This window comes from Hevea brasiliensis, chromosome 10 (genome assembly GCF_030052815.1).
Source record: "Hevea brasiliensis isolate MT/VB/25A 57/8 chromosome 10, ASM3005281v1, whole genome shotgun sequence".
NCBI lineage: Eukaryota > Viridiplantae > Streptophyta > Magnoliopsida > Malpighiales > Euphorbiaceae > Hevea > Hevea brasiliensis.
In genome coordinates, this window is record NC_079502.1 from 5,368,897 (window position 1) to 5,440,099 (window position 71,203).

Here is a 71,203-nt window from a genome sequence, read left to right on the forward strand (position 1 = left end):
CAATTAAAATTAATATTTTACTCACAGACTTGACAACAGTCACTGTGGCGGCTAGACGGAGGGAGAAGGCTGTCCCGGCTCACCTAACAATTTTATTACAATCACTTAATAAATATGACTCAATACAAACTAAGAAAAAGACCAAATACGTCATAAGTCGTGCCGAAAATTCGGCAGACTCTCTCCTATACCTAGGACCTATCCAACCTGCAAAAAGGCTTAAAACACACTTCTATATTTACAACCCATATATCCACAACTCAATCACGTCACACAGCCCCTCCTGGGCCCATCCAAACAGTTATCAATCACAATATGTAAATTTACAGTTTAGTCCTTATAATTGACTCTTTTTGCAAAAACCACCCAAATAAGCTCTAAAAATTCTAAAACTTTGCCCCGCGGTCCTTAGAAATATTACTAGGCTATTGCAAAAAGAATCATAATTTTCTGAGCTACCACCAATATTTTATGGATTTTTAATCCCATTTAAGTACTAGAAAATTATGAAAAAGTAAGGTTCGGGTTTACCTATGCCAATTCCGACTCCGAGGACGCGCTCGGGACATTTGACAATGGTGGGGTAGCCAAAATCTTGATCCAATTCGGAGACTTTTTCAGTAGCCGGTCTGTCTGGCTGGAAATTCATAGATCTGGACAACTGTCAAATTTTCGCAAATTGAAGATACCTACACGAAGCCCACAACACGAGGGTTAGTATAAAATTTTTACGGAATTTTCTAAACTCATTTAATGCTCGGAAAAACACTACAAAGTTTCATGGAATCAACCAAAAAACGGCATCAGAAAATTTTGAAATTCATATTGCCGCGAAGCTTTCGTCGAGTGAAGCGCTCTGGTACTCTTGATTTTCTCGTGGGGTTCACGGTTTGCAATAAATCTAGCCCAAAAATTAAAATGGGCTAAAACTTCCCGGACAAAAATTGGACAAACCGCTTGATGGATTTTGGTGTTCTTGGTGTCTATGGAAAGCTCTCGAGGTGTAGATGGGTTTAAACACAAGACCCGGCCCAATCGGTAGCCGGATCGGCCGGATTTTAGTCGGGAAGACGAAGTGGCGCGCTGCGCATCACGTCGCTTCCCGCGACGTTTCTCGTCGTTCCAAGCGGCGGCCGGCGGTGGGAGGAGGCTGGGATGCGGCGCCGATGAGGTGGGAAGGCTGAGGAGGCGGCTGGCCAGCGAGGGGAGTTGAGAGGAGAGAGAAAATGGGAGAGAAAGAGAGAGGCGACGCGACGCAGGAAGAAAAAGAAGAAGGAGAAGAAGCCGGCCCGATTCGGCCAGTCCGATCCGGTCCAGCTCGATTCGGCCGGTTCAATTCAGGATACAAAATTTTAAATTTTTATTCTGCCTTGAGACCGAAAACGATGCCCAAAAATTCTGAAAAAAATTTTAGAAAACTCAGAAAAATTCTTAGACTCCAAATATATTTTTAGTTTTGTCACCTGGTCTTTAAATTAATTTTTAAAAATCATCAAAGTTTTTATTTTCGAAAAATCGAACCCGATTTCTAAAATCAGAAAAATTTCAAATAATTTCCTAAAATTCAAATAAAATAAAATATCAATATTTACCTAAAAATAATAAATTTAAAAATTAGGGGTGTTACAAAATAACCTTTTAATTTTCAAATTTTTGTATATTATATACTTTAGTTAGTTTAAATTAAAATATATAATACTAAAACTCAAACTGAAAAATTATATTAAAAAAAATTAAGTGTGTGAAATTAGAAAAACTAAGAGTCATTTAAATTATTGGACTTTTTTTCTTATATTATATTATATTATAGTATTTAAATTATATTTAAATCATTTACACCCTCGAGTGTAAATTAATTGAATCCAAGTCAGAGCGAAGTCAGAAAATTAATTTTAAGGGGCTAATATTACATATATAATTGATTTAATATATGATTTAATTATACTTATTTCATATGTATTTTTTATTTTTTGTATATTTTAAAGAGTCAATATTGTATATTTAAAAATACTATAATAAAAGATAATTAAGTTAGAATTTTTTTTAAGGCTACTAATACTTTAAAATAATGAAAAGTAAATAATTCTAATATTTGACATTACTTATTTCTTAATAAAATAAAATAATTATTTTTTTGAAAGGTTGATAGCTAAAATAAAATAATTTTAATTAAAATAAAATATTTTTTCTCTAAAATAGGAAAAATTTAAAAAGTTTAGGGGGCCAAGGCTTCCTCTAGTCCTCCTCCCTTCGCCCCGTCGAAGTTTTCTTATAGTGGAGGATATTATGAAGATATTTTTACACGTAGTTTCATATATTTAAAATAAATAATTTTATAAACTTTTTTATAAAACTAAACTCTAATAAATAAAATAAAATTCCAATTTACCAACCCCGTTGACAAAATTGAATTCAAATTGATTGATCAAATTGTTACTCCCATTGCATGTGATGACTCACTTGCAAAAGATTTGACTTTTTTTTTAGCTTTGCCTTATAAATTTATTTATTTATTTATTTTACTTGTCTATAAATCTACTTGGATCTAGCTGAAAATTTCACATGGTCTCAATTTAAATTATATTTTTAATTCTTAAAAATATTCCAGTATTTTTATCCATTCTAATTAATATGTTAAATAGAGAGGGAGAGATGATTGTTGTCTTTTGCCATACAAACAAATATGAGGGTTTATTTTATTAATGAGCTTTAATTTAATAATATTAGAGTGATTTTCAAATTTGTGAGTACCAAATTTGAGTTTTAATTAAATTTATTTATAAAAAAATAAATGGGTTTATCTTATTGGTGAAGTGACAATTAATCGCTATCACTTATGAAATGGACAGGAATAGGATATGCTCATGGGATAAGGCATGGTGAAGAATAGGGGAGAGTAATTTTCGGTTTAAATCGAAAAATCGAATCGAATTAATTTAATTTAGTTTAATTGATTTGATTTTAAAATTCAATCGATTTAGTTTAGTTTATAATTTTGATAATTTTGGTTAATTGATTCGATTCAGTTATTTTCATAAAAAATAAAAAAAATAGAACCAAACCAAAATTATTAATATATATAGGAAATCAAAGAAAATCGAATCAAACCGAATCGAACAGAACCGAAATCAAAGAAAAATGAACCGAACCTTAAGATTTTTGAGCTTTGATTTCTAATTTTTTTTTTGTTTTTATGTTTTATTATTTAGATTTAGTGTTAAAAATATAAAATTTTATAAATTTTGATTTGATTGGTTGAAAATCGAATTGAACCGATATTTATCTGTTCGATTTGATTTGATTTTCTCTTATTAATCAGTTTGGTTTTATTTTTAAAATTTTTTATTTTTAATTTTTAGTTTTATCGATTTGATTTAGTTCAAAACCGAACCAACAGTTTGTACGCCCCTAGTGAAAAATCACTAGCACAACACAATTAATTTAGTGATTATTTGGTATTGAATTTAAGGTTAAATTTATTTTTTTTTAAAGCACTATTTTTAAATTTTATTGATAAAAATAATTTAAAAAAAATTATTATTTTAATATTTTTATAATTAAAATTTATTAAATTTAATTTTAAATTATTTTTTAAATACTTTTTCGTTAGTGTGTTTAAAAAAGTGTTTTTGTCAATGGCTTTAATATATTTACAAAGATAAAGATAGCTCAAATTGTCCAATTGGAATTTGGAGGAACGTTTCACACGTGGAATTGAGAGTAATGGGATATGTTTCTTTCTCGGGAGACACTCTGATCTTTTCCGTAAATTCATTTATCCTCTCTGCAATGAACATTTCTTGGACTTTCCTTTCAGCCTAATGCAAGATAATCTATATATATATATATATATATATATATATATATTTTTTTTTTTTTATAGCATGAGTAAAATTAGATTTAATCTAGTAACATAGGAGATATATGTGATTTACTTAAAAAAAAATTATTTTTTAATATCTTATATTCTTTTTTTTTAAAGTGCATATATTGTATTTTTATTTGTGACAAAGTATCAATTAGAAAACTATGATTTATATATTGTATTTATATATTTGGTGGAAATTTTAAAAAAATTCTCATGTTTTATTTTCTGTTTAATTATGTTGCCTATTTCCACATCTCCATATGCTAAGGCCACAATTACAATAAAGAAAGACTAAAACACCCTTAAATATTAATTATTTATAAACAAAGTAAAAAAATTACAGTAATTTAATTTAAAATTACTTCCATATTTATGTTACATATTTTCTATCATACTTATTAGTCAATTTTAAAAAATATAAAATTTTGAATAGATTTTAATTAAATTAAAAAAAAAAACTTTGCAGCTATAAAAAAAAAAAAGAATCTTGGATCTCTATTACTGATAAATTAATAATTTTGAAATAAATGAAACCTTTTTAAATAAGTTGATGATCAATATAGCTAGGTGAAGAGAGAAATAAATTAGTAAAAATTAAATGAGGAAAAAGATAAACTTTAAAATTTGAACTTTCATTCTTTAAAAAAAAAATTCATAAAAATATAAAAGAGTAAATTTGGTAATAAAATACAATATTAATCAATTAAAAATAGCCTTTAAAATATAAAAAATACAGAGATCTCAGAATAATAAAAAAGAAAATTAATTATTTCTTATTATGTAATTCATTAATTATTATTAATTTGTTATATTCTCTTTAAATTAAAAAATATATTAATTACTTTATAAATAAAAAAATATATTTATAATTCCCTGATTTAATTTAATTTAATTAAAATAACAATGCTTTTAAAATAATATTTATTTATTAACTTTTATATGTCATTATTTTATTATGTATATCTATCGTTTTGAGAAGATACTTTTACTGCATACAATTATTTGTATAATTTTTTAAAATTTATTTTAACATATTTTTTTAATTAAATAAAAAGTAATTAAATTAAAAAATATTGTATTATAATTTAAATAATTTAATTATTTCGTCAATCATTAATCACCACGCAAAAGCCCACACAAAGCACATTCAAGTTAGGTAAGGCAGTCCTAGTAGCCAAGTTAGAAGGGGCAGCTAAACTAGCACAAATCACACGTTGAGGGAACACGTGTCCCTCTCCATTTGGCAAACTTATATAAATTTCAACAAATCAAAATCAAAATCAAAAGGTATCCCATCCCCAAAAAATTTTAATTATTTTACCCATTAAAATCAAATACACGAAGCCGAAATCTTGGATTTCATTTGAACAGACTATGAACTCCACCTCACTTCTAATGCTTTGTTTGACATTGCTATTAAAAATGATATATACTCCTTAAAAATGTTATTACTAATATATTTTTAATAAATAAATTTTTATATTTATTTTTATTAATAGATCTTAAGTTTTCATAATTTTTTTATAAAATTTTTATTTATTTTTATTATTAAAGATTTTTTTAAAAGAATATCATATGTGATGCATATCTCTCAAATTTAAATTTAGATGTTATTTGATAGGACTGATAAAAAATTTATAAAGTTCAAAAGTAGAGCGTGCAGCTCCTTTATTAGCTAATCATATGAACAACTGGCATTATCATATATTTTAAATTTTTTATATTATATATTTTTTATGTGGGTGATTAATTTTATTTATGTGAAATATAATATATTAATTTATACTTTTATTTTTATATTTTATTTATAATTAATGAAATATTTTTATTTTTATAAAAAAATAAAAATATATTTTTTTACATATATTAATTAAAAATATTTAAAAGTAATTAATTAAATAATTTTTTAATATTACTATTAAAATAATTTTTTTAAAAAGTACTCCTTTTTTTTTTTTTAATTTCAGCGTTAATCACAAAGGAAACGTAAGTTAAAAAAATGTTTCATTTTCATTAATTTTATCAATGTTTATTGACTTTGAGGGTATATCTAATATAAATAACTTATATAAAATTAGTTTAATAATTATTAAATTAAATATTTATATGAAAATATGTATGAAATTAATTAAAATATGTATAAAAAATATATAAATTTATATACAAATATTAAATCAAATAATTATTAAATTTATTCTCATATAATCATTCCTTACATTTATTTTATGGAAAAATGAATCTCATAGATTAAGCATAGCTTGAAGCATCATCCACATTTAAAATTATACATTCATTGAAATAAAAGATAAAAACCATTTTTTTATTAAAATATTATTAAATATTTTATTATAGTAATATAGAGATATTGACCTATATGAATTTATAATAATATTTTCCAAGACAAATTTCGTCATAAATAACTTCTACTTTGCCAATTTTAATTACGTAGTCTTAAATTCACAGCTAAAAAAAAAGACTAAAATGACAGGAGAAAACTTGTTGGGAAAATTAAATTCACTCTGTCAAATGGAAATCAAATGGAGAGAGTACTATTTTATATATTTTAATTTTAATTAATTAAATTATTTTAAACACAATTTAATCAAACATTTAAATTATTTAAAAGTTATTTTTAAATAATTTTATCAAAAAATTAACTATTTATTTTTAATTTAACTTATAAATTAAAAAATATAGTTTAAATAAAAAATAAATAATCAAATCAAACACTTTTTAATTTATATTAATTTAATTTTAAAATTAAAATTTAAGTTGATTAGATTAATTCAACCAATTTGATATCATGTTGAGTTATTTAGATTATTAAGTTAACTTTTAATTTGATATTTTAAAATTATTTTTATTAATAAAATTTTACCTAAATATTATTCTTTGTCCGAGTGTAAAAATACGACGTAAAATCTTTCTTTTAGAATAAGTGGGCTAAACATGGGCATCTGCTTTTTATAAATTATTATTTTGTCATGGTAAAAGGTGGTGAAGTCGTCCAATTTTTATCTTTTATTTTTCTTCAGAAAAAAAAAAAAATTTTACATATATATATATATATATATATATATATATATATATATAATTAGTGGTGTCTATGAGATCATTGAAATTATAATAGTCCAGTAGATTACATTAATTTAAAGCATAAGTTTGACCGTTAATTACATTGAAAGCTAGCCTTTTTTTTTTTTTTGGCTATTGCTTTATAGTAAGCTTCAATTATATGAACCGACAACTCTCTTATCAATTATCAACCTTTTTTTCCTTAGAATAAATAAGTTTGTAAACTAACTAAATATTAAGGCCCTATTTGTTTTATAAAAAAATTTTTTTAGAAAATATTTTTTATATATTTTTTAATATTTGAGACACTCAAATGAAAAATATTTTTATAAAAATTATTTTTTAAAAAAATATTTTTCATATATAAATTATTTTTCATAAAATAAATGAGATTAAGTTTGAAAATTTAATTATTTAATTAAATTGTCTAAATAAAAAATAAAACTAATGATATTAAAAATATTTTAAAAAATAAAATTTCAAATTTAAATTTTAATAAAATTTAAATAAAAATAATAATTTAAAAAAATATTAATGAGGATACATACAACATGCCAACATATATATATATATATATAAAAAATTATGATGATGAAAGAAGGCCAACTAAATTATTTAGGTGGTTACAGCTTGCCTACTCAATATTCAAGTTCCTTGACATAAAAGTGGAGTGGAGGCCAATAAATAGTATTAAATACATTAAAAATATGGTCCAAATATCAAATTAAATGAGCATGGAGATATTTATTTTTGTTTATGGTTAGGTGATATTATGCACCTTTTGTATTTATTGTTTAAAAAAATTATTTTTTTTTTCAATTTTTTTCAATTGATACCTATTAATAAGAGAGGTATCTTCCATATTTACTTAATAGATAACTTTTGTTTTTTTTTTTTTTTCTATTTTAGTTAAAAAAGGTTATCTTCTTAGTTTAATAAATGTGACATTGGATAATCTCAACATGATTGATTAATATAATTGATAAGAGTAATTTTTTTTCTTAATTGTGATTTAATTTTATAATATTCTATAATAAAATTAATTAAAGATTTTGAATACACTGAATTATGTGTTGTCATAGATTAATACAAAAATAATTTTGATTGAAATTATTTAAAAAAATTTAATCAACTTAAACATTAAGATGAAAATTAATCACTCACTAGCAATTATATTAACTCAATGATATATCTACTTTTATAATTTTATTTGCATAGATATTTTAAAATTATGATAATTTTAATAAAGTTTTTATTTTTATATAATGTATAATTTATGTGAGATCTCGAAAAAGCAACTCATTGACAAATTGACTTGATTCCATTTTTTCTTCACAAATTTACATATCATTATTAAAATTATAATTTTTTAACATATCCTTATTTTTATATAATTTATATTTATATACATTTTATAATCAATATAAAATTCAAAAAATTCAATCTACTGTGTGTCTCGATTTTTTAATACAAGAGAAGTAACTTGCTTGACGGCTTTTTATATGTAATATTTTCACGCTAGGAGTGTGGGACATCTACCCTTCAATTATGCATGAACTTTTTTTTTTTTAGTTAAAAGGTTTTGCAGCTTGGTCAGTTAATAAAGGAAGGTGCAATTATGCGCACTGGAACACTGGATTTGTTTATTACAAGTATATGAAAGTAGTTTTCAGTTTTACTTGTTAATATAATGTAATATAATATAATAATGAAACTTTGCATTTCTTTCTCCACCGACTCATCTAGTTCAATCAACAACCGATTCACACCAAAATCACAGCATGTTCAGCATTGGATGCCCAAAAGCTCCGATTTTGCTTGCATAATTGTAGTGCACGTTGCCACTTTGTTTCCTTCTCCCATTTGGAGAACTGGCTGGAGTACAAAACACCAAAAACTAAAGCCTCTTGCCAACTACAGAACTAAAAACTCTCTCTGTCTCTCTCCCTCTCGCACACACTGTCTCTCTCCCACTTTCTAAAATTCTCTTTCTTTCAAGAAACGCACGCAAAATATTTATATTATAGCCTTTTGGGTTCTTTGATTCCAAGTTCGAATACCCATCATTTTATATGCTTTGTCTTTTTAGTGTTTCGTGTTTGTTCTTCTTCTGTCTGCATTCGTGGTCGTTCAACTGCTGTGTGAATAAGAAAAAAGAAAAGGAACAATCTTTATCTCTATCTTTATCCTTCACTATTATATAAAAATTCAATTTCTTTTTTCTTTTTGGTGTACTGTTTATCTTTGTGTGATATTTAAACAAGTATTTACTGGTGAGGGCGGTATTTTGGCAAATGGGTCATTTTTAAATCTCTCCAATTCGCTGAAAAAATGGATTTTTCTATCTTTTGAGGGCATCCATCATGGATCTGGAAACTGGGCTTTATCAAAAACAGGTAAAGGTGAGATGGGTATATTCACAAAACTATACATTGATTGTTAGTTGTTTAAGAGTAAATCCATTTCAGTTTTATTGCCAAATTAGCTGTCTCGTAAATATTTAATTCTTCTGTGTTTAAAGAAGCCCATTTCAGTTTTATGATTAAATTCATAATGCCTGAATTGTAAATTTTTAGTGAACTGTTTCAAACTTGCATCAAATTGTCTGTTAATCCCATTTAAGTTTCTTGACCAAATTTATGTTTTTGTGCAGAAAGAATCATGGAAAACAGTAATAACTTTGGCTTATCAAAGTCTAGGTGTTGTCTATGGAGATTTAAGCACTTCCCCATTGTATGTCTACAAGAGCACGTTTGCTGAAGATATTCGACACTCAGAGACTAATGAAGAGATTTTTGGGGTTCTGTCTTTTGTGTTTTGGACTCTCACTTTGGTCCCTTTGTTGAAGTATGTGTTTATAGTGCTAAGAGCTGATGATAATGGGGAAGGAGGGACTTTCGCTTTGTACTCGTTACTGTGTCGACACGCCCGAGTCAACTCACTGCCCAATTGTCAGGTTGCAGATGAGGAACTACATGAGTACAAGAAGGATAGTATTGGGTTGGCACCAAATTCAAATTTTGGGGCGAGCTTGAAATCGACTTTGGAGAAATACAGGGTGTTGCAGAGGTTTTTGCTTGTGTTGGCTTTGATTGGGACCTGTATGGTGATCGGTGATGGTGTCCTAACCCCTGCTATTTCTGGTAAGTAAGAGTTTTTTTCTTTTTTTTTTTTTTTTTTTTTTTTGGTTTGGGTCTCAGTTCCTATATTTTGTTTGTTCTTCTCGCTATTGGCTTGATTTTTGATCAATGGGGTGATTTTTTTTTTCTGTTGCAGTATTTTCTGCAGTTTCTGGGCTTGAGCTTTCGATGTCGAAAGAGCATCACAAATGTAACGTTTTCTTCCCCACTTCTTCTTCTTCTTCTTCCATTTTTTATTTATCAATATCTGTAGGTTGTCCATGTCTTCAACACAGTAGTTTGTTCGTGGTTGACTATTTGGGAGACCAGTGTTCGGCATTAGTTCTATAGTTTGTGTTTCTTTTCGCAAATAATTTCTAACCTGAGTACTTTTGGTTGGAATTGCTGGATTGTAATGCCAACTAAAGGCAGTTTCGGAGTCATATTTTCCTTTTGCTTCAAATTCAACTTTCATCACTCATGATTGATGCTTTATAAGCCCCATGATTTTACTTTGTCAAGTTGTGCAAAGCCTTCAGTTCACATGCTAAACTGTTATTTTTAGACATCTAGTTACGAATTCTTGGATATGCCCAAACTAGTAAAATTAAATTCATTCTCTTTTCAATCGTATATTGCCAATGGTCCTTTGTGTTTAATTCCCACTGCTTTTGAATACCAGAGGCCTTGTGATACCTAACAGGTTTCAACTCCTATGAGCCCAAGTTGGTTGATTTATATAATGGCTGGTAGGTCATCTCTACAAGTGGCTTGGTTTGGTGGTGGGTGGGGTACAGCTTGTTGAACTAGTCCAGGCTGATATGAAGGTTCAGAGCGTATGGGACCTGAGTTCCACTAATTAAATATGTGCAGACATATTGCAAATTTTTTCTTTTCTTTTTAATCAGTTAATGTGAGAACTTTTTGTAGAATAGGAACAACAGATATTTAATAATTTTTAATTTTTGTTCTGAGGTTCAACAGTTGTGAAACAGCTGCATCGTATTATTTTATTCCTACTTCCAATATTTGCTGTTGCTGCTTCTGCTAGCCTCCTCGTTTATCTTATTCCCACCTGAGCAGATCAAATTCTAGAATGTTTTTCCTACTATACCATAAATGACATGCCTTTTACATTGACATTTGCTTTTGAAAATTCATTAACTTTGCAGATGTAGAAGTTCCAGTTGCATGCATCATACTGATAGGTTTGTTTGCCCTTCAACATTATGGCACCCACAGGGTTGGATTCTTGTTTGCACCAGTGGTTCTAACTTGGCTTTTGTGCATCAGTACCATTGGGATATATAATATTGTACACTGGAATCCTCATGTGTACCAAGCGTTATCACCATATTATATGTACAAGTTTTTGAGGAAAACTCAAAGAGGAGGTTGGATGTCCTTGGGTGGGATTTTGTTGTGCATAACAGGTAAGTATTTGATTAACTTTGTCTGTACACTGTTTACAAGCAACATTGTCATGCCTGAGTTTTTAATGGACCTTTTCATCATTCAGGCTCAGAAGCTATGTTCGCTGATCTGGGACACTTTTCTCAATTGTCAATCAAGGTATATATCCTTACAAAGATTCACTCTATGATGCAATTTGAACTCTGTAATACATTTTGCAGTACACTTCTAGTATTTTGACACTGTAAGGACTAAGGACCAATTAGAAGCAACCCACTAGGTTTATGGGTCATGATATTTAAGAGCTTATTCTTATTTTATAAAAGCTTCCTGCTCAACGAAGTGTCTGATATGCTCATATGCACCTATTATTACCTGGCAATGGAAAATGAGAATACTAAAATTTTCAATACAATTTGAAGGGCTTTTTCCCCTCTCCTCCCCCATCCCTTCCCCCTGCATTTCTATTGTGGAATCATGCCCCTCATAAATACTTTTACTTTTGTAGAAAATTTTTTATCACAACATACTAGATTTTGTGTGATATAACTCATCTTCTGTTGACGTATATTTACTACAAATGCTGCTGCCAACCTGTTTCACCATAGCACTCTTCATTTCTCTCATTATTGAGTACTAAATTTCTTGAGATGTGCAAGTTAATATTGTGTTGGGCTTGGACTTGGACATCCCTTTTTCTTCAGAAAAGACTTTTAAATCGCTTCTTGAAAATTTTTTGGTTGGCAGTGTCAACTGCTTTTTACTGAATTGAATTAAAAGACTCGTGTTCTGTTAAGAAAAAGTTTGTTCCACAGTGCATCTTAAATTCTCCGAGAAATATTTTACTTAGGATACATTTAAAGTTTTAGAGGGAAAGCATTGATGCAATAGTAAGATTACTTCTTTGTGACCAGAAGGTCATGAGAGTGGTGGAAATAGCCTCTTTGTAAAAAGCTAGAGGAAGGCTATGTATGATAAGCATCCCTTTCTTAACCCTTACAGAGTCGGGGGCCTTGTGCACAAGGGATTCCCTTTATACACTATAGTTTTCACGTGCAAAATTTCTTAATAAATTAACATCTATGATCTTCATATGCTTTTAGGGGTAAGGTTTTCAGGGTTCAGAAAGTCAATCATTCAGTTTTACCCTCCTTCGGATTGTTTATAATAGCCCAAAAGTACTCATTATTCTTCAGCCAACTGTCACTTTAAAAGCAACAACTTTGTCTAATGGGCATTCACGTTTCTCCAGATTGCTTTCACCTCTTTGGTATATCCATCCTTGGTTCTTGCATATATGGGGCAAGCTGCCTATCTATCTAAGCATCATGTTGTTGATGGTGATTACCGAATTGGATTTTATGTATCTGTACCAGGTATGCCCCTTGAGTTGTTTTTGTTGAGGTTATATGTTTTGGATTGTGGGGGATTTTAGTTAAAGAGATGTACTCACATTATTTTTGGCAGATAAATTAAGATGGCCAGTTTTTGTCATAGCCATACTTGCTGCAGTAGTGGGAAGTCAAGCTATCATCACTGGAACTTTCTCGATAATCAAACAATGCTCTGCTTTGGGTTGCTTCCCTAGGGTAAAAATTGTCCACACATCATCCAAAATCCATGGTCAGATCTACATCCCAGAGATTAACTGGACTTTGATGCTGTTGTGCTTGGCTGTCACTGTTGGTTTTAGAGACACTAAACGTATGGGTAATGCCTCAGGTATGATTACAGTGACATTCTCAATTTTAAGGTGTGATAAATATAGAAATCTAACATCTGTATTGTAGTTTCTGAGGATGATAAAGTAGGTGCTCATGCTTGTTTGATTAAATATATTTTGTGGAGTATGTTACATTTTAGGTCTAGTAAAGCATGTCAAAAGAATCATGATACAGGTTTGGTATACAGTGGTTTAGGAACAGCTGTTGAACAGTTGAAGGGGCTTCTATGAAGCTACCAATGATAAAATCTTGATGGAATGAGATCATTATTAGATGATAGTCTGCAGAAACCCTGAATATTTTCAACAGTATGAAATGAATATTCCAAATCAAATTATTTATATTACTGTGATTAGATGTTCCACCTGTCTGTTTATTATTTGTTAGGTGATGTTAATGTATGAAAATATGTAGCCATGCCTATGTTATTGTATTGATATAATATGCCAGAATGGCAGGGCAAAAACATGAAAATCCACACCAAAGACGAATGTTCTGTGCCCAGGGAAGAGTGTAGACTGTAGACTTGGACTGTTGTCTAGGAATTTAATAGAGAAAAATGAAGCTACTTGAAACCTAATTTGGAACACCTAAAGATTTTAAAGTAAAAGCTGGATATAGTTAGAACAAACGCTGCATAATGTAGATCTGTTTTGTTTAAATTTTGCCAAAAGTTCAGGATTTTTCAAGATCCTAAGATGTGAAACAGTTAAGGCTGAGAATTCTGGATTCTCTCATAGTGCTTCTAAAAAAGTTCTCATGTGCATGAAAGGAACCACTAATTTTGATATAATCAAAACATGAAATTTCATTATTTATTTTTCTAATTTTTTTGTGAATGTTTATTAACTAGTTGCTTCTTGTGGAGCAGGTTTGGCAGTTATAACTGTTATGCTGGTTACCACCTGCCTAATGTCTCTGGTAATTGTCTTATGTTGGCACAAGAGTGTTTTTCTTGCAATATGCTTTGTATTCTTTTTCGGCACAATTGAAGCCCTCTACTTCACTGCTTCCCTCATAAAGTTCCTGGAAGGGGCCTGGGTCCCAATTGCCCTTTCATTCATCTTCTTGATCATTATGTGTGTCTGGCACTTCGGCACTCTCAAAAAGTATGAATATGATGTCCAAAACAAGGTCTCTATTAACTGGCTACTAAGCTTGGGTCCGAGCCTTGGTATTGTGCGTGTCCCAGGAATTGGTCTCATACACACTGAGCTTGTCTCTGGAATCCCAGCAATCTTCTCCCACTTTGTCACCAACCTTCCAGCATTCCACCAAGTCCTAGTCTTTCTCTGCATTAAATCTGTCCCAGTTCCACATGTTAGGCCTGAGGAGCGGTTTCTGGTCGGCCATGTCGGTCCAAGAGAATATAGGCTCTACAGGTGCATTGTGCGGTATGGATACCGTGATTTCCACAAAGATGACATGGAGTTTGAGAAGGATCTTGTATGTAGCATAGCAGAGTATATACGCTCAGGAAAAATGGAACCTAAAGGTGCAAATGATGATGTGGGGAAGGAAGATGATAAAATGACGGTAGTTGGGACGTGTTCAACACATACAGATGGAATCCAATTGAGTGAGGATGATGGTGATATCAAAGAGTCAGCCAGCACATCAGAGTTGAGAGAGATAAGATCACCGCCAGTGATCCACCATAGGAAAAGAGTGAGATTTATCATACCAGAAAGCCCGCAGATTGACCAAGGCACTAGGGAAGAATTGCAGGAACTAATGGAAGCTAGGGAAGCTGGGATTGCTTACATATTAGGGCACTCATATATGAGAGCCAAGCAAGGATCAAGCATGCTGAAGAAGCTTGTAATTAATTATGGGTATGAATTCCTAAGGAGGAACAGTAGGGCACAGGCCTATGCTCTAAATGTACCACATGCATCTACACTAGAGGTAGGAATGATCTACCGTGTTTAGTTTTGGTTATACAGGATATACTTTGTCATGTACATTTTGTATTACTGTGAAATAGATCAATCACCACCTTTAGTTTTTTAGGTGGATTATAGAGCGATGATAGGCCCTAGTTTTTTATTTTTGGTAATTAGCTTGTAGTTTTGAACCTGAAAAAAGAGTAAAAAGGGAAAGAATAACATCACCAGCACAGAAATGGGAGTCTTTTATTCTGGTAATTTTTCATTTAAAAGCCACCAATAGATATAGTTATGGTAATTATGGCTTGTTTGGTTTAATCGTTAAATGTAACTGATAGCTATTACTATTAGCTGGTAGCTGATGATATGATAGCGAATTTATATTAAGTGTTAGGTAAAACAATGTTTAGATGTTGCTGTTTACATATAAAATAATAAATACGGATATATATCATATAATTTATTTTATTATTGAAATAAATATAAAAATATAATTATTGATTTATTATATTATATTATTTATTTTATTATTAAAATAAAAATATAATTAAATTCCTTAAAAAAATAATTAAATAATTTTAAAAATGTAATTATAAAATAATTAAGTAATTATTTTTGTATTTTTGTTTATAAAGAAAAAAAATCTTATAATTTTAAGTTTTTAGAAAAAACTTATTTTTTTATAATAAATAAATATTTTATATTTTATGTTATTAATAAAAAATATTTTAATAAAATTGCAATATGCTAATTAAAGTATTAAGATTGTAAAATAAAAAGATAAAAGTAAACAACACTAATAATATTGATTTTCGAGTTGCATGAAAAAAGATAGTATAGTTTAAATAAAAAATAAAATCAAATCAGATATTAGCCGACGAGAAATAGCTCTAATAATAAATTTAATATAAATTACCACTGACGAGTATTATATAAATTGTCCATTAGTTATCAGTATTATTTTTTTAAAATTATCAAACACCTTAATAATACATCTATTTAGGTGTCTATTAATTATCAGTTATGCCAAAAAAGTGAATTGAACCCCCTTTAATATGATTGTCCATCAAAGGCATGGATGGATGTTGCAGCTGGTAAACTTGTTAGCTATTGGAACTCTCCAATTCTCAACAAGGACAGTATTTCCATATTTCAAGCGGGTAAATTCATGGATGTTCGTGTTTCAAGGAGAAACTTTAAACCAAAACCAATTTACATATAGAATTCTTTCTTTTTTCTTCTCCATCATGGATTCTTTAGACTACATAATGGATGTAACTCGACATTTTTTGCTTATCAAAGAAGAAAAGGTTGCATTTTTACTACTAAAAATTTCCCAATAAGGCGAGGATGGATAAGCCTGATGTGGTGGGTAATTGGGCTTGTCCATTGGCAAATCCTCTTGAGAGCTCACAATGTGCAGGACTATTCACTATTCAGAATGGGCTTAATTTGGGTAAAACAGAAATGCTCTTCTTGGGACCATGCCGCATCTGGAAATAATAAAGGATAGGATAGCTTTTAGGATTGGGAGAGAGTAGGGATTTGAATTCTTGACACCATTGATTAAATTACCAGATCTCATTTCCTTCTTCTCTTCCTTCCTTTTCTCTCTTATATGAGGTTTTCTTACAAAATCAGGCCTAGTTGTTAGTAGAAGATAACCTTTCCTTTTTTATAGAAGTATTCAACACTCAACGGTCATTCACAAAAGTAGTTCAAACCTGAGGTTTTATAAATAAAATTTCAATTCTTAACTGTTAAAGGGACTCTTAAAAACAAATTCTTATGCTTCTAACAATCATAACCTTTAGGCTTTAGCTAAAAGAGAGATTATGACTAAAATTAACTAGAGATCAATCGTTTGCTCCAATTTCATCAAAATCCTATAATCTCGAAGACATATATCATGACCCTTGCCATCCCAAGAAGGCTTATAATAAAAGATTATTTGCAAAAAGAAATCTGTATATAAATATAATGTTAAGAAGAGTGTGTGTGTGTGCATGTGTGTGTGTGTGTGTGTGTGTGTGTGTATATATATATCTTATGTGCTCTCATTCATTCATTGAGCAAGAAATAGCAACAGAAGGCATTTTCATTTAGCATGGAGAATCAAACAATCGATCCTAATCATGCATTAAAATCCACTGACTACTAGCAATTAAGTCATGAAGCAATCAAGAAATATGCACTTTTACACTTCATTCATCAATAGAGTCTTCCAAATTCTCTTCTCATCAATCTTGAAACTTCACACTCTTCCAAAACTTCTTGTAATCTTTTAAACCTGAAATATATCCAGAGGTTAATTATCACTTGCAGTCAAAGTTCTTAATTAGTCTTTGCATTATGATGCTGCACCAAGATGTACCATCATATAAAAGAATATTGTAACAAGCAAGGCATCGCATTAAAAGATTTGGGTGAGAGTAGCTCAATCATTTGCAATAAACAATAACACACAGCAAGTTCCAATGGAAGCAGATATAGAAATGTTTAAACAAAGCATTAGCAGCTTAATTTTTAATTCAAATAAGAGGCATCCCGAGGATCACATTTAACAAAGCTAATATCGTTGCCCATAAATTAACAATAGTAATAGAGCAGATTCTTTATCGTTTTGGACAATGTGCATTCAAATTGTAAATGTATTTGTCAAGCAATCATCAAACAAAGGGAAACAAAACCAATGGAAAAGGAAACAAGCTATAGATGAAGGCAAGATTAGGTTTAACCCCAATGACCTATGGTATGTAGAGGGAATATTTTAACTTTCTTGGGATCATAATATATATAAAACACACACTCTTATGAGAATGAGGCACTCCAAAATCGAGGCAATTCGCATAATTTATCGGTTATTCAAGAAAATTAAATTGTATTCTAGCTCATGTTTGATAATTAGCCAACAAGCAAATCTCAGCAAATGCTGGAGTTATACTCCAAAGTTAATATTCAATGCGAGCATCAGATATACTTAATTAGAAAGTTGAGTGCTAGCTCTAACCATTCTCTTTGGCAGAAAACCCAAGTTTTTTGCAACCATATGTAGAACTATGTATCAACATTATTCTTGCAGGTCTTTTATCGTAAATATATACAGAAAGTCTTTTGAGATGGCCTTAAATGATGAACGGTTAGGATATCTTATGGATTTAATTCTTGATCAGTGAAAGAAAGGGTTAATAAAAAGAAAAAAAATCCTCTGAAATCATATATCAGAAAATTAATTTTGTGCTATCTGGTGAAATTTACTGGGTTAGGAAGGGATTGAAGGAAAGTATGAAAAAGCAAGCTAGGCAACTGTCTTTATTAGGTAAAAAATTTAGGTATTAGGCCCATAAAGAAAGGGAATTAACTAAAAATTATAAGAACTATATTTTCTCAGAAAATAGTACTAATATTCTACAAGAATTCAAGATTGCACTAGATTAGAGAAAAGGATAATAGGGGGTGGTTGGGGAGAGTCAATTAGGGTTTCTGATTTGCCTGAACATTTCTAGGGTTCCTAGCTTTTTTATTTATAGCAACAAAAGTGCATGTTTCAAAGTATGCAGCAGCAATTCAAAAATTGACAGTAAGTGATCTGCCTTCACCGGTTATATATAATCCCGCACAACGCCTCTCTCTCTTTCTCTTTCTCTTCCTTCATAAGCGCTGCATATACCCAAACGCCACCGACCGAAGATCATCGGAATCTTGATAGGTCCATTGCCTGTTGTCAGCTGTTTGCATTTCAAGGGAAGAAACGGAATGAGAAGCCTCTTCAAAGCTATCGAATGAAGTACTTGTTGAAGAATTTCCATAATTTCCCATGGAGTATGGATCCATGAACCCATTTTCTCCATATGCTGTCTTTGCAGTAGTGAGGCTTTGATTGAATTGTGGCACCACGTTTGAATTCTCTGACTGAAACCAGCTGCTTTGAAGATCTTGATGAAGATAAGCTGGTTTTCCATGGTACTTTTCATTAGGGTTTGCTGTGGCAGAGCCATTGAGCAAACTTTGAGCCGCTTGTTCTTTGATAGAAGCAAGTTGTGCCTGTAGAGTCATGACCTGCAGGGTTTAAAATGAAGGAAAAAGAATTGATGAAATTATAGTGAAGAAAAGAACTAGGGTTTGGACAATCAATTACAAATACAAGGTCAAAAGGGTGCCCAAACCTGCTGTTGGAGAGCAAAAATGTGTGAAACACAGCCATAGATGGGATCTTGAAGCCTAGCTTGAGCTTCATAAGAAATTGTAACTGCAGCTTCACATCGATCACTCACGGGGAGGTGAGCAAGCAACTTTGACGCATTGCTTGCACCAAAAACCTTGTGAATGGCTGCAAAATGTGTAGCACCTTGTTCATGGCAGAAATAAGGTGCAAAAACACAACCCCTCACACATTTCCTTCTCAAGAACTTGCAAGCTCCACAAGGAGAACCAGAACCAGTCATCTTGATCTTTGGTGGGTTTTTGCTTTTCTTGCTGTTTTTTATTTTTCCTTTCTTTTTTTTTTCCTTGGTGTGTTTTCTCAGCTTTGTGCAAGCATTATCACCATGCTTATAAACACTAGAGGAGGAGAGAGGTGGATCATATTATAATGAATACTTAATTACAATTGGTTCCCTTAATGGGCTACATATTGATTATTTATTCCTCACAAAACTATCTTCCACCCTTCCATCTTAAATTTTTATACCCTCCAAATGAGATTCCTTTTAATATCCTTAAACGACAAAAAAGCTAGCATAAACCAAACCCATTTCAATTTGCTTCATGATTGGATTTATTATAGTTTAATTTTTTGCTTTCCTAGCTCTTTGTATGTGATAACTGGAACTACATTTTCCTGTTTAATATACTAGGAGGATATCTCTAGTAAAATAGAGGATTAATTATTAGATTTGAGTGAAAAATCTTGCTTTTCCTCTCAAGGTTTAGCTATAGTTGAAGAAGAAAATCAGCATATATATATTGGGCTACACATGGGTTTTGATTGCAGAGAAATTTGCCCCCCCAAAAATGATGTTTTCTATGCTGTAACTTCTTAGGTCTTGTGATACATATAAAGACAAAAGGGTCAAATAGAGAAAACGCAGAGCAGATAGTGAATCGGATGTGATTAGGCAAGAAAATAATTAAACATTTTAATAATTTAACTAGACCTGTCTCCACATCAATAGATCACTCATACCTAAACTGATGACTCTAAAACAGATTATGCATTTTTTTTTTCAAAATGAATCACCTGATTTTTTTTGTGATCCACATTAATCTTTTATTTTATTTTTGTTTCTGTTCTCATTTTTATTTATTATTAACATGTTCATATATATATAAAAGATTTTATACATTGTGTTTTTGAAAAATGACTTTCTTTTTTTGAAAAAAAAAAAGATGTATGAATATTTTCTTTTTTTTATATTACATATTTAAGGAAAGGAAGAGTTGAAATTAAGTAATCTTAATATATGCAATTATCACCATAATATGCGAAACCAAGTTTAATGAATGATTACTGCGTCCTACTTGACTAATGAAAGAGTAACACGTATTCTGAGATACCCTCTAATTACGAAACACGTATTTTGTCAATCAATCACTGTTTTTTTTTATTTTTTTATTTTTTTTTTTTTGTGTAATACCCTAAAATAGCAAAGAATTTTCCAAAAGTTATTCTATCATATGTTTTCCGCTTTACTGTGAAATTACTTAAACTCGTCCTAAGGTTTACCATATTTCACAATTTTTTCTTCCAGAATGCTAAAAATGAGGCATCAAAGAAAAAAAAGAATAAAAATAAATAATTAAGAAGAAGAAACTAGTACTATAGTTGATTCAAGTTATTAATTATTGCAGAAACCACCTTTGGCAGTGCAACTGATGAAACTTCCTAACATGTGAAGAACACTATTTTTATAAGTTGAGTTTGCAGATATCCCAGCATGTGTGTCTGATATTGTTAATTTAAAGTGGCAAATCTTGACAGAAGAAATGATCAGGGTTGAGTTGGTTGAGGTAGCTGAATATATATATATATATATATATATATATATATATCAAGTTAACAGGTCATGTTCCAATATACATAAAGCTGACACACCTTAGTTTTTAGCCAGACAGTTAATATTCCATGTAATGAAACTGCCTAATGCATGTTTATTAATTAATTATTATATATCATTCATCACTTTGGTTTGGAGTGGATTCTGTGTTCTTCCAAAATTTCCTAAAAGTAACACCAATAATTTGGAATGTCAGTTCTTTATTAGCAAAAATTACACATGAATAACTATCTAAAACTAATTTAATATATGCTGTAAATTGTTAGCATCAAACAATTAATTCAATGCAGGCAGTCTTGTGCACTGAAATACATATTTATTATTCAATTGTGATTCAAATAAAGTTTGCAGACATATTAAAGCTTATTAAATAGCACAAGTTTATAGTTCCAGCCAAAGACCTTTCATTTTTACAGATCATTAGTACTGTAAGATCCCTCTCAAATTAATTGGGTTCGTTAGGGGACAAATAATTGTTAATATTCAACATTGATTGGAGGACTGTGATTAAGGGATTCTTAGCACTGATTAAGTACAGATAATCAGACCATAAAGGAAGCATATTCCAAAAATGAAAGAAACAAAAGATAGTGACACTGGAATAGAACGCTTGACTACAAAGGGAAGCACAAAGAGCAGAGAGAGAGAGAGAGAGAGAGAGAGAGAGAGACAGAGAGAGGGTTTCTCTTCCTTTCTGGTTCTGGTCTTTGATTTGTTTAAGCCTTGCAGGTCACAACTTGTCTAGCAATGCAGTATTATTATCATTAAGTAATCTTATATATAATCATTAATCATTTTCAGTCACTTCTTTCTGTCACAAATAGGCACCAACATGTAGACCTTGCCCAAATGTGCATTTTGGCCCCACATCCAATTCTAATAATGACACCCTAACTTAACCCTACCTCTCCCACACACTCTCTCTCACACAAGCAAATATGTAGACACCATTTAGGGCTTAAATCCCAATTAAACAAGTCATGATCATATATTTGTAGGTTCAGTCCTGATCATAATTTATCTTCTTTCTCTACATAATTCTTATTCACTGATCTTGTGCTTTCATGGGTTTAAATTCTGATAGCTCTATTAGTTCATCCCATGATATATATATATATATATTTTTTTTAAGATTCTAATAAATGCAAAATGTATATATATAAAATTAAATACCTAATAATTGAAATAGTGCTTTAATAAACTAATTCATCATTTTCACTTTCTTTCTTCCAATTTTGTTTGGTTGCTGGTCAATGCCCTACAAGATGATCTTAATGTACGCTTGTTGTGTCTGAATAAAAGGGCATTTTTTAAGTTTCGCAATTGATTTGATATCTGCAATAAAAACAAAACCTTAATTAATACTTGCTTATACCCAATTAAAGATTGATATTGCTTACCCAATTAAAATTGCAAAAAGATTTATAAAGAAAGATGGCCATATATATCCAATAGGCCACTATTGGAAGACACTGGTGGACTTATTAAGAAAGGGTTTGTGCATGGCATCTACCTTATTGGCTGCCATTAATCCCACCATCGAAAATGGCTTTGTTAAGTCATGTGTACTTGTTGGCCACTTAAGCTTGAAAAGGAGAAGAGTGATCTTGGAGACATCCAATCCCATATTAAATCCTTAATCCTTTTTTCTTTAGACAATAATGTAGGAGGGTTCATGTTCAAACTAATCCTAAAAGCACTATACAATATCAACTCATATTACTATATACACTTTGTGTTAGACTTTGATATTAATTAATATTTTTAAAACAATAACATAGATCAAGAAACATTCCTGAAGGATCTGTTATGCTTTCCAAATGTTCCACTTAATTCTTTACAAAAATAGGTCCATCTATTATTCATTATTCCTTCATTTCGTCCTTCATATAGTACCTGTTTGACATTAAAATTGAAATTGAGAGTTAAAACTGCTTTAAAAAAAATACAATTTTAGATGCTGTTAAAAAAAATAATTTACAAAAAAGTTTTTTATTATTTTGTTATTTTTATGATTAAAACTTATCAAATTTAATTTTATATTATTTTTTAATACTCTTTAACTAATGTATTTAAAAGAAATGCTTTTTTTTCAACAACAAATTCAATAACAATACCAAACAAATTTATAGTCTCTCCTCCAATAGCCCTAAAAGATCATATAATGTAAACAATAATTAATATTCTTTCCTATCCTATAAGAAACGTGTATCAAAACCTTTTATTTTTAATTATTTTTTTTCAAATTTACCCAATTTAATCCATTGATTGAAAATTTAACAATTCATTAAAATTAATAAGTGATTTATTTTATTTTATTTTATTTCCATTCTCCACCTCTCTCATGTTGCTAAAAAATTATTCAAGCTGTCTAGCTGCCAGCTAGAGATCTGATACTAATATAGGCTACTGGTTCCAACTTTTACACGAAAATGTATTGAAAGATTGCAAAGACTTGTTGCAAGATGCAGAAGGAGATAGAAGGAAGAAAGGTTGGAAAAGAAATCAATAAAATATACATTTTTAATTTAATTTTGAAGAATTGAATAAAAATATAACGAAAATTTAATTATTCTCAAAGAAAGAAGGTGCAGCTAGCTTACCTGTTTTATATTTTAATATTCATTTTTTAAGTAATTAAATTTTGTATTTTTTTTTTTGGGGTGGGAACTACCTAACAGCATGGACAAGACACAAATATGTATGGAAAAAAATGATAACAAATTAAATATTAATAAATTAATTAACTTGTATTTATTTATTTATTTTGCCTGTTTACCTACTTTTTGCTTCATGTCTTGAATAAAAGGATAACTTTTACCTTCGTTAATTAATTCATATTGGATGTTGGACAGGTATATAGATTCCTAAAGTTGCATTCTTGATCATACATATCTAAGACTTGGGATCGAATCTCGTAATTGGTCGGTATTGTGTGTTCAAAAATCTAAATTTAATGAGAAAATATAGGTCACTAAAAATTATGACACATGCTTAATTCTACACGATTCATAGGGCTAATTAGAGAAATAGAAGTCGTAAATGATCGTAGAGACTTATATGGAACCAAATAGATCTACACAGACACATGACTGACCATGACAAGTTTGCACTAATCTTGACCATTAATCTTATGAGCTCTACAAGCAACCTTGCTTGATTCTTTCCATGGGAGCTCGAAATTACCTTACTTGAGGTAATGTGCACACAAAGTCACCTTATGTGATCTAGTCACATGAAATAGGGAGGAGCTAGCTTCTGATTTGATAAATCTTGACATAATGACTGCACACAGAGTAAGACAGTGATCCCAAAATAACATGAAATGGCCATTGACTCCTTCAAAGGAATAAACAGCGGCACTCAACTGCAAGATAGCCATGACAAAAGATAATACACCAGCTTTCAGTACATGCACCAATTTATAAATGTATTCACCATGTTTACCTACATTAAGAAGCTAATTGACAACTTCTCATTGGATGTACTAAGCTATATAACGCTTGAAATATTAATTATATGGTTCTTCGAGATCCCACATCGTGTGACGAGAGTGTGGGTGAGTAAGTTATATAGAACCAAAGACTCTGTTAAAATTACAATGATTTTAACACTAATCCAGTTCTGTCTGTCCCTAACCTGTATACACGTATTTCTTTTTTTTTTAAAAAAAAAAAAAAATTAAATGAAAAAAAAAAAAGAGGGAGAGAGTCCACAAGAGGTTGAGGTTCGTGAGTGAATTGAATGTGCTCAGGGGCTGGTCCTTCGAGATCTCACATCGTGTGGTGAGAGTGTGCATGAGTGGGTTATATAAAACTAAAAACTCTATTAAAATTGTTATAGTTTTAATAGCAGTCCAGTCCTGTCCCTAACCCATATGCGCCTATTATTTAACTTTGATAGTAAAAAAAAAAAAAATTAGAATTGCCTAATTTTTAATTATATTCTCTGGCATTTATTATTCACTTTCTTTTCTGATCGCCAGTGTCTGAGTGCCAAGTTGAGAAGACTCCACCTTTAACCTATTCGCCTCTTGTTGTCTTGCAGGCCTCACCCTAGCTCACCAAGGTGACTGTTAAACTTCATCCAATGATCATCCCACCTACCAAGTGATTGTCTAAGCTCACCTAGTGATCTTAATTGCCGCGTCAAAGTCATTCAAAGGTTCACCAGATTTCAAAATTACAAGATTTGTATATTTTGCATTTGAATAAAGTAATTGGACTAGTGAAAGAAAGAGTTTAAGTAAAAAAATATATATCTAATTTTGATGGAAATACATATGAAAAGAGACATTATTTCAAACCTATAACCTTATATGGTTATTTTATTGATATTAAATATTTGAGCAAAGTATTCAAGCAAAGTAGATGAAGAATTAATACCAATTTGATACTGGAATTTAAATTAAATATGGAATTATCTAGTGAAACTTTTGATTTTGATTTGGTAAACCAAACATGGTTTAGTATAAATAAATAATTATATAAAAAAATGAATGTGATTGAAATGTCTAGATCATGATAATCATAGCAAATAAATGATATCAAAAAAAAAAATTATCAATTATAATCGAATGCCACTACTATAAACTCGATTTTATATAAAATTAAATTTAATAATTATTAAAATAAATATTTATATTTAAATTTATGTATCATTGTACACATTTTAATTATATAAATTTTGATATAATTATTTAATTTAATAATTATAAAATTTATTTTCATATAATAAATATACTCATTATAGTTATATATAAAAAAAGGTAGAATACATAAATTTACTCTTAAATTTTATTAAAAGAATTTTATGACACTCTAAACTTTTAAAATATTTTATGATACACTTTAATTTTTATAAATATATCATGATATATTTTAATTTTTATAAAATAAAATTAAAATATTATTTAATCTTTTAATATAGTGATCTACTTATTAGAATTAAAAAAAATTTTAATTTAATTTTATAAAAATTAAAATATATCATAATGTATTTATAAGAATAAAGTATATTATAAAACGTTTTGAAAATATGGGATGTGAATTTTTTTTTTTATAAAATTAAGGCACAAAATGGTGATTTCCGTTAATAAAAAATAAAGAGAAAAAGAAATGTTAAATATTCTTCCTCGGGATTGCGGTGCACGTGCCAATAAAATAAACGCACTCACGCTTTACACTTGGTCATGAAGCTGACACGCCGCACGAGTGTGCTTTTAATAACTGGCGTGTCGGCCCAACTTTCGTTATCACCAAGTGGAGGCCAACAATACGATAAAATACGGGTCAATTAACTCATGACTTTGGTACTATTATTAATTAATTACTTTAATTATTAATTTCTTGGACCGACTGACTGTATAAATACTTACAACATTATGGTCAAATTAATCTTTATTTGCATAGTTGTTACTTTACCAATGTCCTCTTTTTTTTTTTAAACATTTTTTTTCTTCTTATAATATGACTTAATAATAGCATAGGAAGCTTCTGTATATCATTTGATTAGAATAATTAATAATTAATTATAGTTATTACAATTCATTTAATATTTTCATTAAATTAAAAGTTCGAATATTACCGATCATCTCTTCTGATTAATAATTAATAAATTTTATTAAAATTTCTTAAAAAAGTTAGTAATATATCATAATATTAGATTATGTCTTTCCACCTAAATGTTGTTATATATTGTATTAAATTAATTAAATTTTTTAAAAATATCAATAATTAATAATTTGTATTAATGTGTTAATACAAATTAAGAAGGGGCTGGAAAATTATTCAAGCTTTAATATTTGCCTCTCTAAAGACCAGTCAAGTCAAGCCGACACCATAGTTTTCATAATGGATCCATTGCACGAGTGTTGGATTATTGCAACATTTTTTTTAGGGTTTCTTTATATTTTTCTCAATCTAGAAGAAGAAGAAGATGACTCTAATCTCAATTTCTTTATTAAACAATGTTATACATGTGAGGCATACGTGTGCCAATTAATCTAAGGATTATATAGTCTTTAATTAATAAATTTGGACGGATGAGTTAAGTAATTAATTTTAAGATATATATATATATATATATATATATTATAATCAAAATAAAAAAAAAAAGACTAAGTTATTGTAAAGTTTCTTTCACTGTATCCTTTAGATTCTTTTTGACTCGAGAAAGGAAGGATTCTTGTCGAGACATATTTTGGACAATTTCTATTTTATTTTATTTTATTTTTAATTTTATTAGCCACTCAATCAAGATGTGATTAATTATACGACTCTCGATCTTCAAAATAATCTAACTAGTATTGGAAGATTTATTTGAATTTAAATGATTCATTATCTGAAGTGGTTATGGAGAGTTCGAGTTCATATGAGAATGAGCTCATCAACTGTTAGATTAAATTTTTGCATTTAAATTCATGCATTCTATATATATACTTTAGTTAGTTCTACACATATCTCAATACAAATATATAATATGATAATTGTTAGGCTTGTTCTCATATAAGTTCGAGCTTATATTTGATGCACTCTTTATTATTACTTAGTTAAGATGTCCGATAGTTGAAGACATATTACTCACTTGATAGAGTTAGGTTCAAGCATTCAATGATATGAAACTCATTTCAGATTTTGTGTTGTTCATGTACATGAATCCTTAATTGTATTTAATTTTATAATATGATTTGAAATCATTTTGATGCAAACATTGAGAGAGAGACATTCAAACATCACATTAGAGACCGACAATAGAAATGAGGATGAAAATGACATTGCTTTATAGTTCAGAAACATATGAAAAACCCTTCATTTTCAAGACAAAATATTTAAATGATGCAAGAAATTTAGAGATTTAAATAATATTTTTTTATGTATTTTGAATAGGGGGCAATTATTCAAAGTCTAAGCCATAATATATGGGTGATGATAGAACCTTGGAGCAGTATAGAAAATAGAAATTCACTGGAAGACAGTTTGAGCTTGCCATTTCAATTTGAATACACAGAAGATTGATTGTATTGTTATGATGAAAATGAGATGGGTTTTGTTTTTTTGTGTACAAGTAAAAGAATTGAGTTTGAACAAGTTTTTACTAAAACAATCTAAGAGATATAAAATCACATGGTGCAGACAACCTTGGAGAAACCATGAGAGAGTTTCAGACACAAGTTAACTTCATTTTTCTAGGATTTATTTGACCAACAGGATAATCCTGTTGTGAAATTTTTGTTTGGATTCGATTTATTATAGATATAAGAAATAAATATGTACTATGCATATCATATATATAATATGGATGGATCTCATTATATATTTTATATCTTAGACCTGATAGATTAAGTTTTGTAATAATAATGTTATCATCATCTTCTTATTTTGTCATATGTCCATAGTTAATTGAGAAGCCATGTGCAAGGCACATGATAATTTTATATAATGATATTAAAAATTTTAAGATATAAACTGATTTTAGTGCTTATTTCAAAGTCATCACCCATATTAAAATTAAAATAGAGGAATTTGAACCCTCAGTTCAGTATAATTAAGTTGAAATTTTGCAATTTGATGTCAATTATTAGATTTAAGTGATGATTTTTTTTAAATACCTATTTTTTTGCTCTTAAAATAAATAAAAATAAAAAATTTAAATTTTAAAAACATTGATAATTTTAAATCTCAAATTATTAGTAGTCCATTCCAATTCAATATCTAACTATTTTAAGAAAATATTTTCAATCAATAATTAATAGCAAACAGTTAGCTATTCACAACTAATTAGCTATTAAGTATTCGATAACTTCAAAGATTTAACAAAAAAAAATTATTTTTTTTTAAATTATAATTTTAAATACTATTAGAAAATTTTTTTATTGTTTTAAAGTTTTTATGATTAAAATATATTAAATTTAAATAAAATTTTAATATTTTTTAATTAATATTTTATAATATATTTTCAACCGAATTAAAGCAAGCTTCCTTGGAAGCTTGGAATTAATTCCATGTGAAGTTGATTCAGAGAGAGCAATTAAAGCCCCACCAGAGCTTCTTTCTTCGAGTGTTAAACATACGGACACTGCAAATATGGACAATACATTAAATAAAAATTGTTCAATATTCTTCACAACTTTTCCCCGACCAGAAGAAATTAACTTTTGTATGCTACTTTCTTAATCTCTCAAAAAAGAGTGCTAACTTTTGTTTCCAAATTGTATATTTAATGTCTTTGTGTAGTGCAGTCCATCACAAATCTGTTATTATACATTATAATCAAATGTGTAAGCTCATACTCATACATTGAGGCCCCATTACCTCTTTTCAGGGACTTTGGCCAAATGAAATCTTTCTAAATCTGTTCTTTCTGCCTTCATAAATAATAAATAAATTACATCTTTTCATTGTTGGGCTATAATCATTTTCAGCCTATATTGCTCTTGCTGACACCATCCAATCATATGTTGAGAAAAAGAAGGAAAATCGAACCTGAATATATGAGTCTATTACAAACTTGAATTGAACGGCCGAGGCCAGTAAGTAGGCTGAGGTAAGAATCTATGATGAGTTTGATGGGTTTTCTGGAATTAGGATCAGCCATTGTTAAAAAGTTAGAATTAATCAATTACTTGTAATATTATGATGTGGGACTCTTGACACTCTGCTTCAAGTGGCAATCACTTTGGTTGGCACTTGAATCTTGAAATTCTTTTCCTTAAACTTTTGAATTTTGATACAGTACTAACACTGAAAATTTGACACTTAAATTGAATTGGGCCAAATCTATTCTGATACCATATTACATACTTAAATTGAACAGGCGGATACCAGCAAGTGAGCTGAGGTAAGAGTCCATGACGAGTATGATGGGTTTACTCGAATAAGGATCAACTGTTGCTAAAATGTTAGAATTAACCAATTATTTGTAATCTTTCGATGTTAAACTCTTGATCTCTTAAGTTCAATATATATATATATATATTAGCACTAAACTATATGCGCCCAATATCAAATATTTTTATTAGAATAAGCATTAACGGTGGGTGAAATTATGCGTGTAGAATTGGGTTTTCTAGTTTTTCTTGGATGCTACGAGTCCCATAGGGTGGCCTAGGACTAGGAGTGGCAATGGATATTGAATACAGCCATTTCTTACTAAGCCACTACTTTTTTTAAGGTGTGTCGTAAGTAATGGTGGGGAAGCTTATCCCATTACTTGCAGTTATATGGGAATGCTCCACCTTTGTTTGCATTATACAACATAATAAACTTTTGAAAATTAAAAAAAAAAAAACAAAAATTTAAAGAACATGGCAATTTTCTGCTTCAGAAGAGAGACAAGATATTGCTCTACCATCAACAAATAATTTATTTCATTTTTAAACAAATTTATGTTTAGAATGATATATAAATCTTGAGAAAGGGTAGCCTAATATACTACTTATAATAATCTAAATTCTTCATTGAATAACAGAAACAAGAAATAATCAATCAACTACAAGAGTAAAAGATCTCGTATTGGCAAAATACTGCACATATTTCTGCAAGAATTCACAAAATTGCTTCAAAGTTATATGCTGATATTGTAGAAACAAAATTAACATTTACAAAATACTTAACATCTTATAGGGAAAATTGATGAGATTATTGGTTTTTAGTCATCTAAAAAATACCTCCATCAGCGGTCCCTGTCTAAGCTTTGCGTACATCTGGTAGAGTGTAGTGACTATCCTCTGGAAATGTTCATCTGCATGACTCTTCCACATTGTGCAAAATTCCACCCCTCTTCCATTTCTACTGTAAGCATGAGTGTCAATGTTCCTCTTCATATGGTAAACAGTACCTGGAACTAACAACTCCTAAAGCACTGTACAAGCTGCTCCTTCCTTTTTGAGGACAGAATAATTGTCTATTGTAGCTTTGGAAGTTGAAGTGGATCCTGAGGTTGGTGATTGCTTTCTGATGGAACCATCTTTAAAGGACATCAAACAGCATTTGGCAATGGAGAGAGGCAAAATTCAGCAATTTAGTAAAAGAAAAAGAAAATGTAATAGTGATACAAATAATTTGCATATAACCTAATTCATTTGAACCTAAATAAATATTAAATACACAATATTCTTTGTCTTAAGGATCAGATGAAGATGCAATTATTTTCTTCAGTACTAGAAGGTTATGTAAATTCTATTAATTCTGAAGAGACTTGAACACCCTTAAAATCCTCGATTGGAATTAAGGATGACTGTCAAAGATAAATAAGATATAGGCCAATTGTAAGATCACTCAAGCTCCAACCCTCAATCCCATTCTTGCTCTGCTGAATGCTTGCAATGATCTCTGTAAGAGATCAACCACCAGGAGGGGTTTTGTTTCTAAGTCCATTCCCTGCAAATTGGAACATCCAATAACCCTCCATGATCATAAGGCAAGCTTGAAAACTGTATGAGGCAGTGATTTACAGAACACTGGAAAACTCTAATGATATTAGTACTGAAAGTGGCAATACGAAATAATGTATAATAAACTGTCTTCAGCCATACCCTGAATCAAAAAGATGAAATGGCAGGTAGGATTGACAATTCAAAGCAAAATTTATGGATTAAAACTTCAAATGACGCAGGTCAACAGGGACAGAGATGTATACATGCAAAGTATCAACTTTTAAACAAGACTGAGTTCATTTACAGCAACGCTACCATGCCAAAACCATTTCTGAAGCAAAGAAGAGCTGTATTTTTAGGAGAAGCACAATTAAATATCACCAAACCAGTCAGCAGAGCTCACTTAAATAATTGCAGAGCTGGTTCAAGAGCTTTCGTATGCCCAGTAAGCTCCAACCACCACTTATTGTCACTCAGATCATCACCATTCACCAGCAATGCATTTGCCAAGTCCAGACTTATAGCCTGTCTTTTTCTCAAGTTTAGGCCTTGAAGAAGCCTGGGCTGCATTCTTTGCTTCTTCCAGTGAATCTGCTTCTTACTTCTCTGGTTTTGATCTTTGTGATTGAAACCGACTCAAAAATCCATAGACAAACCTTTGGTATGTTTCTCGTCTCTTGATCTAATTTGTGTAATCTGCAGAGCAACAAATGGAAACAAAAATTCTAGATGATCATATAAATTAATAATTATATCCCATTGATATGAGCAAACACAATTAAAACCATTCATTATCCAGGAACATACCCAAAATCTTAATCCAATTACAACATAACAAGCTACTGAAAATAAGATTTGTCCTTAGTTTTTATTTTTATCGTTGCAACATAACACTTTACTACTTTTAGTTTATCCAAAGTAATTATTTTTCTCACTTGCTACAAATAGTGTCCCATATTTACTTAGAAAGAGAAACACGCTTATCTTATAGCTGTTGCACTTTTGATGCTCTGTGCAACCAATGGCCACCAAATCAGGCTATTATTCATAGCCCAAATTTGAAAATTGAGCAATTATATGCCATTTTTGCTCTTCCTTTCTATATCTATAATCTAAGAAAGTTTTCTGCTTAGCCTGAAATACCCCATAGTATGTTTATAAGACATTTCAAAATGCAAAATGCGAGCAATATGCTTCCAAACATAAACATAAAAGTTGTTTGCTTACAAAGATTAACTTCACTTTATGAAATCCCACTTCCAAACATTACATATTATTCATCCATTTTTTTTGGATGGAGCAGCTTGGTTTCGTAGTTTGGTTCTCTGTGGTTGTTTTGCTTGAATCACAAACACAACGCATTAAAGCACAGATAACATCCACGAATTTGTCAAAGTGAACAGCTTTTTATGAAATTTTTCGCCAAAAGGAAGGAGAGGATCAAAGCTAAAAAAATCTGAATCTAAGAGACAAGAAATTAACCAAAGAAAATCTGCTATTGAGTTCTAGGAGAAACCAGAAATGCAAAGATGAACTTACATAAATCGTGGAAGAAGCGGTTTATCAATCTATCAGCCATTTCGAGACACAGAACGGAAGATATGAAGGACTATGTACATTATTGGATGACATTGTCGGAGTTCCGCATAGGCTGAATAATGACACGAGGCTCGATTATTTTTCTCGGCATACGGTGGTGATTTGCGGCTGCCGTGGCCGTGGAGGTCCAACTGCGATAGAGACCTGTGGCGGTGAAGTAGCAGTGACAGAGAAGAGGAGGAGGAAGAAGTGACGAAGAAGAAGATGTACGGAACAGAAGGCTAATTTCGACATTATGTTGTAGACAGAAGGGTATTACAGTCACTCAACGTCTTAATTGCTCATATGGAGGTTGGAGCGGGTTATTGGGCTCCGGTTGGTTGGTCTTTTTGTCTTCTTCTACAGATCCGAAATGGATCAAACTAACGACGGCGTTTTAGTCTTCTTTTCTGTCTCCTTTCCCTATAAATAAATAACTTCACCTAGGGTTTTTCAATTCACACTGTCAGTCTAATTCATCTCTGTTGCCCTGTAAAATCACCGGTTCGTCTTCCACTCTCGGCCGGCAACGGCCCTATCATCACCGTCTAATTCTCAATTTCTTTAAATGGTTAATTAACCTTAGCCGGTAGTGGCTTAATTTATTATTGTTCTGTAAAAATTTGTGTGATGAGAATGAGATGATGATTGTGATATGTTTCCCTATTGGTTTGATTGCCGTAATGATGGCAAACATTCTGTCGTAGCTCTATCTGATCATTCTCTTTCACATTATAATCTTTTATTTTGCTGTGTACCTAAATCATGTCATTTTTCAACATGTTGTAAGGAGATGATGATTTATGTTTGTTTCCCTATTGGTTTGATAGCCGTAATGATGGCATCTTCCAATGTATTAGCTCTATCTGATCTTTCACTTGGCTTGTGAATTGGCCGCTTGCATTTTTTTTAACCTTGATTTGAGAGTTTCGAAAATAAATGTTAGTTGTATTTGGGCTTTAAGTTTTGAGGATGAAATGATGATTACACTATGTTTTCCTATTGATTTGATCACCGCAATGATGGCAAACATATTAGCTCTATCTGATACGAATGGAATGGGGGTAGTCAATTTGTTTCAAAGTAGTGGCGTTGCTCTTCTTTAATAAAATAAGGCAGGCCCATTAGAAATCAGATCTGAAGTTTACGATAAGAGATCTTTGTGAACTCTTCTTTGTCATCTGTCATTTCTTTTGTTATTATCAATGTTTATGGTGTTTTGATCGTTTATTGTTTTTAAGTAGGGTGGTCACAGTTCAGGAATCGCTGGTTTAGGTTTAATGAAATCATGAACCTGAACTAAATCATCAGGAAATAATTTGAAAGACGATTACTGAATCGTCGGTTTCAATTTGAGCTCCAGTTTAAAAAGATTTGAAGGGCAGTACGAAAAAAAAACGATTCAAAACAGTTTGGAGGACGGTTTGGAAGTGATTTAGGGATAGTTTAGATAAAAAAATTAAAAAAAAAATTTATTGATTCAAAATTTAAGTTATATTTATAAAAATATTTTAATTTTTTTTAGAAATCTTTCAATTAAAATAAAATAAGAAAAAAAAAGAAAGAAAATAATTTATCTTTAAGAAAAATTGAATAAATAAAGACTTATATCTGATTAAAAAACTATAAATGAAATTAATTTTTTTTAAAGAAAGTAGCAAAAAGTGTATGAACTTAATTTTGCTTAAATATCCCTTTAGAATTTAGAGGAATAAAAATTTTTAGTTATATTACTCGCCTTTTTTTTTAATTATATAATAATTGATAATTAAAAAGTATAAAAGAGAAAAAAATTAAAATAGAAGGTATTGTAAATTTTATTGAGGATTTAAAGTAATAACAAAGTAATTGAGATTGTATTGAAAATTTCAGTAAGTATATAAAATAATAAAGTAGGAAAATTGAGAAAGTATTGGAAACTAAAATGGGTGTAGAAAATAATTATTTAGAGAATTTGAGAAAAATTGAAAAAATATTAAGAATTGAAGAAAATATAGAGAATAATTATGTAGAGAATTAATGATGTATATAAAATGAATTAGGAGTGAGGTAACATATTTATTGAATTTTTTTATATTTAAATCGCCGGTTGAATCCGGTTTGAAATCGTCGGTTTAATCCGATTCGGAATTGCTGGTTCACGGTTCTTAAAAAATATGAACCTGAACCAAACCACAGAAAGACGATTTCGGTTCGGTTCGAAGCCAATTCCGATTTTGGTCCGATTTTGATCGAACCAATTCCGGTTCGGTTCCAGTTCAAAACCAGACAGTGGCCACCCCTATTTTTAAGTGCTTCTGATTTTTTTTTAAATTTAATTCATTCTTTTTCCTAAATGAACATGTTCTATCTGATTATTTCTTTATTTTTCTTGTCTAATTGTGTTTGCCATTATTCTATTTATTCTAGAGGCAATTTAGATGTGAGGTGCCCCTCCTTTACGCTTAAGTTGATATTCCTCGTTTTAAGATGATAGTCCTCGTTTATCTTCTTGAAGAGCTGCGAATCGTTGGGTTTCATTAATGAGTTCACTTATAATGTGAAAGACTGGAGCACTGCTCCAAACAAGCCTTTATACGAAAAAGGATTTCTTAACACTGTATTCAGTCTTAATTGTATGTGATCAGGTTTAAGGTGTGCTGGAGTTGAACTTGCTAGTATTTAATACCCTTTGTTGTCTTTAGCTTTTCCTTGAACACTGAAAATTAAATTCTGGTATATGGTGATGGTTAGTTGGTTTTGAAACGTTATGGAAGAGATTGTCATATGAGATGAACAGGAAACAAACAACTGAAACCATTGTTGCTATGTTCTCGACAAATAATGAATGACATGGATTGTAGCTTCCATTGTCATTTCAAGTCTAAGTAATAATTGCGATTCTTATTGTTTTTGTTAGCAAGAAATACTTGTTCTCTAGTGTTGGGTGTTCAGGACTCTTGTCTGAGTTTAAGGATATACTTCTATGTATTGTTTTGATATTTTCAGGCCATTTGAAGTATGTTCAATATAGCCTGAGCTAACACCATGAATTGATAGATCGGAAAAACCTGGTTGCAGCAGATTCTTGTTTTTCTCTGCTAATCTAACTCGGTTAAATTTGCGTTTAAATATCCAGATGGCATATGTAGAGACTGTTGAGGCTGTGGAAATGGCTTTTGCATCGTCTGTGGCAAAATGCAATGTCAAGGAGTTGTATAGTTCATTTATTGCTTGTCATGTATAATGAATTTATTTGTATTGAAAGTCGTCCTTGTATGTCTAAGGATGCCATTCTGTTAATGACTAATGAGCTTACTGATTCTTTGATTTTGAAGTTGTGTCATACTGTTAATGGGATAACAAGATTTTTCAATTAATTTTGGACACAGTTAATCTTGAAACGGGCATGAAATTCTAATCCACCATTTGCGGTTTGAGCTAAGTACATCCTCTTTGACCACGAATCTGCTTATCGTTTAAAGAAGCAGCAGCTATGCGCCAATGAGGTTGTCTGGGAGTTCAAAGTGGCCTTTGTCAACCATTTCCTTGAGGTAATCACCGACCGTGGTGACTAGTCTCAAACCTAAAAGTCAAGAAGCCTAACCTACTAATGTCAAAGTTCTTAAATCATGTTAGAACAGCTTGCCATTTTCTGATTGAATGATAGAAGATAGGAGCGGGAAGAAAGCCACGTTCGGTGTGAAAGTAGTGTGAGTCCAAGCTTCATGCGAGAATAAGTTAAATAACATCAGTTTACAGTTCAAAGAAAAAAAAATATAAAAAATTTCAGTTCGAAATAGTTTACGTAGACACAGAAGACAATACACAATGAGCATCCACCCATGGAATAGGAAAAAATAGATCTTCACCAGCATGAGTACATTTTGTGAGAGGAAGATTATGTATTAACCGCATCACTACTGTACGCTTTAAATTTGCTCGAGCCGCATTTTCATCTTCTTGCTCCTTAGTGGCATCATCGTTGTACTGCATGAGAATGGTGAATACTAATTCGATAAATTCTTCTAAATTGTTCTGGATGGAAAAAAACTTTTACAAGCTGAATCCTAGAAATGACCAGTGAAAGGAGAAGACAGGTACCTCTATCAAATAACCACCATGCTCTTTTGAGAGCTAGACCTAAACTTCCTGCTACTAGGGCGGATAGAGTACATAGCAGAATTGCCCCCACTATTGATCATCTCTCCATAGAGACCAAAGACCAACCTGCTATTAGATAGACCATAGTTCAGGTACATAGCCAACTAGCTTCAGCTGCCCATCCAATTCTTCCAGCAATGAGTAAATCTCATCAGAAGCTAGGTGAGATTTATCAGATGCAGCAAATTGATGCACTTTACTTTCCATCTCTATCCAACTGGACCCGGGACATCTCTTTTCTATTCCTAATTTCCTCATGCCGTCCCTGATCTTCGCAGCCTCGCTCCACCTATTAACTTCAGCATACATGTTAATCAAAAGAGTATAATGCCCACTGTTGCTTGGCTCCAAAATCATCAATTCATTAACAGCAACCTGTGCAATCTCCAAGTTCTTGTGAAGTTTACATCCACCCAACAAAGCACCCCAAATAACAGCGTTTGCTTCGAATTTCATAGTTCTTATCAATTGTAATGCTTCTTCAAGCAAGCCAGCTTTGCTCAATAGATCAACCATGCATCCATAATGTTCGATTTCAGGATGGATAGAGAAGTCAAATACCATACTCTCAAATATCTTACGTCCTTCTTCAATTAGCCCTGCATGAGTGCAGGCACTTAAAACACTAATAAATGTAACACCATTTGGCTTTATTTTCTCCTCCTTCATCTTGTGAAACATTGTCTGTGCTTCTTCTGCATATCCGTGTGCTGCAAGCCCTTCAATCACTGAATTCCAACAAAACAAGTTCTTCTCTCGCAACTTGAAGAACACCAAGAGGGACCTATCTAAGCTCCCACATTTGGCGTACATATCAATCAATGCAGACCCTATATAAACATCAAGGTGAAATCCATTCTGCATTACATAAAGATGTATTTCTTTCCCCAAGTCAAGGGCTCCCAAATGAGCACATGCTGAAATCACAGTTGCCATGGTCACTTCATCCGGGCTAATCCCATCTTTTATCATCTCATTAAAAACAACCAATGCTTCTTTAAATCTTCTATTCTGAGAATAACAATCGATCATTGTTGTCCACGAAATAATATCCCTTGCAGGCATTTGATTAAACAGAAATTCAGCCGAATCTAAATCTTTCAATCTTGCATACCCATCAATCAAAGTATTCCAAGTAGCTGTGTTCTTTTCAGGCATCCTATCAAACAATCTCCTCGCAGAACTCAAATCTCCAAACCGTGCAAGACTAGAAACAATGGTAGTCCAAGCAAAGACATCTCTGTGAGGCATTTCATCAAACACCCTTTTGGATTCAGTAATTCTGCCCACGCGCGAATAAAAATCAACCAAAGAAGTTTGAACAAACACATGTGAGTCAAACCCATGTCTCCAAACGTGACCATGAACAGCTTCTCCAAACCTCACTACGGATGCTAAACTGCAAGCTTTAATTAAAGATGAAAATGTGTAACTTGTAGGCAACACTTGAACTCTCAGCATGTCTATATAAAATTCAAGGGCTTGAATCGGATAATAGCATTGAACAAATCCTCTAATCATCGCATTATAGACAAAAACATTATGATTTTCCATTTGGGTATAGGCTAAAACTGCAAAATCTACATGGCCAAGAGTGGAACAAGCGGTGATAAATTGGTTCATCAAGAAACAATCTTGACTTGTATTGGTTTTGATCATGGAAGCATACACACATTCCAGCTCCTCCATCTTAGAGCAATGCTTTAATTGGTTAGCTATGGAGTGTTTAGAAATTGAGAAACGATTAATCTCAGTTAAGGTTTTCTGGCATTTGGCTAACATTGGCGAAGAGAAAATTGATCCCACTTACGGTTTTCCCATTTCATTTTGCTTTGATGTTGCAGGAAATAAAAATAAAATAAAATAAAATTTGGTATTGGTAGAAAGAAGTGAGCAAGGGTAATTTAGGTCATGTTCAATTGCACACGTTGGAAAATTTTAATTTAGTCCCTTTTTAATTCTTTTTTTTAAATTAACATAAAAATTATAATTTAAACTTAATTTAATATAAAAATTAAAATTTTTAATTAAAAAAAATTTAATTTTTTATTTTCGAATTAAATTTTAATTAAGTAAAAAATTTAAAAATTAAATTTTTTAATTTTTTATTTAAAGTAAAAAATTTAATCCATAAATTTTATTTTTTAAATTAAATTAAATTAAAATTAAAATTTTTAGATTAGTTAAAAATAGATTAAATTATACATTTACAGGGATCAAATTGAACATTTTGATTTGATAAAACCCTCAACAAGCATCTGTTTCTCTGTCCCGAAGCAAACAAAAGAGAGAGATCCACATCCCGGTGCTTCTCTTTCACTCTTTCTAAAACCAGAAAGAAAAATCATCGATGGCTTTCACTTCGTTTCTTGGGAGACTCCTCTTTGCCTCAGTTTTTATACTTTCTGCTTACCAAGAGTAAGTTCATGCTGTAATTCATATTTATATATGCTTCTGTGTACTTGCTTTTGTTTCCTTTCAACCTTTCTTTCTACCTGGTTTATGGAAAATCTTCTCTCTTTCTTGTTCTTTGGTGTCTTATGCACTTTAGATTTGCTCTGGATCTGCAGGTTTATAATCCAACATTTTTATATTCTATTTTCTTCCATTAAGAAAGTTCTGCATTACATGGATAATACAATCTTGAAACATTTTTAATTTTGGTAGTTGTTAAGCTAACTCAGTACTGTTAATAATTTAGTCAAAGTGTTGGTCTTTATGCACATTAGATTTTGAGATTTTGTGTGTGTGTGTGTGTGAGAGAGAGAGAGAGAGAGAGAGAGAGAGAGTTTGGCAATGTGATGGATTAAGAAAACTTGTTAGGCGTGAAGAAAATTTAACTTGGTTTAGTGCATTTTTCTTTAAAAAAAAAATTATAACGAATATATGAAACTTTAGTAGGTTTTTACTAAGGTATATTGACTGAATAAGAGTTTATATGTGCTTTTATATGGGAACTCACGATTAAGCAGTTTCCGCAATATAAAACAACTTGAATTACCAAAATTTCAGACTTTGCTACTATTTTCAGCAGGTGAACGTATTTTCTGTAACTAAATGGATTGGAAAGTAGAGATAAAAAGAAAACTAGAAATCAATTTTGTTCAAGTAAGCATGTCCTTCAATTCATCCATTATTGAGAGAATAAATAGTTTGGAAAATCAACGTAAGTGATGTTGGTTTGGCATTAAAATCATTTAAGTGGCAACATTTTACAGAACAAGTATCTAAGTATAAAAAATCTCATGATGTTTCTTATGTTGATAATCAAATTTATGTACATCTACTTGCTTCATGTTGAGGATTGATACATTCATTGTTGTTTTAAGATTGGATGAGTTTTACCTACAAAGTTCAAAGATAAAGATATGTAGCTAACCATCTTGTTGAAGCTGTCTAGGGTAGAAGGCTGAAGATATTTATTTGGCTTAATCATTATTCTTCTTCTTCTTCTTATTATTATTATTATTATTATTTGCTTGGTAAATGATGTTTGGCTTATCTTGGAGTTTCGCTTGTTCACAAAATAGATTGACATTGCATGAACAAAAGTTTATACTCACTACATTTTGTAGAGATAATGATAGGTATGTAATAATATTCATACTTTGTAAATTGATATATAAAAGATATCTTAGAAGATGAACAAAAAAGAAATATAAATTTTTGTAGATGGATAATAGATTAAATGTTAGAATTTTGATAGTCTATAATTAAATATAAGAAGTGGTGTTCCCATGCCCAAGGCTTTTTGCTTTTAGGACTTTAGGAATGGTCAGATCCATGTTAAAATGTAGCAACTTCACTTTTGATCCAAGGTCCTCTTTATAATTTGGCATGTATTTCTTAAATATTTAGTGGTTTAGAAATTAAGTAATGGCCATTACGAAATGTAACGGACTTTATTTATAGGTTTTTTCCCCCATTACTTAAAGGCAAAAAGAATTTGTTCTTATAATGGCCATTTTGTCGGTTACTTAACAATAGCAGTGGTTATTTGCCATTTAGTAGCGGCAGCAACGATCTATTATCTCACCTATTTTCTTTTAAGCCAGATGGGGCTAGCATCTCTTTCTCATTCTTTTTTTTTTTTTTTTTTTTTCCTGGGGAGTTTTAAGCTGCTGTGTGCATTGTTATTAAATGCGAGAAAAGGCGTCAAGCGAGGAGCTAGGGGAGGCAAGGCGAGCACCTAAGGCTCCAAGGCGAGAGGTGTTAAAGGCAACGCCTTTGAAAAATAACGGAAACTTTTCATTTTTTTTTCTTTAATTTTTTGTTTTAAAACAACAAATAGTTAAAAAGTCATAACCTGTTCTCTCTGTCACGACGCCAACAGCGACATTGAAAAAGACTTGAGACCACAATAAAGTATTTTTTGATTTCTTCCTCTCTTACTCTCCTCTTCTTCTTCTTCTTCTTCCCTCTCTCTCTCTCCTCTCCTCTCCTCTCCTTTCCTCTCCTCTCCTTCTACTCTTCTCTTCTCTTCTCCTTCTTCTCTCTTCTTCTCTTCTATTTCTCTCAATCATGCAATATCAACACAACAACACTTTTTTGTTTTCTTTTTAACTTTTTCCTTCTTTTCTCTCCTCCTCTTCCTCCTCCACTTTTTTCCTCTTCTTCTCTTGTTCTCTCATTACGCCATCTTTTACGGTGGAACTTGTATTTTTTTTTTTGTTTCATTTTAATTTTTTTTATTAGATTTGTTACTTTTTAATTTTTTGTTTCATTATTGATTAGATGGGTTTTGTAATGTGCATTTTGCTAAATGGATGTTGTGATTTTGATATGATTTTCGTTAAATGGATATTATGATATGATGTGCTTGAGAAAAAATTGATGTGCATTTGCAAATAATTTTTTTTCATTTTGAAATGGGTATTGTGGCATGTTTTATAATTTCTCTATTTTTATTTCTTTTGCTGCAAAGATTATAGATGTGAAATGTTAATGTAAAGACAATGGTGGTATACAACTTCCTTTTAGGCATTACCAAATGTTGTAAAAGTCTTGTGTAATATTTTTTTTGTTTATTAAACTAGTTAAAAGTATGACATTTTTATGTTAAAATTATATATGTATATAAATAATTTGGGCAATTTAAGCTACGATGCTTTGCTTCAAAAAGGCCCCCGCCTCGCCTCTCGCCTCAGGCCATTGGGTACCCTATTGCCTTCGTGTCGCCTCTTGCCTTGATAACACTGGCTATGTGTCGCTTACTCTCTTAAATTTCCATCTTAACTTTTCTTTCTACAAATTTTTCACATCTCTCCTGATTTAAGATGATCAGCTATCTTTCTAGTTCTACACATCCATATCTTGCAAAAGGTGAGTTATTTATTTTTATTTTTGGTGTTTCTTGCTCATTCGTTGAAGGAAATTATGTTTAGTGCTAAGTTTTTTTGTTAAATTTATAGTATAAAGCATTATTCTTTACTATCTAGTATCTACATAGTTATTTTAGCTTTAAATTGATTAATGCTAACGATGTCTAAGAATGATGGATTATTTATGATTATTACTTAGTTGTGTATCTTAGTTTTACTTATATCTTTCAATATCTATTCATTTCTTGAACTTTGCAAACTTTTCAAAAAATTTGCGTAGTAATAGGCCTTTACCATTACATTGCAGCCACTGAAGACTTATTTCGGTTATCGTGAACATGATTTAACTCCATTTTTAGAAATATAGAATTCCACTTGAAACAACTGTCCAGATTGCAGACATGATATTATTTTTGTCTTGGTTGTCTCCTATCAAACTAAACATACTGAAACAAGGGAAAAAAAATGGTATGTGTGTAATGGCCGTATATTATTTCTCTATTTAGATCAAACATAATCCACACTTAAATTTTCATCTTGTTATTAGACAAAGAAAATAAGAGTACTACCATAGAAGTGATCGTTAGAAAGCTTTGCATGGGTGTTGTGACAAAAAAAAAAAAAAACTTTCTTTTCTGAATTACTCTTTTTATTTTGCATTCAATTATGATACTAAAGTACATTCTTAAGCCCTTGCTTACAAGCATGAAACTTTAAATTGAGAACAAATGTCCCACATTTGAAATACACACGCCAATTGAGTGACATATAAGGAAAGACCCGTAGACTCTTCTGTTCATATTTTATTGTATTATATAATACTACATGATATATTTCTCCATTTTAGGTTTAATGAATTTGGGGTTGATGGGGGACCAGCACTGAAAACTCTCAAACCAAAGTTTGAGGTGTTTACCAGCCACGCGCACTCTCATGCCGGCATACATGTACCAGAAATTGAAGTGAGAAGCTCTCTTTTTCTCTCTCACAAACACACATCTTTGTAAGATTGAGAGAAGCATAAAATTTGTCTTAGTAAAAACAGAAAAATAAAATTTAGAGGAGAAAAATGTTGTCAATTCAGAAGGCTGAAAAATGCCATTAAAATTAGTGGTTATATATATATATATATATATTCATCCCTTCAGCAAGCTTGCTATTTTAATGTCCTTGGGGCATTTTGCATCTGGAATTTTGAAGGTGGAAATTCTGTGTTTATTCTGCATCACAATTTGACTCTATCACTGCATGACACACCATTGGACAAAATCTACAGCCTCCATCAGAATGTTTTTGATGATCTCATGCATGTAATGAAAGTATGAAACTAGTGAGTAAAACCAATGTTGAATGGAGGCAACAATCAGAACATCTAATATTGAAGCGTTGAAAAGTTGGATTTTTAGCATGTTGCTTCTATATTTCCTGGCTCACATTTCACTGGGCTTGCTGATGTCATGTCTTTGAAACTTGAAATGGATTCTTGGCATGCCTCCTGTGTATTTCTCTGCAAATATTTAATTGATTTTACTTTTCAAGACAATAATTGTAATAGCTTAAATCAGTTGTTTAAATTGATTTTGATGTTTGAACTGATTTACACTTATTCAAGTAAATATACATGTGGTACTCAGACTAAATCTTATATATAGGAGACTAAGGGTTGAACTTGTATGGACAGGGCACACATCCAACTAAGAATTAACACATAATTAGAAATACCACAAGTTGTATTATTTCTGTTGTTGTTGTTGATGATGATTTTGATTAATAATGCACAGGTCAAACAGTTAGTCACTGCAGCTATAGTTGCCAAGGGTATTGGAGGCATCCTTTTTATTTTTGGCAGCTCACTTGGAGCCTATCTTCTGGTTAGTATAGAGATCATTCAATGTAGTTGACTTGGTTTTCTTGAAAATATTGTATATGAATATTTGTGTGTTAATATGTGAATTCAGTTTAATTTAGTTTTCCTCTCTTGGTACAGCTTCTGCATCAGATAATTGCTACGCCAATATTATATGATTTCTACAATTATGACGCTGAGGAGAGAGAATTTAATAAACTTTTCATCAAATTCACACAGGTTACTGTTCCTAATTCCCTTCATTGTTCTTGGTATTGGATATAGCCTCAAATCATTCTGCATTCCGTATGATATACACGAAATACTAAGTATCTTAAATGTTCATCTATGCAGAATATGGCACTTTTTGGGGCACTTCTGTTTTTCATAGGGATGAAGAACTCAATTCCCAAAAGACATCACAAAAAGAAGGTTCTCAAAACAAAAACTTATTAGAAACAAATGGCCATTAATTGGTAGGGATCTTGTTCAAAGAGGAGCTTACTGGGGTAATTTCCTTTTCTTTTTTGGGTTCTTGAAACTCATTTCATAATTCACTAGGATCTTCTTCTGTGTATGGATAGGTGCCTTTTTATTTATTGTTTTAAAGAAAAATATACCCCCTCATGTAGTGCATTTCTTCCCCACATTTCATGGGGATATATTATATTTATGAATCTTATAGTTTTTATGTTTTGTTAACATAAGATGTAGTTTCACTTTTATTCTATATTAAAAGAGGGAAGGGACCAGTGCCTACTTCATTTAGCTGACTTGCTAAAGTATTAGTGTTCGACTGCAATGGTTTAACTGACACAGGCCAAAAGCTTGAGCTATGAGCTAAAAGAAATCTTTCTATTCAACTCAATTCAACAAGTTAGTTCTAATTCTGTAAAATTGGGGCCAATTGTATGGATAATTGTCCTTCATCCTATTTAGTTTAGGGTTTCATCTATGGAAAAATCTTTTGCTAAATCTTTTCGCTATATTCTGCATCTTCATCTTAGCAGTATGAAATGGGAGTTTGTCATAGATTAACGAGTATTTTGTGTCAAGTCAAAATGGTTTGAAGTAGCTCTCTACTCTAACTTGTGATCTCTTCTCTGTCGTTCATTCTTTATCACTAGAGCAGTACAATGAAATACTTTTGCAAGCTTGTTCTTGAAGTGAACAAGCTAAATATTATCACCGATTTAAGGTTGATTCATTTTTAATTTTATTTTAAAAAAATTCTCAATCACATATTGTCATCCATGCGAGATATTTGCTTGTGAAGCTTGGGGCCCAGGTACTCATGTATATGTCTTAGTTGTAGGATCCAGGTAATCTTTGGAACATTGGTTGATTAATTATAACCACTTGTTGGCCTGTAATTTCTGATTGTTTGGTTTTCAAATGTTTTTTCCTTCCTCTTTTTTTCAGTTGCTTTCGTTGCTTGCTAATTATACTGACATGGGTGAGTTTGCCCCTTTCTTGGTGTTTTGGGTATTGAACTCTTTATTTTGTTTCTATTTCCCTTGTTTTGTTCTTTAGTCTTGTTTTTTGTCCAGCTCAAGCATTGTAGATTCTACTGTGGACCTTGTGGTTTGTGATTGCTACGTCCCATAAAGCAAACTTGTCATATTTAAAAATAAACCATTTTCTGTTATTTTTTTCAAAAACTAAAAAGACAAGAAAATCTTGATGATGTTTGTGGATTGTGACTGCTCTAGGAAATTCATATTACTGAATACCCAAGATGTTTGCACTACTGTTATCCATTTGTTTTTGAAGTACTTGTACCAGATGAATGCATGTCCACTCCTTTACCATTGTCTTTATGTGTACAAACAAAATGCTTCCTAGATTTTTTATTTTTTTAATATATCAGAAATTTCTGGAGTAGAGAGTCACTGTAATTGAATTTATGATATTTTATGTTATTGATGGATGTTTGATCATTGTGTTAACACAGTTTTTGATCTAAATTCAAGTTCCTTGAATGAACTGAAGTGCTGAACTGAAAGATTTCATGACTATAATAGAAAAATTGAAATCCTTGTTTTTTTTTTTTTTTTTTTTTTTTCAAGGAATGAGAAATTTTCATTATATCATGCAATCGGTTGCATAAAATTGATTTAAAAGAAACCCATATAAATTTCCAATTTTTGGAGTCATCATAGTATTAAAATATCTCTACTAGATGCCTTGAGTATAAAGAGAGAGATTGCACTGACAATTATAGAAAAGTGAAAATGGAATGAGCAAGTCTCAACTTCTTTGGCTACATCAGAAAGATTATTATTATTGGAAAATTGGAAAATTTTGTTAAATCGTGTCGTAAGAAAGTAAGTTTATTTTATAATAAAATAAAATAATCATAGAATACATATAAATAATTATTCACATATAATGCATTTAAGTCAGTTAAAATCTAAAATGTCACATCTCAAACTCTTAATGTTTGTCATGAGCTTACCTCTATCCTTTGTATTGATGCCCATAGGGCTTGTAATGCAAATTTTCTTTGCATTTAATAAAAAAAAAAAAATATCTCAAACTGTTATTAAAGCAAATGGCAATTTATAATTAATTTTTATAATATTATGAGGTTTTATTTTTATTTTTATTTTTATTTTTTTTTAATTTATTTGCCATAAAAACCTCATAATATTTGTATGGAAGTAGACATATAATGAGGCAAGACAATTAAAGAAAAGGTCCTTTCTCTATCTCTCTATCTCCATGGGGCAAAGCAAAACAGTTGGAGGAAAAGACATCCTATGCTTCCCTCATGCAATATGTGTAGTCTTATCTCCAGATTATGAGGCTTTTAGAAAGGCCAAAATTCCATACTCTTATCTGTTTTGTCTTTTGCTGATCATTTACATATACAAACAAATCATTTTTCTATCATCAACATTTAAAATAATATTTTCTTTTTTACTTTTTTTTTCAATTGAAATTTTTATATATTATAATAAGTATGGCAGAGCATTTTAAGGACTTGGGCCATAGTTCTCCTAAAATTTTTAAAAATTTATCATATTATTATTTAACTATTTTTAATATATATTCTTATTATTGGATTATTATTGTGATTTAGTAGTGTTTAAGTTTTTATTAATTTTTTTTAACTTTAAATTAAAAAATATAAATATTTCTATTATAATAGATGCATATAATATACATTACTATTTTAAATTAATGCACTCTAACTCAATTTATTAATATTTGATTATAAATTTAAAAATTTTTCATAAATTAGTAATATTTTAATTTGTTTTATTATTATTTTTTAATCAATTTAAACTTTATTCATTAGAAAATTTGCAAATTTTTTTATTATAATAGATTATATGTACAATAAAATTTTGCATATCACTGCAATCATAGTATATTTCTTATTTTGCTCCCCAAGATCACATCCTAGCTCTGCCACTTATAATAAATTTGATATTATGAGATGATTTTAGAATATTTTGAGAAATTAAAAAAAAAACATATAAATGCCAAATCATTTATAAACCTATCAAAATTCTTTCAATTTTTCTAATTTTCTTATTCTCTAAACACTCAAATTCTTTATTTTTGACCAACGTTTCATCAAATTTTAATTTTTCACTGCAAATTTTCCTATATTTCACTTTATTTTTCCCTTTAAAAAATGTCAAGCCATGGTTCTTCTAGTCATCACAAAGAGAAATTAGAAAATTTTAATTTTCAACCGATGGGCATTAACACAATGAACAATTGTTGAATGGTTAATTATCTTTTGCTTATCAAACCTACTTTCGAGTCAAGAATTACGACCATCAAAGCCATAGCTCAAAATTATCGATTCTAGTTTAGAACCGACTCAAAATCGAACTGTGGTGAGGTCTACTAGTAACTGCTCTATTTAGACGTGGGTCTCTCTCTCTCTCTCTCTCTCTCTCTCGCCCACCATTGCCCATTATTTGCAGACATGGAAGTGATCATTTCCACTGCTGCAAATTCAGTTCCCCGTGATCAAGATGATGAGTCCATATACAACAAAGCTGAGCAAGTGAAGGCATTTGATGACACTAGAGCTGGTGTTAAAGGACTAGTTGACTCTGGTGTGACCAAGATCCCTACTTTTTTTGTCCACCCACCAGAGAACGTGCAGAGATCATCATCATCTAACACAAGTTATAGCAGTAGCAACCTCCAGCAGGTCCCGGTGATAGACTTGGAAGGCATTGAAACATGTGGACGGCGGCTTAAGGTGATTAATGAGATTAGAAATGCATCAGAAACATGGGGTTTCTTTCAAATGATTAATCATGGAATTCCAGTTAATGTTCTGGATGAGATGTTGGCAAGTGTTAAACGATTCCACGAGCAACCCCAGGAGGTGAAGATGGAGTGGTACTCTCGAGACTCTAAGCGCCCAGTGAGGTTCTTCTGCAATGGAGATCTCCTTGTTAATAAATCACCAGCAAACTGGAGAGATACCATAGCATTTGATTTTCAGGACGGAGAACTAGACCCCTGCCTCTATCCTCAGATATGCAGGTATTGGAAAATTAGACTAGTTCTTTTATTTTTTTATTAATCTAATTATATATTCTGGTAGGATTGGTAAGGTGATGTGATATGAATATGAGAGGAAAGAAAATGCAGATATTAGAATGAAATGAATTGGGATGTTGCAGAGAAGCTGTGAGTGAATACATAAAGCACGTGATAAAGATGAGTAAGACAATAAGTGAACTATTATCAGAGGCACTAGGGCTTCGCAGAGACTACCTTTCAGAGTTAGAGTGCATGGAAACTGAATCTTTGGTGTGCCACTACTACCCCATTTGCCCTGAGCCAGACTTGACCCTTGGCACCACCAAGCATACAGACCCTTCTTTTCTCACCATACTGCTGCAAGACAACACAGGTGGACTCCAAGTTCTTCATCAAAATCAATGGGTTGATGTGCCTCCTGAAGAAGGAGCTCTTGTAGTAAACATAGGGGACTTCATGCAGGTAAACTTTAATTTTCCTAATTACTGCATGACAATGCTAATTTTTATTAATTTTTTCAGTATTAGAATTCTTTTTTTTTTTTTGTTTACTTCCATTATTAGATTTTAAAATTTTAAAGCAGAATCAACAAGGAGAGTAATTAATTCTTTTAAATTTTTCCAATGATATAATTTATTTCTTTTACTTGAAAATTATAATTTTATAAAAATTTTTCGGTGGACATAATTTTATAAGAATTTAATTCAATTGATTTATTTTTTTATCAATTTTTATATTTAAAATAAAAAATATAATTTTTTATAATTTTTAAAAAATAAAATCAAATATAAATATATAAAAATTTAATTAAATTCTTTTATTTCAAATTATTTATTTTATCTAGTGTAAAATTCCACAACTGATAGAGCACCTTCAATCTATCGGGAAAGTTTGAAAATAGAGCTGAGGCTCTGTAAAATACAAAATCTAATAAGAAAGTAAGCGGATAAAAACTATAGCATTTTGTTTTTCAGAAATTAGACAAAAATTAACCATAAATGAGAAGTACAATATGAAATGTAGAAAAATCACAAGGATTATCACCAACATAAAAATTATCCATTCATATTAGAATTCAAAGTAGATGAAAAATTGAAGTAATACTTATGGCCTGTTCTTGAACTTGGTTTCTTGTTTTATTTTTGTCCATTAACTTTAATTTATTATTAAAAAATTTCTGAATTTTCTTTTTATTTTACAAAAAACCCTGTAACTTGCTATAACATGTGGTTAAAAAATAAATCAAATTATTTTTTTATTTTTTTTTTCTCTTACAATCCTAACCGTTTCAACCACTATTTGAATTTAACACAAAAATATTAATTTCATCACAATGATCTGTTCCTAGTTTAAAAAGATTTTCTAAAAGAAAACCTACTATTGCATGTTAGAGAAATTTTTTATTAAACAAAATTAAAGTATAAGAATTATTTTTAGTAACAAATTAAAATTAAGAAATAATAGTGAAACATGAGGCAAGATTCAAGGACAAATTATAAAATTTACCAGAAAATTGTAATAAAAGAAGGATTAAATCATTTTCTAGTGTCATGAACTGCATTTTCCCATCTTTGCTATTCTCCATTTCTGTAGCTTATCAGCAATGACAAGTTCAGGAGCGTGGAGCATAGAGTATTAGCTGGAGGGATCAGGCCCAGGACTTCAATAGCATGCTTTTTCTATCCAAGTACAGCAAATAAATTTAAACCCTATGGAGCAGTACAGGAACTTCTATCTGGCAATCCACCCATATACAGGGAAACTCATATTGCTGAGTATTTGGCCTTCTTCAGGTCCAAAGGATTAGATGGTATTCCAAACCTCCCTCATTTTAAACGTGCATGAGCCCCTGTTCTTGGTGCACAATTATAACTTGCTGGAAACTGAAATCATCTATCCAACTCATATCTGTAATAAAGTTATCTACTCCCCGTGACATTCTTTTGTTCTTCCATAGATTCATTGAAACTAGCTAGTTGCAAACTTTTAATTAGTAAAGATACAAATGAGAGATGGAATTAACCAAGAAAGATACTGATAATGTAATACTGAACAATGGCTTCCTACATTATTTCATAATTTAACTTTCAAACAAATGATGGGTTTAAATCCGGGAGGAAAATGGATGCTTATCACACGCATTGCCAAGTACAAGATAAAGAAGCCCTTCACATAAATGCTGGCCTTCATTTCTTCTCCTTTCCTTTTATTTTAGGAAAAGGGGAATACAAACAAGAATCACAACTAAAAAAAATGCCATTCAAAGATCACAAATTACTAGCTATTTTACAGTGGAGCAACACCACAATCTCCAAGAGCTGACTGGCCTTTGTTGCTAGTTTGAAGTTTTTGGTTGCAATATCTGCACCAGTGACCATAAGATATCCATTCTATGCATAACTCTGTTGTTTTGTCCCTGTAATGTTTCATAATACAATATTATTTCTAAATAAAGAAATTCTTCAAACAGCATTCCCAAGCGTTAAAATAGATGATGGATGCATATCATACGTTTTTGCAGCTCACATCATGCAATTTAGTAACCGACCAGTTTCTACCATCATTAATATCATAGATATTTCCACTCATCTTTATTGAAAATCTAAATACAACAAAGGCCACAACACATTTTACTGTTAGCATTTTTTTTTTCCAAGTACTGAGTATATACTGATATTCCATTCTACGTAATATGAAGGTCGAATACATATATACAGTTTGTAACCCAGGTTGTTTTGTTAGCAAGATGGAAGTCATGTCTATAACCCAATCAAAGTTTTATACAAAAAAAAAAAAAACCCAATCAAAGCAATTCCTACAATCCAATAAACAAATAAAGGATAACTGAAAAGTAAAAATTAATGACTTTGCACATACTTCAAAATGCTCTATTTTAAGCCATCCGGAACTAGGCCAGTGGTTTTGGAAGGTGTATGTGTGTTGGAGAGTTTAGGTAGAAATAATATGCTCAAGCATCAATGGTACTAAAGACGAAGAGATGCTATCTTTTAATCTTGTAGGTAAACAATTATTTACTTCTCCCATTCGTATATGCAAATTAACTTGTACACAACAAACACTTATTCCTATCATTCAACACAAGGGAATAAATATTGTAACAGTAGAAAATATTCTGACAATGAATTCTGTGGGCATAGTACAAAATTATTCAGACACGCCTTAGGCTCAAGGCTCATCAGGCTCCAACCCTAGAGAGTATTTGGAATTAGCATCGCTGGTAATAACTAGTTGCCAAAATCTCATCAAACCAGCACACTCAGGATTGCAAACCTCCCATATTTTCATTTTCAACACTACCACTCTCTTATTATCTTTAAAAAATATATATATTACATCTACACCTATTTCAAGATCTATGTCAAAAAACAAAGGAAAAACATCATCTACTAAATTGAAAACTAATGCTCCTTTAGTTCTTAGAAATAAGGAAGATGATAAAGATATTGATTTTGAAGGTGAGTATCAAGAGGATGAAGGTGTAGTAGAAGATGAAGAAATTTATTGCGCTATTCTTGATGAAGATTAAAGGGTAGTTATTTTATGATTGCTTGACTTTAGTTTTGAGACATTGAATTTCAATATATTAGTTTAAACTTTTAGTAGTTTATTTTTATTTTATTTGGATTGCAAAATTTTCATTACTTAAATGCTTATTAGTTATTGTTATTTTTAGTTTTATGCTATTTGAAGTTTGATGGAATACTCACATTTATTCGACTATTATAGATTTTTTTATTTCTTCTTATTTTTGTGCCTCACCTCGTTCATCCGGAGGCCTATGCCTTGTGCCTAGGCTCTAGGACCCATTGGTGCCTTCATGCGCCTTGAGCCTTTAATAACTATGATATGCCCATACATATGCTTCCACACAAGACAAATATATATGAATTTTTGAACAATATTATTAAACAGGTTTTAAATTGGCAATGAACTTCACTAAGATGAAGCGAGAGAAAATGAATGTCTTATTCCCACCGTGCCAGAGAATTGATAGAAAAGAATTCTGACCATACCTCAACCATGAAACATATCCATATCTTCTCACCATGCACTTCTGTAATCCCTTTCAAAATTGTCAGACCCAAGCTTCTGATAGCTTCTGCTATCTCAAGAAAATGACTGCATTCCTCACATAGCATCTGCATAGTCAACCAAAATATTTCAAAATATTGAAAATTAAAGCACAGAATCAAGTGACATTGTCCCCAAAGATACTTAGATTGCTATGCCTCTTTTTTCTCTTCTCTTTTCTTTCTGCTTTTTTGATTTCTTTTGTTCTTAACTTTCTCAATTTAATTGTTTTCCCTTTTTTATATTAAAAAAAAAAAATCTTTGATGTGATAAAGATGCTAATAAGGGTGTGTGATCCAATAGCATGGATAACATGTGAGAAAAATACTTAACATTGTTAGTGGACTAACAGTCACTGCTAACCAGATGGTACCACTTTAATAAAAAACAAAACACAAAAACCACACAGTACATCTTTTGAACTTTACCTAATAATGAAGCTAAAAGCAAAATTTACATATTTGACATGAACTTACCTCCACAAGCATCTGCCCATTCTTGTTTAGGTTCTCTACCATTATTGAAGAAACTTTTAGGTGGCCTCCCACCTCCACTGCCCAGCTTGAACCCTTTTCATAGTTAGAGGCATCTGTTCCCTTCTGATACATCTGCAAATTCAGTAAAAGGATGACTATAGGCAGAAGAACAATCACAAAACTGAACAAAAAATATGCTATATCCAAGTGGTAACTGAAATAGCCAAGTTGCTGAATATTAGCATCTTCATATTGTGTGGTAACAGACTTGAAAACATTGCATGTCATTCAGTGGATGCTGTGGTAAAACAGAATTATGTCCATTAATTTACTGATACCAGAATTTACAAGTTTGCAGTAACAGGGATAGGCGCTTTGCAGAAAGCATTCTCCAGGAGCAAATAAAGACAATGCACACATCAAGTCAACAAATTTAAATTTCCTCTATCAAACATATGGAGATTGACTGAAATCATTATTTACAGAAATAGGTCCCCCTTACAAGGGAAGGGTCTTAACCTTTACCTTCGATTCAGCACATTTATTGAGCTTGTCAGCATGTTTCGTGATACTTTCTAAAAACAGCATGTGTTTGATCGCGCGCTCCAGCAGGGAATCAATACTGCACTGTGCAATTTATTGAAATCTTCAGTACATATCTTGCAGGGATTTACATAAATAGGAACTGTACCTACCACATCATCAAACTCAACTGGACAATATGAAAGTTACCTTTGCCCCATTGGGTACGAGCTCCCTCAGCTCTTTAATACGATCTTGAATCAGTTGTCTGTCCCTTGGTCTAGGCCTGCAGCTTTCACCAGGTCTTGCCCTCTTTTTGTTGTTCTTAGCTGGTTCTGGGCGCCTATCCAACTCTTCACTACAAGTACTTGGACAAGTTGATGAAAATCCTCTAGAAGACATTGCAGCATACACCCCTGTTGAGCTTGAGCAATTCTGCGTATCCTCTTCAACAACAGACTGCTTAATTGAATAACCAGCTGAACAAATAATATGTTTTGTCTGGCTAGGAGGCTCTGGAATTTTCCCAGTTGTTAGCAGAGATTGAACTGATTTACAGACTGATCTCTCACTTTTCACATCACTGCTGCTATGGCAAACTTTACCTACTACTGCTTCTAAAAGATTTTCTGGACTTGTGTCAAATGTCATCTGGCTAATACTTATCCCCTCTGGCACCTCAACAATGTTCCCAGATTCAGTCTTATCTGCTTCACAATCAATGTACAAACACCCTTTTGAAAAAGCTAGTCCTAGAGCTTCATGTAGCTCACAGCCAGCAGAGAACTTTAAAAATGCATTCGAGTCGTCTAAGTGACTTGACTCAGCTTGATACTCCAGCTTCTTCTCCAACTCTTTTTTGACGTTCATGTCTGAAGATTCAGGCATGTTCACCACCCCATTTAGGTAAACATCCATGCCATCTGACTTAGGTCTATCACAAACAGTAGAATCAAGGAGGTCCACAGGGTAGTTCACAAGATCAGCTCCAAAGTTTTCATTAGGAAGTACAACATTATATAACTTTATATTATCCTTAACAGAATTATTTAAATGTGAAGTTACATTAAGTTTTGATCCCACATCTGGATTTTTCCAAACACTATTCTCCCCTCCACATTTTTGCTCATCTACAAAATCTATTCCTACTTGATTTTGCTGCTCCAAATAGGAAATACCAGATCCAAGATGAAGTAATTTGACACTCTTATCATTCTCCAGTGTAGATAATACATGCCCTCCATGTTTATTTGCCACTTCATCTGCTGTATTCTGATCTATACCAGGAAGGGAACAAAAATAAGAATTATCACTTTCTTTCTGTAAATAAGGAAACATAGGCAACTGGTTGTTTGGCCCTTCCTTGTAAATAGCTTTATCTAGATTGCATAGACTATCAGGAATAAGCTCTGATTCTGAATCCAATCCTTTTGTACGTAAATCTGGCTGAAAAGAGGAAGCACTCAAATTTTACCATGATATCTCACATTTTCATGATGCATTCTATAAACAGAAAATTAATAAACTTGTAGCACACACATGCATTCACAAACAGAAATAAAGAGGGAGAGATGATTACCAGATATAAAGAACTCTTCATACTATATTGTAGTGCACCAGTAATGTGCCCAACTGAGGAATCTTGAAGGGATAGAAAGACATCTTTTATATGGGTTACCAGCTTCAGATCCTCAGCAACCTGCTCCACTCGAATGTAAACAGAAAAGCAAACCCATATATTAACAACATTTAGATGATAAGCTTACATATGTAATGTATGAATGTTTAACATGTTTTGCTATGAACTAACCCAACACATTATATCTGTCAATTGTCATAATAAAATCTGAATCTCAGAGAATCAATAAGACATTACCCCAAATCAAGCAGAAAATATACTACTATAAAATTAGATGCCTGAAATACAAAAGATTTTGGACTGCAGGATACATGAAATCATGATTTTTTTTTTTCTTTTAATTGGGGCCTCTGGGGCCAAGATTCCAAGGGTCATTAATGTGCAGTGTAAGAGTACAGAGTACTGAATGGGGTAAAAACTGTTTCTCTAGGGCCTTTGGGCCAAGATCCAAGGGTCATTAATGTGCAGTGCAAGAGTACTGAATGGGGTAACCACTCTGGTGCTCTATGGGAATACATGCTGCCCCTCTTTGTATGTTATAATCGCAAGGCAGTAATTATATGAGTTTGTAGGTTATAATCCCTCTTAAGGCAGTAATTATATGATGACAATGACTTTTGACTCTTCACTTTTAACCTAACTTATCCTTGTAAAAGACAATTTAAAAACCAGTAACATATCAACTCATGTTACTCCAACTCTTTACCTTAGCCTAACATACCATATCTGTGTCAAAGACAAATTAGACATCTATAACAGGGATGAGTACGTGCATGACATCAGTCTCAGACTGATCAATATCGCTTATAGTCATAGTCGAACATTTATAAGTGGCACCTCCCACCACACCCATTCCCTCCAATAACTAAAATTTCTACCATTATCATTGTAAAATAGATCTGAAATGAATACATATCTGGAATGGGCATTATTGAGACTCCTCTGACCCTTTGTCAAGTTAAGAAGACTTTTAAGAGGAAGTAACTTGTGTTTGCAACCTGTTACTTTAACGTTCACTTCTCTTATAATGCGCCATACTGCTAAAACAGTTTATTGAGAATTGGAATATCAAACATCGCACCATATATGCTGCAAACCTCATCTTCGAGTTCAATGATTAATGACCAAGCATGGATTTAAGAGTCCACTAAAAACTTAAGTTAGCAATTGGCTTACTTTATTCAAAGAGCCGAGCTGTACAACTCCATACGGAACAACAGCTACGACAACAATGGTCTGCAAAGCAAACAAATGAAATTTTCATCCATATATATCTCAAATTAGTAGAATAAACTAAGAGGAGGCAAACTACCATCAGCACACAGCAAGAATTATTTTTTTTTTCTTATTTTTGATCTCAACAGGACAGAACTTGAGACAATTATGGATTGTGTCTACTACCCTATGGCTGATTCAATGCACCAAGCCAGATAACCATTAAGAACAAAAACAAGCTAATATTTGGAGTATAAAGCCATGAATCCAAAAAGAAGTAACTGTATTAAAATCATTATTTTAAAGGCAATGTAAAGCACTACATTCACCACTCTATCCAAGATTGATGATTACAGATGTGAACATTAAATACTACTAAGGTTGCAAGGAAATTGTGTGAAATAATATTAACATTAAAACGAAAGCAGGCATACCTTGATCCCAGCTGAAAACTGACTTTGCCAGCCGTCTGAGAACTGAAAAATTAACCCCAAGAAAATTCAAGGATTATGGAGAGATATAAAACAAAAATTTCTACACTACTTCAGCACCCATTTTTTGTAACATTTTTCATTACAAATGCAAAACATTGTAATTCGACTATTACATTAGGAAGAATAATACTCACCTCAAATGAGATGGAACTGGTTACAAGTTTATCTGCAATGATCCATCGATGTTTTCCAGTAACTGCCACCTGTCCAACAATCCTGCAAAACAAAAGAAGAGTCTGACCTCAAATCATGCTGATCAGTAAGAAAATTTTGAAAGTGAGCGATACAGATTTCTGAAATTTAAAAGAAAACGTTTAATTAATGCGTGCATGGAAAAAAAAGATGTTAGGCCTAGACAAATAAGACTATGAGGCACACTTGAAAATTAAACATCTCCTTTTCACAGTTCTCCCAGAATTACATGATAGTTAGGGAAGTAAGGAAGAAGTAGCGTATTCATTCATGAAGATAGCCATACCCTTCTCCAAGACAATAGACATGATATGACATCTTTGCCACAGCTAATCCAAGCGGGTCATGTGAATAACGCCCACCACACAAGTGTTCTAATGTCTCCCTGAAGCACTTACTCTCTAAAGGATCATGTTGCTCACAATTGTCATAGTAAGCATCTTCCCAAGTTAACACCCTGTTGAACATTAAAATACTAAACAAAATTAGAATAGAGTTCAAGGCAAATGTTATGGATGTCTACCTCCTTCACCAAAGACAATATTAAACTGCCACTCAGTATCAGACCAGCTATGTTTGGACATGAAGGAACATTATTTCCATAATTAGTACACATGAGCAGTTGGTAATATCCTCCTATTTTGTTCTCTTCATAGAGTTATAAAAGCCAAAGCCCATAGAAAAAATCAGTATCTAAAATTCAATGGTTGGGACCAGTAAATAGTAGAATGGCTTGCTCAAAACCCTCCCAAACTAAGTTAAACCCAGCATGCTATACACCATCATAGCCCCAAAATGATTCTTTGGAAAATAAAAAAAAAAAAAAAAAAAAAAAGAAACACTGGACCACAAGACAACCAATCTCCTGATGATCAACTTAAAATTGACCCAAACACTAAAAATGCATTACATATCATATATGCCTGTAAGTGCTAAAATTCCCATTTTGACTATAACAAGAAGTATCAAGATATCCATCAGAAAAGCAACAAAATCACTAATTATATATGCTTACAATTAAAAACACCAAAGAGCAAGTTTTACTAACTTACATGCGAGCTCGATGCTTGAGCTTCCAAAACACAGCGTACTTCCACTCGGTGTTGAAGCAGAGGCTCCTTAGTGTATTATGCAAGTCAGTTCCCATCCTCCCTCAAAATTCCTAAAACCAGCCCGCCACCCTAAAAACGATGCACCTCCACCACCAACCAAACCAACTTTATCAGTTAAATAAAACCTCCACCAAAACAAAAACCTAATTCCACCCAAGCTAGCTTCCCCTGTAAGAGCCTCTTCCTGCCTGTTTTCTCCGTAAACCCGCTCGTGCCTTTATCGGTGGTCCTACTGTAGCCAAAAGCAGACGATCCCTACCCATTCCTCACACCACCCCCCAACAACCAGGCTAAAACCCCTTTCTCCGCTAAACTCTACTACCTCTCACAAATCTCACAATCTGAAATAAAAATTCAAACTTTCAAGATCTATAGCAAAGATTTCAGAGTACCAACAGTTACTGCAGTTTGCCATGCACTTGGTTGAAAATATTCCCTTCCAAAACCAATTTAGAACGAAAAATGTATAGCAAAAGCCTCTAACTTATATCAGACGACATGGATCACTCAAATTATAAGCTCAATCTTGCCAGGAAAGAAAAAAAAAATACACACGAAAATGAAACCGATTTCGCTACTTTTACACAGAAATATTGAAGCCAAAACTGTAGAAACAGCGATCAAGGGATTACAGCTTCAAAAAGGAGAGAGTAAAGATTAAATCTTTTTGCTAATAGTAATGATAATTGAACCAAAGTTTGAAGCTTTCAGTTACATTCATTTACATAACTTAGAATTCAGTTAAAGAAAGGAAAAGAAAAACTTTTTTCCACTGGTTTTAGAGAGAGAAAAGAGAAGCTTCAATGGCTTTTTCGCAGAGCTTTGAGAAAGAGAAAGAGGAATGTTTTTTCTTAAGCAAACAACAACACCATTTTCAATTTGGCCGATTAATTGGGCCTTATATACACAGCCGCTATTTGGTGCACCTTGTTCATTTTAACTTTTTTGACAAAAATGCTAGTGGCACCTTCTTCTATCCTGCGCACCCAGTACATTTTAGACTTCATAGCCTCTTTCCTTCAACAGTTCACGCTAGGAGAGAGAGGAAAAAGAGAAACAAAACAATTTCCTCCCTTTTTTTTTTCACTTTGAGAAAGAGAATTGAGGTTTTGGGTTTATGAGTTTTGGGGATATATATTTATGGAAGCACCAAAATGGGTTATGGGTTATGAGTACACTTTCTAAGTAGTGTCATTTTATGGCCAACAAAATGATGCCCAAGTGAAGAAAATGCTTCTTATCTCTCCATACACAATATTTTGCTTTTTCCCTCTCAATCTCTCTCTCTCTCTCTCTTTGTCCATTACATTTCTCAATCACCCTTTTTAAACCCAATGAACTTACCCTTCTTAGGACCCTTTTCAACAATCATTTTATTGCCAAAAAGTTGTGACACCTACACCCTCAATTGCCAATTGCCATTGTGCTCTTCACACTCCACATTTCTTAAATTTCTATGAAAAATAAAGAGGAAGAATTGAAACATTGCTATTATTTTCCTCTTCCCACTACCTTCCTCTTTGATGCTCATTGAGTGGCATTTGAGAGCGATGATTGTGCATGGTATGGTTACTTTTGATTTAGACTTTATAACTTGCTATATTTGTGTAACCTTATTGATATTTTCAAAAAAAAATCTTATATATTAATTTGATATATTTACTCTAACTAAAAAAAAATTTATGCAACAGAAACATATAAGTTAAAAAAAAAATAAAGTAAACATACAAAATATTAGTATTTAAGTGGTTCACTTTCTCTACCTAGAGTTACATATATAGACATAATATCTTTCACTATTAATAAAATTAAAAATTATTTATCTATCAACCCAATTACATTCAAGAAGACAATTACTACATAGCCCATTCATCAATGGACATAAATTTCTTACTCTTTAATTTTGTGCTCTTTCTTCGGCTTGTGTTAAAACCTCCCTACTTCCCATAATAGGCAAATGCCACCTTTTCAATGGGCAAAAATTTTTTCTTCCTTGGACAAAAAATTTCTTTATCCTCAGGTAAAATTACTTTTATTAACGGCAAAGTCCTTATCTGCAATCAGTGAAAGTTCCTTTCACGTACATAAAACAAAATAACCTTTTCACTTCATAGAAAATATTGTTCCTCAATTATTTCTCTACTCAAAATAGGAAAAGGGTCTCTATGAGCCACAAATCTAAGAAAAACTCATATTTTTGGTAACTAAAATAATCATATTGAATAACATATATTAATAATTAATGAAGAAAATATTCAATAAAAAAATAAATTAACACTATTTTTAAACATCTCAAAAGTTTAATTAATGACTCACAATATGATTTTTTTTTATAAACACCATATGAAAACATTTATTCATACACAATATTAAGTGTTTAAATGAAAATTTCATCACCTATCTCATTTATATTTTTTTAATAATTTTAACAATAAATTATGAGATATTGAATTCGCATATCTAAATAAAAAAATTTATTATTTATAACTATATGAATTTAATTATAAAAATGTGAAATTGGATGTATTAAATTAATAAAAATAATTAAATTTACAATTGTGAATAGCGAATCGACGTAGGAACCTTTTTTTTTTAAGTAAAGAACTTTTTTATTTTAATATTTTTTTTTATTTCAATTAGGATTAATTATTAGTTTTCTAATTTCATCTAGATTAGTTATTTTTCTGTTTTATCTAAATTTTCTATTATATTTATATTTTTTTAAATTCTTAAATAATAGTTATTTTCTCATAATTAGTTTAAGACTATCAAATTCTATAAATACCCTATTATATTTAGATTTTATAACTTTATTTATTTATTTATTCAATTCTTAATATTATTGAGATGTTAAATTAAACCTTTATTATTTTATAGAGATTTACTTGTGTGATAATCTTTACATGCTACACAACATCAAGAATGTAAACTACAATTATACACTCTCCTCTCCAATCCTAAATTGGATTTCCCAAAGAATTTTAAAACTTCAAAATGAACTATACTTTGGAGGGGCATATATACAATTATCCAATCAATTTTCCAAAAAAATAAAATAAAATTGCATGTGTATTATGATCTTATGACATATTTATGAACTAATGTTTCTTGCACCATACCAACTCAACATCATTGTCCGAATCCCATGATTCGTGTTTTAACAGTGGGGATAGATCTTGAGTGATTATTATTGCCATTGATTTCTAATCATTTTACTCCCTTTTTAATTTACTTGGCGCAGCAAATACAGTAATTACATATAATAATATTAATTAATCTGGATTTCATTGATCATTAAGAACAAAAAATGACAAGAAAAACAAGAAGGGATCGAGTTGAGAGAAGCAGACAGTGAAAATGATCCATCACATGATCAATCCTCCAAAACAACTACCTATAGGATCGAAATATATGTTTGCTTTGGTCCAGAAAGATTCAATTTGTCGGTAGTAAATCAAGAGGCTTTAACTTAATTCTTTTCATTGCAAAACACTACTGGACATAATCATGATTTACTCAATTGTGTATTGCTCTTTTTTTAACTGCTAGTTGTAATTAATTATTAAATTAGCCTTAACCACATGAAATCGAAAGGCCAAAATAAAGAGTTATAATTCCAATACTGTACTATATAAATATAAATATTGAATTTCCTGCCTATTATTAACTATTATGAGATTCTAAAAAATACACTATAATTAGAATTTGATAATTTTATATGATCGTATCTTATTTTTCTTATTATAGTTTATTATGTATATCTTACAAGATATTATATAGTACAACCGTGATTTCATATTAGTATTATATATGGAATGGTAAACCAAATATGCAAGGACAATTAAACATAAAAAGATAGTTATCATTTAGAAAAAGAAAACTGTTTTTAATACATGAATAAAATTGAATTTTATGGGATCCATTTTAATTTAATATTTTTTTATTTCAATTAGGATTAATTATTAGTTTTCTAATTTCATCTAGATTAGTTATTTTTCCATTTTATCTAAATTTTCTATTATATTTATATTTTTTAAAATTCTTAAATAATAGTTATTTTCTCATAATTAGTTTAAGACTATCAAATTCTATAAATACCCTATTATATTTAGATTTTATAACTTTATTTATTTATTCAATTCTTAATATTATTGAGATGTTAAATTAAACCTTTATTATTTTATAGAGATTTACTCGTGTGATAATCTTTACATGCTACACAACATCAAGAATGTAAACTACAATTATACACACTCCTCTCCAATCCTAAATTGGATTTCCCAAAGAATTTTAAAACTTCAAAATGAACTATACTTTGGAGGGGCATATATACAATTATCCAATCAATTTTCCAAAAAAATAAAATAAAATTGCATGTGTATTATGATCTTATGACATATTTATGAACTAATGTTTCTTGCACCATGCCAACTCAACATCATTGTCCGAATCCCATGATTCGTGTTTTAACAGTGGGGATAGATCTTGAGTGATTATTATTGCCATTGATTTCTAATCATTTTACTCCCTTTTTAATTTACTTGGCGCAGCAAATACAGTAATTACATATAATAATATTAATTAATCTGGATTTCATTGATCATTAAGAACAAAATGACAAGAAAAACAAGAAGGGATCGAGTTGAGAGAAGCAGACAGTGAAAATGATCCATCACATGATCAATCCTCCAAAACAACTACCTATAGGATCGAAATATATGTTTGCTTTGGTCCAGAAAGATTCAATTTGTCGGTAGTAAATCAAGAGGCTTTAACTTAATTCTTTTCATTGCAAAACGCTACTGGACATAATCATGATTTACTCAATTGTGTATTGCTCTTTTTTTAACTGCTAGTTGTAATTAATTATTAAATTAGCCTTAACCACATGAAATCGAAAGGCCAAAATAAAGAGTTATAATTCCAATACTGTACTATATAAATATAAATATTGTATTTCCTACCTATTATTAACTATTATATGATCGTATCTTATTTTTCTTATTATAGTTTATTATGTATACCTTACAAGATATTATATAGTATAACCGTGATTTCATATTAGTATCATATATGGAATGGTAAACCAAATATGCAAGGACAATTAAACATAAAAAGATAGTTATCATTTAGAAAAAGAAAACTGTTTTTAATACATGAATAAAATTGAATTTTATGGGATCCATTTTAATTTAATTATTATTTCATGATTGGTTGCCATTCTATGTAGGATTGCCTATATGGAATAACCGATCGTCATTGTATAATTTCTCATGCCTTACAGTCGAATCACGTAAATTTTATTTCAACATTTCTTTTTTTTCTCTATATTGTAATTATATATCTGTTATAATGAGATTTTAAATTCAAATATCTATCGAAATCATTTTTTTTTTTTTATGTTATCCACTTTTCTCCATTGTTATGATCTAAAAGGAAGATTTTGTAGCTAGGTCAAAACATCAACTTATCAAGATCATGATGCAAGTTTTTGACCATTTTCTTGCTAAATTTGATAGTGAAAAGATTGAAATATACTTTGGACGGTTATTAATTTTTGTTTAATTAATAATAAAATAGGTTTCAATAAGGAATTAATGGATAGTAATGCTAATTTAGATGCTTAGGGATAAAGTCAACTAGATTATGCATGAATAAGCAAGAGGTAGTGATGGAAATGATAAGTCATTTTCCCATGTATATAGAATAGTGAAAGAAATGAGTAGGTATCATGAATGCTAATGGACAAACAAGAATCATTTCTTCACCTGTTTTCTAATTAAAAATTTTCCAATTTTTTTTTTAATTTTTTATTTCAATAAATAAACAAACCCATTAATCAATGAGGTTGTGTACATATTATTTTAATTTCAAATTAGTTTATATTAGTTATATGAATATTTTTTTGCTATTTAGTTCTGTTAAACATTAAAGTCTCCTATATAAATAATATGTTTCAATTAATTGAATATATATTTTTTTATTTATTTAGAGGATAGGGAAGCAGAATGATACTAAGTAGATTTTGTAGCTTGGCTTTTTACTAACATGTAATCTTAGGAAGGTGACTCCATAGCCTACATAGTCATGAGTAATGCTTTGATCTCTTTCACACATAGTCAATATGGATGGGCGTGAAAATGGAAGACCCATTTTAAACCCATTGCTCCAATATATGATGCTAGTGGCCATTACATGAATAAACTATACATCCTTTTGGAAAATTCTATAGATGACTAACTTTGATTGTTCCTTTCAACTTTTTGAAAAATATAATTAATTAATTAATTTAATTTTTAACTCAGTCAACTCCATCTCAATCAAATCTCTTAATTAATTTTCATGGGTTATGGATAAATTTTCAATTCATAATTTCTATTTATGGTTGTTGTGAAGAAACTTAATCTTCATCACTTTTGATTGCTGAGTTGAAGTTAAAATTGAATAAATAAGATAAATGGGATGAATATAAGGGAAGAGAATAGTGGCCCCAACAAATCTTAGGGAATCTAATGATCATTAGCTAAGCTCATAAAGTCTCTTTCCATACTAAGGACAATAAAATATGAGGAAGATTAATGATTAATTAGTTTGATTTAATTGAAATGCAGAAGCAAAGTCAGTGGTAATCAACAGTTAATAAAAGAAAGAGAAACCTACATTTAATTTATGGCTAAATCATCTTTTACTCTTTGAGCTTCGCATTAAAGTTACTAGGCATTTGATTTGAGGATTTTCTTTATTTAAATTCGATTTGTTATAGACTCATAATACAAGATTCATGATGAAACTCACCTATCCTGTATATCTATATCTTAAGTTCATAATGAATCGCGTTTAGACATAAATTTTTTTTATTTTAATATTTAAAATTTATAAAAATATAACTATTAAACTCATGAACTTAAAACTAGAACTAAACTTTATACAATGTAATGAGAAGTTAAAATATGTGCAAGTCATGTCTACCCATTCACCAATATGAAGGATTAAATAATTAAACCTTCAATTTTATGAGTTATCTGAATTTAAATTATTTTAAAATTATTTGTCCAAATTAAAATTAATATATTATATGCCATTTTAAGTTGGACAGATTGAATAGAACTAAAAATTTCCACCTCTTCCACTATAATATTACACATCTCGAGATTTAATAATGCACCCATAAAATTTAGAATATTTTGTAAATGGTAAGAAACAAATATGTTAAATTATATTAAAATAAAAAATTATTGTGTGATTAAATTATTACTTTCTCTGTTATATAAGAATATTTTTTTTTCATATATCCTAAATTGTAAGTTATTTTTTTGAAATGATATATAATTTATTTTAGTTTATTAATATATCCTATTTAATATGCATTAAAATTAAAATTTATTAATTTTAAAAATAATTTAATAATATAAATTATTTAATTTTTTTTGTATGAAGTAATATAAGTAAAGGATTTATTATATTTTTTAGACGAAGAAGGAAGTATATTTTTTGAGCAACTCGTAAAAACATAGTAAAACTAGAAAGAACCTAGCAAGACCTACACCTAAATTCATGCCTTCTAGTGAATATTAGCTTCTTAACTCTAGATATAAAAACCAATATCCAAATTGGTAAAAAAAATCATGTTGCGTGCCAAAATTTCATCTTTTTTTACTCCAATAACTGAAAAATTAATAAAAAAAAAATTGGTCCACTTTAGTTCTAGTTTTACCTCCAATTAGCCTAATACCAATTGGAGCCACACAACTTCACTTATGGCTCAAAATACACACTGCCTCAACAATTACTCAACTTGCACACAAATTGCACTTACAATTTTTATTTTCCAACTCCCAAACTCCACATTAACATTCATGGCACTTCTAATTATCATCAATCAAACCTCAATTAAGTCAAATTTCGAGCAATTACACAAGTCCTCAATAGTCAATTCAAAACCCTAGTTCAATTGGTCAAAATCAATAACACACGTATGAAAACAATATGCTAGTATATGTAACTATTTAATCAACTTCACTAATCATCAATTACATGTAAAAATCAATCAATTTCCCATAATTTTCATGGCTGCCAAAATTAGGGTTCATTCCTCATCAATTCCTTCAAATTTCACTTCATAACAACTCATTACAATAGTTAGATGCAACTAATAACTGATAAATATTTAAACTACTGAATAATCATCCTGTTTAATAAATCTATTAAAATTACAGCGGATAATTTATAGACTATTTATTTGCTACAGTTTGTATTAGTTTTGAAATAAGAATTTTTTCTGATTAATTGGCAACTGATTTAATTTTATTTATTTATTTAGATTATATATTCTTCTAATAACTCCGACTAAGTAGTTTGCGCTTAGCCGGTCTCAAGCCCAGATAAAGAAGGAGGGTTGCGGTAGGTGACAACCAGGTAAAAATTTCGTCACACCTTATGATATGGATTCAAATGATATAAACGTCGGGGCGTCCTCTACTTACGACACGCTACATCGGAGCCCGGGTATAGTGAGAAATATGCAAGGTTGTAGGGCGTTCACCGAAAGCAACACGCTATGCCGGTGCCCGGGTGTGGTGTTAAGTGAGCAAAGGTTCCCACATCATGGACGGGTGTGAGTAAAGAAGTTAGTCCATAGGACAAATAGTAGAACAGATAGTGGAACAGAACACAAAATAGACATAAAAAACAATAGAAGATATCATAGAAGGAGACCAATTAGGAAGGAACTGGATAGGAGGAGGATCATGGTTGGTGCTTGGAATGTTGGATCACTTACAGGAAAATTAATAGAGCTTGTGGATACCTTGAAAAGGAGAAGGGTGAATATTGCTTGCATTCAGGAGACTAAATGGGTAGGAGAGAAAAGCAAGGAAGTGGGTAATTCAGGGTACAAACTGTGATTTATCGGAAAGGAGAGAAACAAGAACGGAGTGGACATAATCATAGACATGACATTGAAAGGCGCTGTAATAGCTGTGAAAAGAGTAAGAGATAGAATTATACTAGTAAAAATAGTACTAGAAGGAGAAACAATAAATATAGTTAGTGCTTATGCCCCAAAAATAGGACTAGATAATGAGAGTAAACAAAGGTTTTGGGAAGATATGGATGATTTAATGCAAAGCATACTGAATGAAGAGAATGTTTTCATTGGTGGAGATTTGAATGGACATGTAGGAAGTGATAGGCAATGTTATAAGAATATTCATGGAGGTTTTAGTTTTGGCAGTCGAAATGAGGAGGGAAAAAGTATTCTAGATTTTGCTATGGCATACGACCTAATACTAGCAAATACCTACTTTATAAAAAGAGAGTCACATTTAGTGACTTTCAAAAGTGGGCAACATAGAAGCCAAATCGACTTTCTCTTAACCAGGAAGACAAATAGAGCTCTATGCAAGAATTGCAAGGTCATTCCAGAAGAGGCTTTAACAAGTCAACATCGATTAGTGGTATTGGATGTCAAGTTTAGGAACAATTCAAGTAAGTTGAGAAGAAATAGTGTAGCTCGAACAAAGTGGTGGGAATTCAAAGGAGTAAAGCAAGTGAAGTTCAAAAATGAGTTTCTCGAGTCCAAAGCATGGAAGTTGGATATGGAGGCCAATGATATGTAGATACAGATGGCATCAAAGATTAGAAAGATAGCTAGAAAAGTACTCAGAGAGTCTAAAGGACACGGACCACCCTCAAAAGAGAGATGGTGGTGGAATGAGGAAGTACAAAAAGCAGTGACGAGAAAAAGGGAATGGTATAAGAAATTACCTAAATGTGATAATAATGAGGCATATGAACAGTACAAGATAGCAAAGAAAGAGGCAAAAAAGACAGTTAGTCAAACAAGAGCACGGGCCTTTGAAAAGTTATATGAGAAACTTGGAACTAAAGAATGGGAGAAAGATATTTATAGATTAGCAAGGAGGAGAGAAAGGAAATGTCAAGATCTCAATCAAGTTAGGTTCATTAAGGATAAAGAAGGAAAAGTGTTGGTGAAAGATGAGGACATTAAAGAAAGATGGGGACATTAAAGAAAGATGGATAAATTATTTTAATGATCTCTTTGATAATAGTCAAAATGGTAACAGCGTGAATATAGACTATAGAACAATAGAAAAAAATATGAATTATACTAGAAGGATTAGATCTTTAGAAGTAAATGAAGCACTTAAGAGAATGAAAGTGGGTAAAGCCTATGGACCCGATGGAATACCAATTGAAGTGTGGAAGTGTTTGGGAGATATGGGAGTGGCATGGTTAACTAAATTATTTAATAAGATTTTAAACTCAAAGAAAATGCCTGATGAATGGAGAATGAGTATTTTAGTACCTATTTTTAAAAATAAGGGAGACATACAGAGTTGCTCAAACTATAGGGGAATTAAACTCATGAGCCATACTATGAAGTTGTGGGAGAGAGTCGTAGAGTATCGACTACGTCATGATACTTCTATCTCTCTTATTCAATTTGGCTTCATGCTCGGTCGTTCAACTATGGAAGCAATCTTTCTCATTAGAAGCTTGATGGAGAAATATAGAGATGTGAAGAAAGATCTACACATAGTTTTTATTGATTTGGAGAAGGCTTATGATAGTATTCCAAGAGATGTCTTATGGAGTGTGTTAGAACAAAAGAGGGTATCTATTATATACATACAAGTGTTGAAAGATATGTATGAAGGAGCAAGTACTATTGTACGCACAGTGGGAGGGGACACAAGAGATTTTCCGATCTCAATTGGATTACATCAAGGATCAGCTATAAGCCCTTACCTTTTTATATTAGTTTTAGATGAATTGACGAAACATATACAAGAGAGTATTCCTTGGTGCATGATGTTTGCGGATGATATTGTTCTGATAGATGAAACGCGAAAAGGAGTCAATAGAAAGCTAAAGCTTTGGAGAAGTACTCTAGAGTCAAAGGGCTTTAAGTTAAGTAGAACGAAGACATAATATATGCATTGCAAGTTTAGTGAAGGCCAAACTAGTGATAGGAAAGGAGTTAGTTTGGATGGAGTGGTACTATCCCAAAGTAATCACTTTAAATATCTCGGCTCAGTCCTTCAAGTAGATGGGGGATGTGAGGAGGATGTTAGTCATAGGATTAAAGCCGGATGGTTGAAGTGGAGACTTGCCATGGGAGTTTTATGTGATCGCAAGATTCTCAATAAGTTGAAATGAAAATTTTACCGTACAGCCATACGTCCGGCTATGTTATATGGTAGTGAGTATTGAGCACTGAAGGAGTTGTATGCGTCTAAGATAAGAGTTGCGGAGATGAGAATGTTAAGGTGGATGAGTGACCATATTAGACTAGATAAAGTCCGTAATGAGAGTATTAGAGAAAAGGTAGGAGTGGTGCCAATTGAGGATAAGTTGAGAGAAGGGAGATTAAGGTGGTTTAGTCATGTGAAGCGTAGATATACGGAGGCTTCAGTTAGACAAGTAGAGCACATTAGGTTAGAAGATAGAAAAAAAAAAAAAGGGGAGACCTAAATTGACTTGGAGGAGGCTAGTACAACATGACCTAGAAGCATTACACATTTCTGAGGATTTAACCAAAATCGTTTAAAGTGGAGAAAACGAATCCATATAGCCGACCCTAAATTTTTGGGATAAAAACTTAGTTGAGTTGAGTTGTATATTCTTCTAATATTTGTTAATTATAAATTTCTGTGTTTCCAAATTAATTTTTTATATAAATAAATTAAGTGATAAATAATTGAATTGAAATTGCTCTTTTATAAAAAAAGGCATCATTTTAAATATTGTTAAAAAATAAATTGAAAATTTTATTTTGCATTTTAAAAAATTTTTATGATTAAGATATATTAAATTAAAATTTAAAGTTTTTTAATAATTATATATATATATATATATATATGCATTTGCAATTGAAATAAAAACCTACATAAATGTGCTTTCTAGCTGCCCACCATGTGAGAATAGGGTATGCTTTCTACCCAACATGTGAGAATAGGGTATGCTTTCTACCCACATATGAGAATGAGGTATAAAAAAGGCTTAATTTATAGCCTCATGAAATTCTGGTAGGATTAAGTGCTCAATCCAATTTGTACAATTGAAAGATGAGGTGGCTTTAGTGGTCTTAGTCATTCAAGTGGATTACATAAAGTTTGAGCCAACCACTATAATCTGATAAATTTTATTTTCTTTAATTACTATTTTTTTCCACATTGTCCTTTTCTCTATAAAACTAAAGCAAATCCTGAGATTTATAGAAAAAAAACAAAAATTATTAAAGCAAGAATGAAATATCAAAATAGCGGCTAATTAAATGTTTAATTTTTCTCATAAAATGATATTATGAAGAATCTTTGTTCAGACTCATTCTATCGTGGATATAAAATATAATATATAGTGGAATTTATTTTTTCATATCTTAGTTACATGTAAATGTTCTTTTATTTACGATAGCGTTCAACCACTTTACTAAATCTGGATATGCCCCTATAAGTTTCACAATATTATTGATTAATTCTATGATAAGAACTATTTTACTCACTTTAGCTCTC

At 31.0% G+C, this 71,203-nt stretch overlaps 6 protein-coding genes, 1 long non-coding RNA gene and 3 other non-coding genes across 13 annotated transcripts; 6 read left to right on the forward strand and 4 right to left on the reverse strand.

Annotated features, from left to right (window-relative positions):
• Window positions 1–8,658: 8,658 nt before the first annotated feature.
• Window positions 8,659–15,228, forward strand: LOC110648405 (potassium transporter 6). Of its 2 annotated transcripts, none has more exons than XM_058129017.1 (8): window positions 8,659–9,345; window positions 9,597–10,086; window positions 10,220–10,273; window positions 11,235–11,495; window positions 11,582–11,634; window positions 12,728–12,851; window positions 12,943–13,197; window positions 14,071–15,228. In XM_058129017.1, exons 1-8 carry the CDS (start codon window positions 9,307–9,309, stop codon window positions 15,129–15,131), a joined length of 2,337 nt encoding a protein of 778 aa, XP_057985000.1. In that variant the 5' UTR covers window positions 8,659–9,306; the 3' UTR covers window positions 15,132–15,228. The 2 variants fall into 2 exon arrangements, with proteins under 2 accessions (XP_057985000.1, XP_057985001.1); XM_058129018.1 differs by having other exon boundaries at window positions 8,659–9,339.
• Window positions 15,229–17,170: 1,942 nt separating this feature from the next.
• LOC110648408 (LOB domain-containing protein 29-like) lies at window positions 17,171–19,689 on the reverse strand. 2 transcript variants are annotated; one of them, XR_002493582.2, is made up of 3 exons: window positions 19,255–19,689; window positions 18,688–19,147; window positions 17,171–17,378 (listed from the first exon to the last, which is right to left on the reverse strand). XR_002493582.2 is itself a non-coding variant. In XM_021802627.2 (2 exons), the coding sequence occupies exons 1-2, from the start codon at window positions 19,531–19,533 to the stop codon at window positions 18,740–18,742; spliced, it is 687 nt and encodes a 228-aa protein (XP_021658319.2). In that variant the 5' UTR covers window positions 19,534–19,688; the 3' UTR covers window positions 18,388–18,739. The 2 variants fall into 2 exon arrangements, 1 of the variants encoding a protein (XP_021658319.2); XM_021802627.2 differs by lacking the exon at window positions 17,171–17,378 and having other exon boundaries at window positions 18,388–19,147; window positions 19,255–19,688.
• Window positions 19,690–30,656: 10,967 nt separating this feature from the next.
• On the reverse strand, window positions 30,657–33,599 carry LOC110648402 (uncharacterized). Its single transcript, XR_009140620.1, has 3 exons — window positions 33,059–33,599; window positions 31,923–32,215; window positions 30,657–31,110 (listed from the first exon to the last, which is right to left on the reverse strand). It is a non-coding gene; the product is annotated as an uncharacterized LOC110648402 (long non-coding RNA).
• Window positions 33,600–33,731: 132 nt separating this feature from the next.
• LOC131170139 (small nucleolar RNA Z102/R77) lies at window positions 33,732–33,820 on the forward strand. The gene has a single exon (XR_009141080.1). It is a non-coding gene; the product is annotated as a small nucleolar RNA Z102/R77 (small nucleolar RNA).
• A 63-nt stretch (window positions 33,821–33,883) lies between these two features.
• LOC131170140 (small nucleolar RNA Z102/R77) lies at window positions 33,884–33,973 on the forward strand. The gene has a single exon (XR_009141082.1). It is a non-coding gene; the product is annotated as a small nucleolar RNA Z102/R77 (small nucleolar RNA).
• Window positions 33,974–34,067: 94 nt separating this feature from the next.
• On the forward strand, window positions 34,068–34,149 carry LOC131170141 (small nucleolar RNA Z102/R77). The gene has a single exon (XR_009141083.1). It is a non-coding gene; the product is annotated as a small nucleolar RNA Z102/R77 (small nucleolar RNA).
• Window positions 34,150–36,805: 2,656 nt separating this feature from the next.
• LOC110648401 (pentatricopeptide repeat-containing protein At1g06143) lies at window positions 36,806–39,112 on the reverse strand. The gene is made up of 2 exons (XM_021802616.2): window positions 37,181–39,112; window positions 36,806–37,066 (listed from the first exon to the last, which is right to left on the reverse strand). Exon 1 carries the CDS (start codon window positions 39,020–39,022, stop codon window positions 37,313–37,315), a length of 1,710 nt encoding a protein of 569 aa, XP_021658308.2. The 5' UTR covers window positions 39,023–39,112; the 3' UTR covers window positions 36,806–37,066; window positions 37,181–37,312.
• Window positions 39,113–39,468: 356 nt separating this feature from the next.
• Window positions 39,469–45,096, forward strand: LOC110648406 (uncharacterized). The gene is made up of 5 exons (XM_021802625.2): window positions 39,469–39,658; window positions 43,409–43,523; window positions 44,343–44,432; window positions 44,549–44,647; window positions 44,762–45,096. Exons 1-5 carry the CDS (start codon window positions 39,591–39,593, stop codon window positions 44,861–44,863), a joined length of 474 nt encoding a protein of 157 aa, XP_021658317.1. The 5' UTR covers window positions 39,469–39,590; the 3' UTR covers window positions 44,864–45,096.
• A 2,766-nt stretch (window positions 45,097–47,862) lies between these two features.
• LOC110648404 (1-aminocyclopropane-1-carboxylate oxidase homolog 1) lies at window positions 47,863–50,863 on the forward strand. The gene is made up of 3 exons (XM_021802619.2): window positions 47,863–48,925; window positions 49,066–49,387; window positions 50,519–50,863. Exons 1-3 carry the CDS (start codon window positions 48,354–48,356, stop codon window positions 50,768–50,770), a joined length of 1,146 nt encoding a protein of 381 aa, XP_021658311.2. The 5' UTR covers window positions 47,863–48,353; the 3' UTR covers window positions 50,771–50,863.
• An 80-nt stretch (window positions 50,864–50,943) lies between these two features.
• On the reverse strand, window positions 50,944–59,736 carry LOC110648403 (transcription factor bHLH155). 2 transcript variants are annotated; one of them, XM_021802617.2, is made up of 11 exons: window positions 58,608–59,736; window positions 57,842–58,012; window positions 57,498–57,579; window positions 57,304–57,345; window positions 56,831–56,890; window positions 55,595–55,714; window positions 54,226–55,461; window positions 54,019–54,120; window positions 53,494–53,625; window positions 52,960–53,085; window positions 50,944–51,341 (listed from the first exon to the last, which is right to left on the reverse strand). In XM_021802617.2, exons 1-11 carry the CDS (start codon window positions 58,700–58,702, stop codon window positions 51,261–51,263), a joined length of 2,247 nt encoding a protein of 748 aa, XP_021658309.2. In that variant the 5' UTR covers window positions 58,703–59,736; the 3' UTR covers window positions 50,944–51,260. The 2 variants fall into 2 exon arrangements, with proteins under 2 accessions (XP_021658309.2, XP_021658310.2); XM_021802618.2 differs by lacking the exon at window positions 57,842–58,012.
• Window positions 59,737–71,203: the final 11,467 nt, after the last annotated feature.

What these genes read in the sequence shown, in the direction of transcription:
- LOC110648401 (XM_021802616.2), bottom strand. Translation starts at nt 39,022, where the DNA reads ATGTTAGCCAAATGCCAGAAAACCTTAACTGAGATTAATCGTTTCTCA.
- LOC110648404 (XM_021802619.2), top strand. Translation starts at nt 48,354, where the DNA reads ATGGAAGTGATCATTTCCACTGCTGCAAATTCAGTTCCCCGTGATCAA. An exon ending in CTCTATCCTCAGATATGCAG is followed by an intron (nt 48,926 to 49,065) that starts GTATTGGAAAAT and finishes GGGATGTTGCAG; the next exon opens with AGAAGCTGTGAGTGAATACA. An exon ending in ACATAGGGGACTTCATGCAG is followed by an intron (nt 49,388 to 50,518) that starts GTAAACTTTAAT and finishes CCATTTCTGTAG; the next exon opens with CTTATCAGCAATGACAAGTT.
- LOC110648406 (XM_021802625.2), top strand. Translation starts at nt 39,591, where the DNA reads ATGGCTTTCACTTCGTTTCTTGGGAGACTCCTCTTTGCCTCAGTTTTT. An exon ending in ATACTTTCTGCTTACCAAGA is followed by an intron (nt 39,659 to 43,408) that starts GTAAGTTCATGC and finishes TCTCCATTTTAG; the next exon opens with GTTTAATGAATTTGGGGTTG. An exon ending in CACTTGGAGCCTATCTTCTG is followed by an intron (nt 44,433 to 44,548) that starts GTTAGTATAGAG and finishes CTCTTGGTACAG; the next exon opens with CTTCTGCATCAGATAATTGC.
- LOC110648405 (XM_058129017.1), top strand. Translation starts at nt 9,307, where the DNA reads ATGGATCTGGAAACTGGGCTTTATCAAAAACAGGTAAAG. An exon ending in TTTATCAAAAACAGGTAAAG is followed by an intron (nt 9,346 to 9,596) that starts GTGAGATGGGTA and finishes GTTTTTGTGCAG; the next exon opens with AAAGAATCATGGAAAACAGT. An exon ending in TTTCTCAATTGTCAATCAAG is followed by an intron (nt 11,635 to 12,727) that starts GTATATATCCTT and finishes ACGTTTCTCCAG; the next exon opens with ATTGCTTTCACCTCTTTGGT.
- LOC110648408 (XM_021802627.2), bottom strand. Translation starts at nt 19,533, where the DNA reads ATGACTGGTTCTGGTTCTCCTTGTGGAGCTTGCAAGTTCTTGAGAAGG. An exon ending in TTTTTGCTCTCCAACAGCAG is followed by an intron (nt 19,148 to 19,254) that starts GTTTGGGCACCC and finishes TAAACCCTGCAG; the next exon opens with GTCATGACTCTACAGGCACA.
- LOC110648403 (XM_021802617.2), bottom strand. Translation starts at nt 58,702, where the DNA reads ATGGGAACTGACTTGCATAATACACTAAGGAGCCTCTGCTTCAACACC. An exon ending in AGTTTTCAGCTGGGATCAAG is followed by an intron (nt 56,891 to 57,303) that starts GTATGCCTGCTT and finishes TTTGCTTTGCAG; the next exon opens with ACCATTGTTGTCGTAGCTGT. An exon ending in TCGTACCCAATGGGGCAAAG is followed by an intron (nt 54,121 to 54,225) that starts GTAACTTTCATA and finishes TAAATTGCACAG; the next exon opens with TGCAGTATTGATTCCCTGCT.